Consider the following 63,752-nt stretch of genomic DNA (forward strand, 5'->3'; position numbering starts at 1 on the left):
TTGTGTCTCCATATGGAGGTGGGCAAACATCTCCAGAGAGAGTCAGGACCTCCCTGCCGCCTGAGATCGTTCCTAACCCTGAACCCAAATGGGATGTCTTCTGAGATTCTGAAATATTACAGACAGGTTGGGGTTTTTTTCCACTTCCAGTTTCTAGCAGCAGCCAGAAGTGGAAGTACCAAAGTGTCAAGAGTGAGCCTGCTTTCTCTGGCTCTATCCTGCAAACTCAGGAAGTTTGAAGAGGTCTGATAATCACCCTTACCCTTGCTTATTTATTAGCTTAGTCTCCACCCGAGGCGGTTCCCAGCACCCTACCTGACATGGCTCTGCTCACACGACCGTGCTGGCTGGCTGCCACAGCAGTGCTCACTAGAATTGGAAAAAATAGCATTGGTACTTTTGGTCCAGTCCTTCTGGTGCTTTTTCTATTTTTGCTCTCCTGTTGAAGTTGCCACAAAAGAATTGTGCTTGTGCTGTGAAGATACCAACCTATTACCACCATTTTGTATCACAGATATGACAATTTCACTGCAATATTTCAGATATCCTGCTGGAATACCTGCAGTTGGACAAGTGTGAATTTGGCTTTGTCTGTACTGGGGCTTTTCAGCCCCTTCCACAACGCATAATTTACTTATGTGACTGAATTGCAATGTTGACTTCTCTTTCCCCCCTCATGTTATCCTAAATTTTTTTTTTGGTATTTTATTAGATATTATCTTTTGACACTGCGCTCCCATGTATCATTGCTATGCAGATGTTACACAAATCCATTTACCATTTTCCACTTGCGGTGTTTCATTAGTCTATTCAGCAACTTTGTGTCTTTCCTCATCGCAGGCTTCAACGTTCTACAAACTGCGTGGAGCTAGAAGATCACGGTGCTTTTTCTTGGTTGCCAGCATCTAGCACAAAGGGGGAGGCAGATTTGGAGACGTTGCTTGTTTCTACGGATAATAATCAATAAGACCCATTAGGGAGACAACTACATACATCACTAAACTTTGACCTCTGCTCTCCAGAGCAGTCCCAAGATGCCTATTCATATGCTGGTGACATCCAGATTGCGCTATTGCAAAAGCCTCTTTGCTTGGGAAGGGATTACAGATTTAAATTGCACAGCCTTTGCTATCTGTAGAACACAGCGTGCAGGATGCTTAGCTAGAGCCTCTAGTTTTTGTTGGCTTTCTTTTCTACTCAGCCGAGTTTTATATTTAACACTGTTGCACACAGTTTTTTATGCCTCTACCTTTTCAGGCTGTTTTCTACTCCTGTCTGTCTGGCATTTTAAGGGTTTGCAGACCCTGGAGATTCTTGGCACTGGCTGTAGCTTGCATATTCCTCCTCATCTTTCAGATCCTTTTTCTACTACGTTGTTCTTCGGCAGACTGTTTCTGATTGATAGAAAGTTTTTGGCTTGCTGTTTGAAGTTCCTGATAGTCGGCATTTGATCACTTGCTAATTCAGTTCTAAAACTATTTTCCAAAGAACCCATGAAAGACTATCTATAAATAGATTATATATATATAAAAAAAAGAAAACTTTAAAAATATCCTTATCTTGCTGAATAGAGGAAGTTTTAAGTTTTCTGGGAGGAAAAAAACACATACCAAATTTAAAAGCAAATCAGAAATCCCTGGGTGTTTGAGAAATCCGTTTCTAGGCACAAAAGCTGGATGAAGAGTTTTCTTCTCCCTGTACCTCTCCCCTTCCCTTGAGAGAGCATCTACTGAAATCTGTTGGCTGGAAACAAGTCAGACAAGATTATTTGGTGTGGGTGGGTGAGGAGGGAGAGATGACTCTGATGACAGCAGTAGGGTCTGACCTCAGCGGGATCACAGGGGCAGGAGGGACTGTGTGAGCGGCTCTGCTGTGTGATTCCTTCTGTAAGCGATCAAGGTCCATCTTTACATCGACTGCCTTTGTTCCTCCCATTGCAAATCTGTTTCTGTTCCTTGCTCCTCTGAAGGTTAGAAACAGATGTCTAGTTTCCAGCCTACATGTCCAGCATAGATCAGTTGTGCTCTTCATTCTTGTCTACTAGCTCTTTTATTGCTGCAATGTGCTGCCTCCTTCCCCAGTGTATTTTAAAGAGTGGTCATATCTCCTCCCAGCCTTTGTTTCCCTAGGCTGAGCAAGCTGAGTTTGTAGAGACTTCTCTCGTAAAATAGGCTTTCCATTCCTCTGACCATCCTAGAAACTCTTCTCCATGCTTCTCCCAGCTTGAATGCATTTTTTTCTTCAACTGGAGAATTGTCTGGAGAATGGTAATTCCAACAAGATCTCGCCTGTGCGCTGTACAGTGCCATTTATGCTTCCCTGTCTCTATTCATTGGTACTTCTGATACCCTCTGCTTGACATTGGCCTTTTCAGGAGCTAAGTCACACCAGCGGCACACAAACACCTGAGACAGGTCTTCTCCCTCCTGTGTGCCATACCAACGAGCTTCTGCTCTAAGTCAGAAAATTTTATTACGAGCATCCAGCTGCCTAAGTTGGTAGCACTGTATTTCATCCCATTTCCATTTTGCTCTCTCTCAAAGCTATTCTCTTATTCCAGTGTGACATTCTGCTTCTCATCTTCAGGTTATTAGCACAATGCCTCCTTTTCCTAATGGGGTCACTAAGAAAAATATCAAGTAATGTTCATCCCAAGGCAGTTTTTTCAGGAGCTCTACCAACAATCTTCCTCCAGCCCCGTGGTTCTCCTTGCTTCATCCCTTGCCTACTTTGCCATGCCTGCACTCCCAACGCAGCTAAAAATATCCCATCCGAACATGCATCCGAGTCTTTACTGAAGTCTGGAGAATGGCACACTGTGTCGTAACTCTTCCTTATCATTTGTTTCTCTCCCACAATTATCAGTAAGTCTCTTAGTGTCCCTGTACTAATCCGAGACGCTTGTTAATTCAGTACGTTTTGCTGGAGCGTGCATAAATCTGTGTGGTGCACCAGGGCCATCCATCAGCCAGTTCTGTGTTTACACAATTCCTAGCACAACGCTTTTCCCCAAAAGCTTACGAACTCAGCTCGGGCCACATTTTCAAAGACGCTGTCAAGTGCTAAGTGAGACCTCCAAGAGTGGTTTCCTCCTGACTTCTCGCTGGCATCAGCACCTGAAGCCGATGGCAGTTAATGCTGTGCTTTGAAAGCAAGAGAGGGTGCGGTTAGTTGGCCACCAGCGTCTCTGGCCAATGCATGCTTTCTGGTCTGGTATTTTGTTTTGTGGTGAAGACTTCCAGGCTTCTGAGCATAGGCTCCTGCTTCCCTTGCCAAGGATGCTCTTATGGTATGGCAAACGTTACGGTACTTTGTGTGAAGTCCGCCGGCTTTCACACAGCCTCTTTTTCTTCCACCCCCTCATCCTGGAAACCTGGGGAGGCCAAACACATTTAATCCCTGTCAGCAGGACACAGCGAAATGAATGCTGGCTGTTAAGGTGCTCCAGTGTTGCTGGTTCACCATTTCTACCCTCAATTGCTAATTTCCCTTTCCAACCACTTTTACTTAAAGGTGCTAATCGTGTGGTGATACGCAACTTCCCTGCCCAGAGAGCAGCAGCATCACTTCTGATCCTTTTAGCTCTGGCTAAACTAATAGAGAGACCTGTGTCCTGAGCCTGATTCCAACTCCCGTGTAACACATTCCTTATTAAATCCACAGAAAAGTCATTTACTAGTGGTTAGACTTCGGGCTGTTTAGGACAGCAGTCACTTCTGAGAAGTTACGCACATCTGATGCAAAATTACAGAAATGCATATTTACCACAGTGACCAACAGGGTTGAGCAGCTCAAGTTAATATTTATATTTGGCATTGAACCCTATGCACAAATACTGACTTTGGCTGCGTGCGTAGCGTCCCGGCTTACTTTTAAATCCGTTTATACCGACAGTCCAGGTGCAGGGAATTATCGGTCCGCTCTCGGCACCCCAGGTTTCGGAGTTCTCACCGCGCTGAAGAGGCTACTAACAGGGTGCTTAGCTCGAGGGTGCGCCTCCGAGCATCCCTGGCCAGCTGCTCCGTGGAGGGTATGGACCATCGGTTTGGACTGTCGCCTGTTTTCAGCACTGAAGCAAGGAAGCAGGAGCAGCTGCGATGCTGTTGGGGTGAGGGACGGTTCAGGTGAGGGGCATGGGGACGCCGAGCCGGTGCAGAGGGGTAACGATGCTCCATCTGTCTCATCCCAACATCTCCGTACCTGACATGAAGGATGTACTGATGCACAGCCAAAGCTTTGCTGGGCAAAGCCGTTTGCTCACGAGCTCCCAGTATGGGCTGTGGCAGCCAGGTTGGCCTGAGAGGTTTGTGCCCTGCTCTCCCAGCCGCTGTGAGCGTGCCTGCCCTGGTGCCATGTCTCTTCTTGTGCCCTGGAAGCTTCTGCAACCGGTGCCTCTTTATAAGGTTTTTGCCGTTAAAAATACATGTGGTGGGGGAAGGGCAGAGGTGGAAAGAAGTGGGTTAACAGGATCCTCTTGCAGTTGGGAGTGCTCTCAAGCAAGCAGCTGCACACAGTTGGCACCCACCGATGAGAAAGTGGCATCTTCTGGAGGCAAGGGTGGGAATTTCTTCAGGTGGATTTACCGCCAGCTGATCAGCGCCATGGAGTCCAAAACATTTAGCTGGAATGAGTTTGGTTTGAAGACTTGCGCCATAGATTCATGTGTGAGCCTAGAAGTTTACTCCTTTCACTTTTCAAATCCAGACTGCAGGAGTTAATGAGAAGAAGTGCTAAACGACTTGCCCAAGGCTGCCTTGTGAGCATGCAAGAGCCCAAACTCCATTAAAAATCCCCAAATGCCCAGTGGGGTGCACTGCCCATGCCACCTCGGTGAATTTTGCGGCCGGCAGGATAACTCACTCTGCTAACACCACGATGTGAAAGAAATATGCCACCAAGGCAGTTGTCATTTAGTTTGACTGTATTTTGAGCCCTGGTTTCTGCCAATGGTTCCTGTCTTGGTGCATCGATGTCTGGAGGAGTCAACAGGGAAGTGCTGCCTGCAGGATGCAGCATCCCAAAAGCTCCGGCTGGATCAACACGTGAGCCCACCAGCGGCCACGGCACTCCTCCAGGAACCGTCCGTGAAGGCAGAGACACCCAAGTGTGGCTTGAAGGGTGTTTAACAAACTGGGAATGATCACCTCCCGTTGCATGTACGTGATGAAATGAAGTGACACTACACTTGGGTTGCCAAGGTTTTGCCATGTGACTTTGAAAGCGTTATTTGCTGAGGAAGGAAGGTTTCCAGGGGTATTGATAATAACGGATGTAGTAGGTTTTTGGAAAGAAAACAACTTTTGCTATGAAAACAGCAACCCTGAAACTTTTTTGCGGAGTTAAATTGCTTTCTAAAAATGGGCTGTAGCTCCTTGGTGTTTCCACAATAACTTACTCTGTGCCCGTGGTGGCTGTCGCTCTGCTTAACACAGCAATGGGGAGCTAAGGGAAGCAGCTGTGGCAGAAAACGGGAGTCAGATGGTGCCTAGATTGCCCCCCGAGTCAAAATTTCAGCGCTTTCTGCCTTTCTCTGCTTCTTCTCAGGTTCTCTGCTGCCCTTGTCCCCAAACACGGTGCTCTTGTTGTCCCCATAAGCATCATAGCCATGAAGTTCTGGTAGCCATTGCACACCAGGACTCTGCGCTTACCAGACCCCATGAGCACTGCTGAGTTACTGTTCCCACACAGATTCCCAAAGCAAACCTTACTGCTGTAATCTAAAAGAGCAAAAATGTTTGGAAAACAGCAGATGCAATGGGAAAATGACACTTCCTACATGTGATAATTGCGCAGCCTTAACTCTGCCCTTGGAGTATGTCTGCTTCTCGCTGTATTGTTCGGGAACTTGGCGTGGCGTAGAAAAAAGTTATTGGAAGTCTTCCTCTGCACAAATCGCAGTTAAAGCGGTTGGCAGAGGTGCCAGCAAGGGTTAAATTACCTGTGTGGGGATGAGTGGACTGGGTAGGGCAAGTGGATTATATGCAGCTATTAAATATGGGGAGGTGACTCTGTCAGCATGATGTGACTGTTAAGATGGGCATCGGTGGAGGGGAAAAAAACCTCTGTGGCTTGTGAGTCCACCTCACTGAAGCTTTAAAGCGCAGGACACGGTTATGCTTGCCTCCTGCCATGGTAGGAGCGTATCCTGCCTTAAGCCACTTACATTGGTTTGCTTTTTAGTTAACAATTTTCTTTATTTTTTCCTTTTATTCAGCCATAGGTTAACTTTGTTCAGACCGTCTTCACCCTTGCCCTGCAGCCCCGCTCGCCACGCTCTCGGGCACAGCCCCGTGCAGCCCACAGACGTCCCTCCCATCTGCGCTGTTTCTTGCCTGCGGATGAAGTTTGCTCTTCACTGGTGGTAGCTGTTAGCTTGGCTTAGTCGCCACTGAGAAACTGGGAAAGCATGGTGAAAAAATGTCTGCCCTGCAAGGCTTGCGCTCGTGCAGCTAGGAGTGGTTGAACCAACTTTTGTCTTTACTCATTGCTCATTACCCCGTCCTTCCTCCGCTGTTCATTGCCCCCATCTCCTCCTGCAGCCGCTGCTGAGGAACCGGCCCCGCGTGAAAAGCGGCTCAGCAAAAGGCGGCAAGGGCTCGTCCTTGGCACATCGCCGTCCAGCCCGCCAGACCAGCGTTTCCGCAGGCCCGAAGGGGCAGGGGGGAAACTCAGGGCAGGAGTGCCGCTTTTTGGGAAATGCCACTTTTTGCCACCTCGGGAGTTTTGCAGAACCACAGCTAGCGCTTTCGGTGGAGTTGATAGATCATTGAGGGATTGATGGGAATGCTTCTGGAAGACCAAGGCTGTTGAAACGCCTTTGGCTCTGTTCGGGCTAGTGACCTGACGCAAAGCGGAAAGGAAATTCATAAAGGTGGCAGCCGAGGTATTCCTGAAGGCACAGGGAGCCCGGGCCCGAGGAAAGGGCACGGAGCGGGAGTTTGCTCCCGGCAGCCCTACCGGGTAACTTCCAGCGCAGCCGCCCGGCGGGGCGAGGCAGGGTTTGGCCGCCCTTCCCCTCAGGGAGCGGGCCTGCGCATCCCCCGTCCCCCCGCTGACCGCCGCCGCTACCTGCTGCCCCTCCCGCCGCCCGGAGCCCGCTCCCGCCCCGCGGGCAGGACGGGGCCGCCCGGCCGCCCTCTCCCCTCACGGGGCTCCCGCCCGCAGCAGGCCCCGGCGCCGGGGCGCCGCCGGCCTCAGCCCCGCTCCCCCGGGGACGGGCAGGCGACGAACCCACCGAGGGGGAAGGGACGGGGAAGGAAGGGGCCACCCGCCACCGCCGCCTGCGAGGAGCCAGCCGTCCCGCCGCGGCGGGGTCCCGGTGCGGGGGGGGGGGGCTGCGCCCGCGGCGCTGAGGGAACGGAGGGAGGGAGGCGGCCCGAAGGGGCTCCCGGCCGGGGGCGGGGGGCCGTGGCGGGGCAGGGGTGGGACCCGTCGGGGAGGCGGCGCGGCGCGGGGGGCGCTCCCCGCTCTCCTCCCCGCCGGGGCTGGCGGCGGGGCCGCCCCCATTGGCCGCGGCGCGTCGGCGAGCTCCGCCCGCCGGAGCGGCGCGGCGCGGGGAGGGAGAGGAGGGAGGAGGACGAGGAGGAGGAGGAGGGAGGGCGCCGGGCTGCGCTGCGCTGCTAGTCTGGAGCGGAGCCTGGCAGCGGCAGGAGCGGCGGCGCGGGGGTGAGGAGCAGCCGGAGCCTGCTGGACGGAGGCAGCCCCGTCCCCCTCCCCTCCCCCTCGCCTCTTTCTTTGTGCGCAGGGCAGGGGCGGCCCCGATCCATGGTCATGGGCGACAAGAAGAGCCCGACCAGGTGAGCGGGGGCGCGGGGGGCGCGGGGAGAGGCACCTAAGATGGAGGGAGCGCGGCGGGGGCCGCCCCTGCCTGCCCCTGCCCCTGCCCCGCCGGCGGCGGTGGCGGGCCCGGCTCGGCGCTGGCGCGGCGGGAGGGGATGGCGGTGGGTAGGCCCCTGGCTGGTAGTTGCGTGCGTGTGCTCTGCCGCGGGGGAAGCGGGGGGGGGCGCGGCGGCGAGGGGCTCCTAAGATGGAGGGAGCGAGCGGGGAGGGGGGCGGCGTGCCCGCGCCGCCCCGCCAGGTACGCGGGGGCCGGGGCGGGGGGGGCTGCGGGCGGGGAGGGAGGCAGGCAGGCTGGCTCCTAAGATGGAGGGAGCGTGGAAGGGCAGCAGGAGGAGGAGTGCCGGTGTCTCCCTGCCTGCCGCCGGTGCCGGGGCTGGTCTGGTGTGAGAGCAGCCATGGCGGCTCCGCTCAGCTCGCACTCCCGCTCCGCGCACTCGCTGCTCCCAGACAAAGGGAGGTTTAACAAGGTGGAGGAGGGAACGCGCCTCCCAGCCTTCAAACTCTCCCACCCACCCTCCGAGGGAGGAGGGCGGCCCCCGCCGCGGTGCGGGGGGCGCCGGGGGACGCGGCCCGGCCCGGCCCGGCCCGGCTGGGTTCGGCCCGGCCCGGCCCGGCTGGGCCCTCCCGCGGCGCGGGGCCGGGGCCGGGGCGGAGCGCGGCTCCGCACCGCACCTCTCCGGTCGCCGGCCGCGGTAGGTGTTTGTCGGGTGTTCCCGGGCGCGGGGGGAGAGCGGCGGCGAGAGCAGGCGCTGGGTTTCGGGGCTCTGTAACATGGTTTCTCATGTGTGTGTTTTCTTTCTCTCCTCCTCCTCTCCCTCCTCCTCCCGCCGCCTCTCTCCTCCTCCCCAAACACACACGTACACACACACACACACACACACACACACACACACACGCTTCCCCCTCTCCCTCCCCCTCCTCAAGGCCGAAAAGGCAAGCCAAACCTGCAGCCGACGAAGGCTTTTGGGATTGTAGCGTGTGCACCTTCAGGAACAGCGCCGAAGCCTTCAAATGCAGCATCTGCGATGTCAGGAAAGGCACCTCCACAAGGTACGTCCGCACCTTTCGACGCGGCTTTCGTTCCGCGCTGGGCTGCGCCGACTTGTTGATTTTTTTCGCTGTTGCCTGGATATCGGCTGGTTGCGTCCCCCCTTCCCCCCGAGGCAGTCCCTCTGTCCCCGTTCAAAAGCTTGTGGATTTTAAAAATTCTCTTTCAAGCGTTTAATTGGAGCCGGAAGACATGTTTCGTGGATGTGGCAGCGACCTGAATCTTTTTGTTGTTCTGTGCTTTTTTTTTGTCGCTGATGTACAGAGGACCTCTTGGAGATCCGCAGCCAGCCAGAAATGTTCTGACTGTAGTTTGGGGCAGACGGTTTTCTGTGGTTTGGGTGGAGATTTACCTGTGTTTTCTACAGGAGTAGAAATGCTTGAGGATTAGGGAGCAAGGAAAGGAAACGGCTGAAACTAAAGATGCCACGAGAACAACTCCTCCCTTCCCGAGATGTTGATCTCTCGGTGTCTGTTGTCATCCGAAAGGAATCGGCTTTGTGCTCAGTGTGGAAATGGTGCGGATTTCTGAAAGCTTTATCTGTCGGGTCTCTCTGATTGCCTTGCGCTGAGTAACTGTGGAACTCTCTTTATGAGATGGTGAAGCTGACATACAGTAATTAGTTTAATCTAAAAAAAAAAAAACCCTCCCCCAAAACTTGCACTCTCTCAGTTAATGGGTTCAGAAAGTTTGTCCTGGAAATATCAGTTGGCGCTAAAACAGGCATGTGGTGCTCTGCTTTTTATTTCTTTTTCTGATTTGTTCTACCATGTTGACTTCTGATTTTGTTCGTATTGTACCTTTCACATTTGAGTTCCCTTAGCTCTGCTCTGCCCTGCCAAGGAAGTAGTCTGTAAGATTTCCATTGTGAAAGGCATCGTTTTCCTCCTTTGAGTGAAGCAGCGTATTGAGATGCTCTCATCAGCAGGCTGTTTGCATGACTTGGCTGTCTTGACTTGATTGACAAAGGAGGTGAAAGCATGTTCGGTTGGTTATTGTTCGCACTGTGCTTTAGACAATGTGAAGTGCCTACATTTTTAATGGGGAGCATGCTTTTGGGCCATTGAAACTCTCTGAGTTACAGCAACAGAGTGCTGTAGTGCTTCACTGTGTTTTATGATGCACGTCGGTTACAAGTCTCTATGCTTTTTACGGAATATACAGAGGTGTTGAACTTAAAACAATTTTAAATAGCATAGTTATAGCATGGAATAAGGTCGAGCTTTTGGGACGGTAGTGTTCTGTATGCACCTAGAGCTGATTCTTCACTCGTTTTGTTCAGTCTTGTTTTGTCATGCAACTAAACCTTCACAGCACGCTGGATTTCTGTGGGTTTCTGTTTCCTTGGCTTCTCTGTTGGCTCAGGTGAAACACGTTGATCCTGCAGCTGCCTGGTCTTTAACTGTGGTACTACAGCGCGTAGCCTTGCAGTCACCACAAGTTCTCGCAGCGTCACGTCAAGCATGTGGATGGGTGTTCGTAGGAGGAGAGCCTTAATGAGATGTAGGAGCCCATATGGGTTGTATCTTGTATCAGACTCGATCATTTTCATTTGGCCACCATGCTGATGTTCATTTTGAGAGCAGCAGCTTTCTCTTGCATGCCCTTACTTTTTTTTTTTTTAAATGATAATTTTCAAACTGTTTGTTGAGATAGTAGGATGTTTTGTCTTTTAAAGGGCAATTAAGAGGGATAGCAGTTGATGATTTCAGATTAAGAGCTGTAGCCTTACTTGCAGATGTGATCCTTGGGTCTAGAACATTGTACTTCTGTTTAGCTTTTAATGGATCCTTATGAATGGCTTCTAATTTTAATTCATTTAATTCATCAGCTTTCTATTAATTTTTGCTGCTTTTTAAATTGCTTTTGTTTGTAGAATTTGAGAAAGTATTTTAAATATTCAATGGACCCTCATGTCTTCTTGCTTATTTATATAATTCATGAATAAATATAACCAAAAGCAGGAGTGATTGAACGTTGTAAGGGAGCATTGTATGTTGAGAAGACCTGGGAGGTCAGAGTTCTTTGTTGTGGTATAGCTTTGAGTGTTACAGTATGTGACGTACGAGTTGATGCCGGGGAAATTCTTCAGAATTTTTAAAATAAATGACTGATGTAAAGATACTTAACAAGTTATGATTGATAATTTATTACTTGAAAGATAAGGTGTCTGATGAGCTTGACTTTTAAGTTGCAATTTGACAAGTTGATGACACTTTTCCACATTTTAAACTGCCATGCTTCATTAAGGCTTACTTCAGTAACACTTATCGGAAATTTATCAAACTCACTTTTTAAAAAACTCAACAAAGTAGTGAAAGACAGACATCATAGATGTGGTGAGGCAACTGGTTTTCATCAAATTATTGTGTGCAATTACAGTATGCACAGTTTTTTTAATTAAGATTTGGTACGACCTACTCCCCCCGTGCGCCCGCCCCCCCCCCCCCCCCCCCCCCCCCCCCCCCCCCCCCCCCCCCCCCCGTGAAGCCAGTTATTTGCTGTAGAATTTACTTTGGCTGATAAATATTCTCTGATTTGAGAACTAGTTAGGATGTTAGCTAATTCTCACCGTGTGTATATTTTTTCAGACTCAATATAATCTGTTGGTGTGTGGGAGGGGTGGCTGGCAGCAGTTAGAAGTTTTACTTTCTCAGATCCAACTATCCCCTTTCCCTAGGATCTCATAAAAGGAGCTTCAAACACAGTGAGTTTTAGAGTTGACCTGCCAAATTAAAATCACTGTAGATGCTAAACAGTTAAGTTGCACCTGAATACTTCTTCAAGGGGCTGTTTATAAATATTTCAGTTGCACTCAAATAAAAATGAGGTCAAATCCATCTCAAGAGAATTGGGAGTTGTCATGCAAAGATTACATTAAACCTGTAGTACTTACGTGAATACTGGATTTGTTACAGTATGTCACTTACTCCCTTTCTTCAACCTTATTCTTGCTATTTTATGGTGAAACTTTATTACGCTCTATTTAGGCAAGTATGTTGAGTTTTTCTACGCTTTTCCTCCTGTGAGGATCATGGCAAAGATATAAGCTATGTTCAATACAACGTTCAGTTGGGCGAGATGATGATTTAACTGCTAGTTTGGGAGTGAACAATGGTAATGTGTTTGCTGGGGTGTACAGTACTTTTTTTCTCTCCTGGAGGTTTTTGTATTGGTGTAACGGCACAGGGAACTGGTGCTGGCCACCGCTTCCACTTGCGTCCTGTAGCTCTTCTGGTGATTTGCTCTGGTGTAGCCCCACCAGCTCCTGCACACAGGAGAAGGCTTGAATTAAAACTTCTGCTGGGAAGTTTGCTCCACAGATGCGTGTTCCTTTCCAATATCCATTACTTCTTCAAATGCGGAAGGAAAGTTTACTTTGGATTTCCTAGGAATGAGGGCCAAATTTGGCCTCGTATTTCCCATTATGGGGAGCTGTGTGTTCCTGTTTCAGGGTAGGCAATGGCTCCCTTTCCATTTGTTTTTCTTAATGGTATTCTTGCTCGTCTTCCCCTTTGGTTCTCTGATGGTTTACATACGTTGTGTTCCTGTGCATCTCTTCTTGTAGCTGCTTCTCTTCTCCCAGGTACGGCCGCACAGAGTGTTTCTGCATGGAATAGCTTTCAGACATTGTGAAGGAGAATATTTCCCCCCTCCCTCTGATTTCACAGAGGTAGTTACTATTTTCTGACTCTTTCCTTTTGGATAAATAGGCAAGCAGTGCGATGTGATGGAGCTTCTCTGATGTTAATTTTTCTCTACCTTTAGGATAAGTGCTTTCCTTGTCCGAACTTCACATCCTCTATCGTGAATGTGCCTTGATTACAGAGAAATGCACTAAAAAAAGTCAGTGGAAGATGCAAAAGCAACAACTGGATGTCTGACATGCAAATTAACAAAACAATGGGACTTTTTAGTACAAAATTAACAAGTTGTAGTGTGTATGTCCTCTGCAAGGCATGCACTTAGTAAGCATTTCTGTTGTATTTGTTGCTAATACCTGTGTGCCTGAAGTGCATGATTTGGAGTTTGCATCAAGTGATCTGAACATACATTTCATTGTGGAGTGCTCAAGGAGTATATGTCAGTAGTGCTTCACTCTTCTGCCATCCTTATTTTTGAGGGGAGGCCGAGCTGAAACTATTAATCATAATTTTAAAATTAATTTTCTCTTGTGTGGAACAGGTGTCTCAGCTAGATGCTGGCCTTTGTTCCCCTTCAGTTCTCCAGAAAATTCCTTTACATGTTTGCAGGATCTAAGCTAGCACCTTGAAGGATGTAAACTACTGTCCATGTCACCATTGATAAGTATTCTCTTGTTCTGCATCCAAGCTGGGCTGACCAGAATAGATACCAGATACTCCTGCTATTCCTGGAATGAGGAATCAGGCTCATGATCCTGACCTCTGTACAACTAATATATGCCCTGCTTATTTGCCCTGTATTTGCAGGACTGTTCTAAAAATGGTTGCTTTCGTGCGCAGCTGTGGTGTAGATTGGAAGCAAAGTGGTTTCATTCAGTTCTTTCAAGTTAAATAGCTTTCACCTGCATTAAGGTGTTTTTTATTTAGCATCATAGCTGGCCTTTAAGTGGGTTAATTTCTATAAAAATGGAGTATGTGATTCGTCTGGAAAAAGCTGTTGTGGAAGGGATGTTGGTGCCTTTACTCTGGAATATTTGTTTTACTAATTGGCCATTCAGATCTATGGTTAAATCATCCCTCTTTCCCCCCGTTGATTGCTGAAGTTAAATGGCAGTTGGATCAGGTGGAGCGAAGCGTGGTCTGTACCAGCCTGGAGTTGTGCCAGTGCTCCATGGGGCCATCCAGATCCTGAGGATGTGTCCCCTCAGGGAGTACTTTGTTGGTAATGAATGGGAACAGTGTAATTCTGCCTAGGTACTTCTGAGTGCTGGACTGCACAATACCTATTTGCAAAATGTTTGCCCACATACAAGGAGTTCTTGAGACCTCTGTTGTCTCATACCTTGTTGACCAGTGCTGTCTAAAAGTAATTAGCTGTCACTTTCTGAATTTGTAGATGAGTACTTTTGCTAGGTCTGGCAAACCCACCAGGGCGTAGGAGCTAAGGACAGGAGGAGCCTTTTGCAAACCTAGCGTTTTACAAGTAGACAATGCTGATGGTTCACAGCAAGCCCCGAATTCTGGGGCTGTGGTTTGACGATACTCTTAAGTTCGACTTCATGACTTATGTTGTGGACCCCAGGTGTCTCAGCCATGCGGCTTGGGGTATTGATCCATTATAAACTGACTACTGGTACAGATTCATGCTACACTTACTTTTTTTAACTACCGTAGAGTTAGTCTGGGAGACTTCATCTGAGCAGATGAAGCTGTTCAGCTTCAGATTAGCTCCTGTCATCCTGGTGCAAGCATAACCCTGGCATAAGATCTGCGCCTTGTACTTTGGCTGTTTGAAAGAAATAAGAGTTGTGTCCTGATTTGCTCTTTGCTGGTGTTTGGCTCTGGCGTTAATGATCTCATTTCCATCACCCCAGGATTTCTCTTGGGTCTCAGCACCTCTGGGAAATCATTCTCAGCAGGGAGGATCCTCAGTATTGATGTGCAGCACCAAGGCAATACCCCTTTGCTATGGTTGTCAAATTTGGGTACCTGATATGCTGTAGGTGACAAACACAGTAGGTAGTGTGGTGGCTGCTGTGACTCACTTTGCTTCTACCACTTTTTGTTCCTGAAGGTCCTATTAAGGAATAATAGCTGTACCTGTTGTGCTTTTTTATTAGGGGAAAAAAAGATCTTTTTGTTAAAGTAAATAGTAAAATCTTTAGCGTGGATAAGGTGTGTTGTAATTTTTATGTAGATTACCTGTTTGGGTTAAATAATTGTGGGTGGTAGGGTTTAATATCAATCTCTGATTTCTGTTGGAGACTGTATAAAGATCTAATAGATAAACTGCGACACTGAGCGTGTTAATCTATCACTGATAACATGCAGCATGGATGTTATTCATTTTTCCCTTCCTTCATAGACTGCTTTTTTGGGAGACGTGAATCTAAATCAAAGTATGTATGTGCGTGTAGGAGGAGAGGGCATGCAACTTTCTTCTACTGCTGTAAACAGACGTTGCGTCCACTGGGATACTGACCCCTTGCTCTCGGCAGGTCCTCGTGGGGAACTGGTAGGCAGAGGAATGCAGAGCAACTTTCTCTGCGTGCCTTTCTTAATTGCCCTGATTGTTTCATGTTCCCGTCAGCTGGCTGCGGAGGGGCTGCTGCATTTGCACGACTGGCGTGTGCGTTTGCACCCTGATGTGGGTTTGTCTAGTAAGTGGAACCTTGCATGAACTGGAAATAAGAAAGGGTGCAGTGTTGCCTGGAGTAATAGTTGAGAGGAGGGAAGTGGTGGATGCAAAGCGTGGTTCTCTGCGGCCACCCTCGGCTCCTGTGGGATCTTGGCTGACTGTCCTGTGCTGCATGTTAGTGTTCCCCAGCAGCTGATAGTGCTGTGGGGCTCCGTTTTGGCTGAACTGTTAGGTCCCTGAAAAAAATGCATGGGACCCAAGACCCGTGAGGGATGAAAGGAGTCAAGAAATGTGCTGTAGGCTAGGTGGTTTGTTTTGGCTGGCGACATCCAGCTTTTGTGCTATAGCTTGGACACCCCTGCCGTATAACTCCAGGCTAGTTCACTGCTGATCGTGAGTCAGGTGTCACTCGTACTCCGGCTGCTGTGAGACCCGCTTTGCATTAGCAATGTGAATTAAACGGCTTTGCTGTTGGTAGGCTCACTGTTCCTTGCTGCAGTGCTGCTCCTTTTCTTCCTGCTCCTTTGGGCCTGAACGAGCAGAGAGGTTCTTCCAGGGTCCCTTGGTAAGAAACATAGAAGCGCACAGCACTTCCGCGGAGTCCTGCCGGTGTGCAGGAATATGGCAGCAGGGCGAGAGATACAGCTTGCAGAGTGCTCCTGCGTTAGGCGAAGGATGTGCTCTGGTTGTCCTTTATTATGTGCATCTCTCCTTGTCTGCGTAATTCTTACGAGGCAACCCACTGACCTATTTTACGGGATTTTGGGTGCTTCTGTAGGTTAGTGGGTTCCAGTCCCGCAATGTAGGTCACTCACAAGGTGCGCTGGAGTTTCGTAATGTGTAGCTCTGATCTGAAATAAGATTCATACAAACTCTCTCTGTGGCTGTGTCTTGCAGCTGTACTTCACGTCTCTCTTTGCACTGGTCTCCTTCTTCATAAGGTAAAAGGAGAAATCTGGGCATTTCCAGAGGGAAGAGGTCTTAGAGGAGGGTTTGTGAGTATTTATTTTAAATGTGCATGTTTCAGACAGGTAAGGGCAAATTATCGTTATTGCCACTTCATGTTTATTAAGGACATGGCAAAAAAAGCAGACCATGAATACTGAGTAACCCATACGTGCTACCCTAAGCAGATGTCCAGGATTACACAAGACGACTGAAATAATGTGGAAATGCCTCCATTACATTTATGTAAGTTCCTTTTACAGCTGACACATGCTAAATACGTTGATTGTCTCTTTGTGCAGACAGGTTTTCTTTGTATCAACCAGAGCTCCTTTCACACTTTTTTGGTACATCTGGAGGTACGACCAAATCCTTAACATCGCTCTTCCCATAAGCCAGCTATTAATTAGGAGCATGTTCTTTGTAGCAGAGTGCTAATTGGTACATCAACAAATTCACTGCCTGTTAAACATGGGAAAGATTGTAATTCTGACTGGCTCAAATATAAATGAGAGGGAAAAACATCACTTCTCTTTGCTGGCCTGGTGGGTTTTGTTCGACTGTTCAGTAACTTGGTATCTTCAGAGTCAGGTGAATCTCAACTCCTTCCTAGAAAAAACAAAATGAACTGGCTAAAACTGGGCGTTGTTTTGATAGTGTTTTATTATTGAAGTGCTGCCTGTGTTTCTGAAAGTTAAAAGTACACCCACAGCCAATCTTCTGTTAAGTAATACTGGAAATGTATGAGAAAAAGGTGTTGTAGGGATCCAAAGTATGGATCGTGAAACCAGGTGACCTGATTTTGAACTGTATGTGGTCTTATTTGAGGTACTGGCCTGGGATTGTGGAGTAATCCCCTATGCTACAAGGATCAAAGTACTAAAAATTGTAATTATGTTCTTTACCGCAGAAGCCTTGTAATAGTCAAATTGATTTTAACCTTCTGACTGATAAACTTTTGAAGCATACATTTTATGGCAATTTGCTGAGAGCTGGAATGTTCCATATTTAAGTAAGCACAGTGTATGCTTTATGTCAGTTGCTATATGGAGGTGCAGACTTCCAGAAACTATATTTACAACTTACATAGGAATATGGACATGGTGACATGGACAGTGGGATTGAGCGCACCCTCAGCAAGTTTGCTGACGACACCAAGCTGCGTGGTGCGGTCAATACACTGGAGGGAAGGGATGCCATGCAGAGGGATCTTGACAGGCGGTGGGCTGGTGCGAACCTCACGAAGTTCAACAAGGCCAAGTGCAAGGTCCTGCACATGGGTCAGGGCAATCCCAAGCACAAATACAGGCTGGGCGGAGAATGGATTGGGAGCAGCCCAAAGGAGAAGGACTTGGGGGTGTTGGTTGATGAGAAGCTCAAACATGACCCGGCAATGTGCGCTTGCAGCCCAGAAAGCCAACCGTATCCTGGGCTGCATCAAAAGCAGCATGACCAGCAGGTCGAGGGAGGTGATTCTGCCCCTCTACTCCGCTCTCGTGAGACCCCACCTGGAGTACTGTGTTCAGCTCTGGGGGCCCCAACATAGGAAGGACATGGACCTGTTGGAGCGAGTCCAGAGGAGGGCCATGAAGATGATCAGAGGGCTGGAGCACCTCTCCTGTGAAGACAGGCTGAGAGAGTTGGGGTTGTTCAGCCTGGAGAAGAGAAGGCTCCGGGGACACCTTACAGCAGCCTTCCAGTACCTAAAGGGGGCCTACAAGAAAGCCAGAGAGGGACTTTTTACAAGGGCATGTAGTGATAGGACAAGGGGTAATGGCTTTAACTGAAAGAGGGTGGATTTAGACCAGGTGTAAGGAAGAAGTTCTTCACTGTGAGGGTGGTGAGGCACTGGAACAGGTTGCCCAGAGAGGTTGTGGATGCCCCCTCCCTGGCAGTGTTCAAGGCCAGGCTGGATGGGGCTTTGAGCAACCTGGTCTAGTGGAAGGTGTCCCTGCCCATGGCAGGGGGGTTGGAACTAGGTGATCTTTAAGGTCCCTTCCAACCCAAACCATTCTATGCTTCTATGTTCAGGAGTTCTAGAAACTTTAGTTTGAGGATCTTATCAGATTGGTTGTCTTTAAAATGGAAGCAAAACAAGTCAGTTTTGGATTCTGTTTAGGGCTAAACAAGGAATAAATGTTTAGATGTGTTTTCTCAAGCAGATTGTTCTTCAGGATTTCAGAGTTATGATGGATTGCTTGTAACATGCCGAGGTGCTAAGTGAGACAAAATATCTTGCCTGAGATAAAGCTGCCTTGTTCAGATTTATATTGTTGAGTAGACAGACGTGAGACTGATCATAATCTGAAATATGTTTCCTGAACTAAATTATTTTTGTGCCTGTGGAACTATGTCCAGGTCATTCATGTGCAGCTTAACACGGTCGAATAGAGGAGGTGGACAGAGGATGTAGAAGTACTAGGATTTGGTGGCTTCAGTGATGTTGTAAAGTTGATCAGAATGCTGCCCGATGAGTGTTGAGTGTGGGTTACCCCCTGCGCCCCAGTCCCAAATGTGCAGTATTTTTTAAATTATAGGGGTAGTTCTTCATTGAATACGATTACTACCTTTCACATTTTTTATTATCTGTGTACTAAATAAATACATGGAAGGATTTGTATTTTCTTTCACTTCTATTTGCAGGTATCAGTGGGGATAGTATGATGTTAGTGTGAATTGAGCCTGTGTAAAAGAGGCTGGAATTCACCCTTTAACAAATCAGCTAGCTAAATATCCTCGAGTTGCCATTTTTTGGTCTGTATGATTGTGTTCACTGTCTGTGTTTTAATTTGATCAGGAAATTTATGTCTATGGTAGGTATTTCATTCCTTTGTTTAAATAATAAAGTAATCATCTAGATTAGCAGAAGGACAGAAATGTTGCTTGTCCTGGTTGGACAAAGCGTGCATATATGTTCAGGTTGTTGGAAATGTGTGTTTCTGCTGAAACATTTGGCTCTAATTATCTATCTTGGAGCTCTTATTCTGAAAGTGCTTTCACTGTTTTTTCGGAAGTGGTACTGAGCACTTTCTCTTCCCGAGAGGAGATTTCAATAAGAGAGGCAATACATTGATGGACGATGGCCCTGTGATGGAGTCAATCAGCCAGTGCAGTCATTTGTCTCCTGGGGATACAGGGTAGAGCACATCATTTGCAGCAGAAGGGGAGGCTTTCCTCTGTAATGCTAATAGGGCGAGGAAGCTCTGGTTGGTGCCTGTTTGCTGCTATTGCTCAGTTATTACAGGTGTCTTATGGAGAAACAAAACGGTTTTCATTTGTTATCTGTAACAGTCATGGGTGTGGATCAATTTAACAAAAATATTTAATAAGCTCTAGGAAATGTTTCCAATTCAGCATGGTACTAGCAATTTGTAAACCTATATCACCTAAAACTGCTTGTCATAAAAATAATGAATTATTTTGGGGGAATTATGTGCAGTTTATTGGTTTTACATACAAGTAGCTTGACTTGTGTAGGAAAGACTGGCAGCTGCCCGACGCCAGCGTGGGATTCGAAGGATGGTGTGTCTTAATTGGAAGAGAAATGTTGAAAGTGAAGCTGGTGGATTGCAGAAGTTACCCTAATAGCGTCTGGCGTCGGGTTTCCGTCAAAGCAAAAGGCAAAGCACACTGTAGCGACGGCGAGTGGCCTGTCCGAGGGATGGCTGGGTGGTGCGCTGTTGTGCGGCGGCACTAATGAGTTAGCTTAAAGGTAGCTTGTTGTGCTCCAGGTGGTGGGCATCATCCAGCTTTGCCCAGGGAGGATGAGTTAACCTGCAAGTGGCTGTTCCTCCATGGCTGCTTTGCTCCTTTCCAGGCTCTTGCCTCTCTGCAGAGGTGGCGTAGTGGTGTCCCATTGGGAACGAGCGTGGGCTTGTCCCAGGGTGGGCAGGGGTGCCCCTGTTATGGGATACAGGGCTGCAAACCTTGTGTAAGCAGTATCTCGGTGTCCAGAGATGGTTAATTCCCATGTGACACACAATGAAACTATAAATGTTGGTAGAAAAGCGTTATTCTGGATGGCTGGTGGATGTTTCTGTGTACCCGCTAGCACTGCGAACGGGGAGGTGGCACCCAGGGCACTGCTGTTGCTGGGACTTCCCCCCCCCCCTTTAAATCGCTGTGGCTCTGGACAGTTAGGTAACTCATGTGCATAGGTTTACCTGTCTATAAAGCAAATGTAGTAAGAAGTCTCTACCACATATGGCTTATAGGAGGTTAAGTTAATTTTTTGGAAAACGCTTTGAAATCCTAAGTGTCTTCTCAAAAACTGCACCTGAAGTCAGACTTAAAAGACAATGTTTATCTTCCTTTCTCTGAACTGTATAGATAATCGTTTAAAAATAAGAGCAGGGGCAGCAAGAAAGCAAATGACGATACAACTGCTGGAACGGCGTGGTGGGTAGACTTTGTATACTTTGTTTCACTGTCATGTACAGCAATGTCTTTGCTCCTAAAGCACTGGAGGAATGGCACAGCTGTGTGCTGCATGGGTACTAAAGGCATGGGATTGTTAGAGTTGCACAATTTTTCATATGGGTTAGCAGAGTAAGGAACATGCTTAACCATGGGTGTGGGAATGCAGTACTCTGGCAGCAATTAAGAGTCATTAATTAGAAGTACTTATTACCGGATGTGACTCAAGTTAGTTGTAAGTTGCTTAACTTCTGAGGTCAGGAAGATCTAATGCATCTGAGACGCGCATTATTAGTGTCCATGGGACTACGGGGCTATCCACAGGGACGGTCTGTGATACCAGAGTTCAAACTGTGAAATTTTGAGGTTCGTTAAATGACTTATTGACAGTGACAGTTTTGCAGCACCTCTGCGAGCTGGGACCACGCATTTGCATTCAGAAGTTTAGACCTATGAAGGATTCATTAAGGCTCCTAGGTTGCATTGGCTGGGAACGTACAAGCGTGTGCTGGGAATTTACGCTGCTGTGCTGAGAGTCTCTGTTATTCAGCCAGCATTCAAAGAAGTGATAGTGAAACTATAATAAGCAAAAGCTTCCCTGTCTGTATGAAGAGGATGGCATTTTTTTCCAATTACAAATTGACAAATTAATATAAAAGTCAACAATGAACGTCGTGCCCATATGCCGCCTACCTAACCTGCAAATGCATGGGAGATCACACCTTCATGTTCAGCGTGTGCATTTGTAAAGGTGTAATGTGAGGACAGTCTCACCGCTTGTGCTTGGAAGAGGCATTACTTTTGCCAATGGCCAGGCATGTCAAGCAAGTCATGGAAAATGGTTCATAATAAGGTACCTGTTACAATTCTGTGCCAGTTCTCGGGGGTTTTCCTAATGTGCAGGGAGAGTGAGGGATAACACCTAGCAGTAGTTCACTCTTATTTCCATGTCTAGTTTTCCCCCTTGCCTTCCTGCCCCCCCATTGTAAGCCAGATTGACGTTCTGACTGGCACTGTGAATTCAAAGTGATGAAATTGTACAGTTATGTACTACACTTACTTGTTTTTAAAAGCTTGTTAGAAGCATGAGTGGCTTTTTTCTTCCCCCCCCCCCCCCCCCCCCGAAGGCATATAGCATAAGGAACAGGTTTACTTAGTCATGGGTGTGGGAATAAGGATGCCGCACTAAGAAATTAGTTTAATAGCAGTTAGTCGCTTTATTTCTGAGTGTGCTGGCATTTGCAGTTCTGTCTTGGTTCAACAGGTAGTTGACGCTTGTGGAGAATGTGACCTTTTGCTCTTTGCATTGATTTTTCTGAATCGTGTCCAGAGGCTGCAGAAGTCAGCTGCAAGGGCTGGATCAGGTCTCCGAGACCGATGCATTGAGAAGAAAGGGAATAAGTTAATATGAAACTTAACACGGTTATCTTTTGTGATCTTGCTTTGTTCCAAGGCTATTTTTTTTCCAGGGAGATGTTTTTAATAGATAGAAAAGAATTGAGAAATGAGTTGTATTGTATAAAGCCCTAAATGAGACTCAGGGGAAGAACTTGGTCTGTGTCCATTTAAGCGGAGGACTCCTCAGACCACTCCTTGCTCTCAGTCGTCCTGGAGCATCTAAAGTTTGAACAGGGGCTGAGGCTGATGAAACTTTGGATCTGTGGGGTTTTTTTGGGTTTTTTGGGGGGTTTTTTTTTGTTTGTTTGTTTTTTTTAAAGTCAGTGTCATAGATGGTGACCAAACATTTTCTTGTTTTTAAGCACAAAGAAACAAAATACCAAGAAAGTCTAACGTATTCACCAAATTTTTCAGGACTATAGTTCTCAATGAGTCTCATCTGTCTAAAGTTTAGTCTTTCTACTGCCAACTGTATAAGATTCTTGGTTTTGATGTTAGTGTACAAATATGCTAGTCCTCATACCTATGTGCTCACTTGGATCAAGAAGATTATATTCCTTCTCCATGGAGTTGTATCCATGCCTTTGCTTATATAGCCAGCAGATTATTAGTAGGTAAGATGGGTCAGTTATTAGTGGCTTACTGCTTTTCCTCCCTGCTCTAGTTCAGAGTATAATTGTTAGCAGCTTTTAAAGTAACGTTCCTCCTGGAAGAATTTCTGGCTTGAGGCAGAAAAAGTTTTCTTACCAGTTTTGAACTGCTGGGACTATTGTGTTTTTTGAAATCTATTCATCGCTTCACAAAACTGTTACATCTTGAGTCATGCATAGCCTGAAGAATATCCTGGAGGTAGGGAGACATAAATAATTGTCTAATTGGGCTGCTCTGCTGTGTAGCTTGTATCATGTTGAGTATATGGAAAGGACTGATTTTATTTAGTGTTTTACTGTAACAATTCTCCGAGTCCTAAGCTGAGCATTTATCTTAGTAAAATTTGATGTGGTGTTAAGCAACACATGCAAATGTGTTTTGACTTAAACTTTTAGTTTGTAGATAAAAATGATGCAAATCTCTCACCTTTCAAACGTTTGGTAATTATGCTAACTGAAGTCTTAAAAGGAAGAGTCTTACAAGGAAAACAACATCCTATTGGAAGGAAAAAACTTTGTGATTAACACTTACAAATAGTTAACTATTTTTATATTTCATTAGATTTATGAACAAACATGTCTTCAGTGGTTGTTAGCAGAGATAGCAAAAATCTGAGTAATATATCAACATTGTTTTAATTAAGAATACATTGATATGCTCCTAAAAATTCACTTTTGACATCCAGCTCTTAGGCTTAAAATTAATGTGAAACTTAGCTTTTTATACTCCAGGAAAATATGCTCTTGTGCTCAAAACATGCAGCAAAAGCAATCCCATGAAAATCAATTAGAATAATAGAGTACAGCCATTGCAAAATATCATTACAATAGTTAAGTAATTATCCCACTGCATGACTTAGCAAGAGGATAAATAATGCATGTAGAATTGTGATGGAGCTTGCAAGGAAGATTCATGCTGGCAGAGTGGATGGGAAGGGCAAAGGCAGAACACACGTCCAAGGAGGGGGTCTGCTGGGTCTGGTAGCTGATGATTGAAGCCTTTCAGTGCCTGTGATAAAGAAGATGCAAAAGAGACCCGATTTTGTGGTTTTCATACAATTTCAAGATGGCCTTTGGGAAGAAATCTTCCTTTGCTGTGTTAGCACAGCTTGACTCCAGCTGCTTCTTGGAGCTGCCTGGCTGGTCTTGGGTGGGTGGATGCTCAGTTTTTGGGGTGCGAGCACAGCCATCCTTTGGGGGACTGCCTTTCGGAGCAGTGGAGCGGGCACCCGGCGGGGTCCAGCTGTGCTGCTGCATTCCTGGGGGAGCTCGTGAAGGGTGGAAAACCCCCAAGACGGCACTGCCTCAGGGTGCTGATCCCAGTGGCTCGTTGCCTTGCCTGGCACACCGCTCTTAACTTCTCTGTATTGCACACTTTCTGTGTGTTACCACTCTGTAGGTCTGGGCTGCTCCTCGTCTCCTCTTCGTTGGGCTGAGAGAGCTGCTTAGCGCATTAGCGCAAGGCTTGGAGTCCCATCAGCAGTGTGTCCCAGCCCCTGACCGAGGTGTGAGTCTGGTCAGTAGGAATATCGGCCGTTTTTTCAGCAGACAGATGAGGGGTTTGATTTTTTTCTTCCTTTCAGCTAGAACTGAATACTCCGAATCTGTCAGTTGCTGTCAAGAGGATTGCACTTTGGATTAGTGAGCTACTGGAAGCAGTTTGAATCATTGCAGTTAAAAGCATGCCAAACAGCAGTGTAATTAATAGTTACATAATGTCACCAACAAGCTTAGGAAACTATAATGTAACTTGGAAAGAAATATGCAGCTCCGTGCAATCCCTGCATCGCCTAAGGACCACCGTGCGTTTAAAGGATGATGCTTTTCTTCCCGGGACTGTTATGGTCAGGGCAGGTTTGTTGCTGTTGTGTTGGTTCCATCACGAGACGTATGGAAGCACCTTTCCGCGCCTTTCCCCTTCCCTTCTTTTTCTCTGATGTCTTCCTCATCAGGACCTGGTCAAACCAAGAACCCTGCTCACCGTAGGCTTGTTGGAGCTATTCTTTGCTTCTGTGATTGCAGAAATCTTCAGTTGCTATGTAATTATGGATGCTACATGAAATAACTCTTCAGCTCATGAGAATAATACACATTTTTGTTGTTGCCTTTTTGAATAGAAATTTTGGGGAAATTATGCAATACCTTTTCTGTTATACAGTACTAGTAAAACTCTGTCAGCCCTTTACCACTTGTGTTTTTAGGGAAGCTGAAATGGTTATTGAGATTTCCAAAGTAATTTCTGTTTTGTGACAAGCTCGAACCTGTCTGGAAAAGCTGTGTTTCAGGAAGGCAGCAGATGAGACTGTGCGCCTGAGACCTCCCGTCCTGTAGGTACTGAACTGGAGGTGTAATGCTTTCAAGTTGTTCATATTAACTTCTGTGAATATCTTAAGCACACAGAGATGGTGATCAAAATTCTGAGGTGTTGCTGTAATTCTGGGTGAGTTTGATAAAAAATTAATGTAATTATTATTCCCTTGGCTGACTGTATACTTCAGTTGTCTTAAACCCTTATACTATACTCCAACATTTAAAAATATTTTTTTTCTCTTAGTTGACTTGTAGACATGGCACTGAGGGACATGGTTTAGTGGTGGACTCGGCAGTGTTAGGTTTATGGTTGGACTCGATGATCTTAAAGGTCTTTTCCAACCTAAATGATTCTATGATTCTATGAAAAAGGAAGAATTATCCTGGTGCAGAACTTGGTGTTTCTGTTTCTAAAAAGGTACCTTATCAAACGTATTGATTGGTGATTAATTAGAAAGTAATTCTCATGTCTAAAAAGAGCAACTTTATATAAAAATGTGATACTACTGCTAAGCAAATGTAAGACTGCCTGCCCTCCAGTTTTGTATCTACATTGCTTCCCCAAGTGTCAGTTTACTCCATATTCACTGCCATTGACCTTGGATAATTAAGAAAAAAGTCTGCTGTTCTGAGGAGATAAATGCAGCTTATGTTTGGAACGTGGCTGATTAGCTCAGTTGTGAAAGTGTAATTTTATGTCTGTAGTTTCTGGCAGGATGGATGCTGCCTTCGCAAAACTTGATGTCCCTCTTTTCTGCTCCCTGATACCCTGTTGAAGTTGTTGGTGAAAATCTCCCAGGACTCCGAGATCTGAAACTTGCCACGGACCTCTTCAATTTTCAATGAAAATGAATTTAAACTCATATGGGTTTCTTTTACTTACTGAATCACTGTTTCACTTTCAGCCTATTTCCAGTGCAAATACAAGGCTGCAGTTGTGCACCGGGTGGGGCTTTGAGATTCCTGGCCGGTGCGGTGGCTGGAGCAGGGGTTGGTGCCCGTGGACTTTCCTCTTCCAGAGCAGGGTTGGTGCCAGTGTTGGCTGTCGAGAGCTGGAGCTCGCCGGGGCCGCCAGCACTGTGTGTTGGGGGCTGAGAGGAGATAAGAGAAACACTGGTGGAGAGGAAAGGCCAAATCATAAAAGCAACGAGAAATTAAGGAGAAGCAAAATTTTTTTCAGGCCTGTGAAAGTTATTTGTCAAAATTTAAAGGCAGGGGACTGGTGGGCTCTGGGGTCTGTTTGCCAAATCCCTTGCTCTTTTATTTTTCTCTGTGGTGCCACTTGGGCTTCGTCTTTTACTTCTGTGTTTGCTCTCCGTGAGTTACTTGGACCATTTGTGACTTTGTTTTTTAAACACCTCTGTGATCGCTCAGTTGCATGGTATTTTGGTGTGCTTTTTTCTTAGGTTAGGTTTTCCACATGAGATGCTCTACTACTATGTTTGTGCTGGCAAATTACTCCAGGCTGAAGATGGCTAATAGAGTTATGCATTTTGGGGTTGTTTTGGGTTTTTTTTGTTTGTTTGTTTGTTTTTAACTGATTTAATAAAACCATCTTAGGACTAGAAGCTATCCAAACCAAAGCACAGCTTTATAAGCGTAACTGCATCCATGCTGTTTTGTGGTGTGTGTTTGTTTGTTTTTTTTTGTTTTAGCTGATGTCAACCTCTTTACCTTCTTTAGACACAGTACAGTGGTGGTAAATTGTGTATTTTGCCAGGTTGTCTTATGTTAATACACAGTGGGGCACTGTTCCTGACGGGATCTTTGGGCGCTGATGCGAAGTCAGTAATTATCAGGAAGATTTGGGATGGCATGCGGTTTTTACAGACTCTTTGCTTTTGAAGCCAAATCTGCAGCCTTGAAAATCTTCGGGACTTTGTAATCTTCCCCCTTACAAGGGTATTATTTATTTGGGAAATTGCATAATAGTTGTTATGCAAGCAGCCTCTTTTCAGCCACTGTGTAAAGTATATTACAGAAAAAAGTGTGATTTTTTTTTTTTTTTTTTTTTTTTTAAGTTCAGGCAGCAAGTGACACAAATCCCACAACTGAGATGTTTTAATGACGAGCGGTTTTAATGAAGGTTGTATTCTGTTTATAACAGAGGTAAGGCAGAATGAACACAGCTCCAACAAATGTTCACACCTGTTTCCACAAAGAAATTCAATTCCCACCATGCATCTGATTCTGAGAAGTGGTGATTGAGTGCACAGACTGTATTGTGGATAAAATCAGCATAGGTCTATTCAATTGAAATACATTTTTCCTGGAATATTTCTAGTAAACAATGACTTACGTGAAATCTATCCATACCTTTACAACATCTTGTTTCAGGATTTACTGCTTACGCTAAATTCTAGGTCCTTTTTCACATGTCTGTGCGTGTCCTGAAATAACTCATTTTGTAGACATCTCTCTTTTTCCTCTGCAGGCTGGTGCACGGTCTTGTTTTTGAGTTTCCCTGCGAATCTGGTTTTAAAAAAGCAGGAGTTGATACAGTGGAGTATTGCTGGGGTTGTAGGAGGACACTGGAGCCCTCGTCCCCTTCGTGCCTTCTGTGCACGCAGGCAGGACTGGCGAGGCTCGGACTTCACCGTGTTCAAATACAGTGTGGCTGCTTCCCAACATCGGGGGCCTTACAAGTTTTACATTCAGGTTTTAGCTTTGTGGCTTGAATATATCTGTTTAGTTGAGAAAGGCTTGTTTCATGTAGTATGTCTGAGTGGAAGACTTACTCACTTGAACAAAAGAGACTTAAAATGAAGCTGTTAATTGTCACAGCTGGTGACTTTTTTTCTGTGTGTTGCTGCCAACTGAGAGCGCTTTAAACTCACATCTGAGGTATAAGAAGACCCATACCTCTTATCTGCACCTCCCTGAGTAAGGAAAGCAGTCATTCAGTTATTCTCTATAATTAGTGTAGTTCAGTGGGTAGGCAGGTGTTAGTTATTCACAGTCTCTTTCACTGTCTCTTACTTTTCCATGAGTGTTTGCCTACCAGTCTTCTGCCATTGCCTCTGTCCCGAGGCATCCGGGATGGTCCTTACCCGCTGAGACCTGTGTAATGTGTAGGCTGCTCCTAACAGTTGTGAAAAGGGGGGAAGTTTAGATAAGTACGAAAATCAGTCCAGCTGATGTAAAAATATCCAGGTTGAAAGAATTTGAGAGATGCTGTGATTGCAACAATGTGTGAAGTATTTAGAACAACTTGTCCAGTTTTGTGTGGTTGCCCTGAAAGCAGGCTTGCAAGTCTGAGGGTCTGTTTTTTTTAACTACATGGGGTTGGTTTAGACTAAGCTTATATCTTCCTGTAGAAATTGCTGAACTTAAAACAGCAGACCATCATGACCCTAGTACTACTGTTGCTACTGCTTTCTGTAAAATGCAGTTGTAGCTATTGCAGCATCCAAAAGGTTTACTCATCACTGAGCACTTGTAACCCAGGCAAGTTGTTTGTGCAGCTGTGTATGGTGTGGAGGGTGTGTGCATATAGGATTAAAACAGTTTAACTTGCACGGAGAACTTTGCTGGTCTGTAAAATTCTGAAAAAAACCTTAGACTGTGTGTTATCAGAATGATTTTTCTCCTGTGAGCGGACCAGAGGGGAATAAATGATCTGAAGTTCTTGCCGATATAAACAAAAGAAATACGAAAGAGGATTTTGTTGCTGGAACCTGTCTTATAAAAGTGGTGGATGGGCGTGCCTGTGAAGGTGCTATGGTGGTTTTATTTGTTTTTGAAGCAGTGAAGAAATAATTTGTGAAAGGCCTGGGTCCTGGTTTTGCAGTGGGCTCTGTTCGTGGGCATGTTTTGTCTGCTGCTCGTTACTGGGCCAGCTTTGTTAGACTTGATGATTCAAGGTTCTTTTTATAAGTTATTGAAATGGTAGCCTTTAAGAGACAACGTCTGTTTAAATTAAAAATCCACTTTTCTGAGAAACACCTTCTCTTTGTGACTTCTTTTATCAAATACTTTGATGGGAGTCTGTTTTGGTGAAACTCTTGTTTTAGCTGCTACTGTAAAGACCTTTGCTGAAGAGGAACAGGGCGACTGCTGGTGCAGTATGGTGATGGAAAAGCACTGTTCAGGCTGAAGGTGTATCCACACAGCGAATGCACATGTGGCTGTAGAACAGTTCCTGACGATGCTGAAGGCAGAGTGGTGCGGGATCCATATGCCCTCCTGCCAGTGTGATTCCCGTTTCAGTCCATGCTGTGTCCCCGACCATCAAGTCCTTGCTGCTCATTTTGCCCCATATAACAATTACTGTTTTATTTTGCTGCGTAAAACACAACAGTGAATGTGGACTACAGCCTACTGAGAGAGTTGGATGTGCTCAGCCAGCCGGTGTGACTGCTCGCCTGTACTCTGGCTATGGCCACCACTGCTAGCACCGGTGGGAGCACATGCTTGCAGAGGCTCTGCTGTGGTCAGCGTGGAGCTTTGAAGTCCTGTCCTGATGTCAGATGTGTTAGATCCCAGCACTGCTGCTGTTAGCCACATTACAGTATCACAAGTAGCGCGGTGTTTTATATACATTGCAATCACATTCCTTTTTTTGCTGGCTAGGTGTACCTGAGACTAGGAGAACAATAGAGCTGGATTTATACCTTAATGCAAGCACACCGTTCCCAAAGGAAGCAGAGCAAGACTTGTGCTCTGTCAAAGCGCCGGCTTTCTGTGGAAATCCCCGTAGAAGATCTCTACTGTTGATGTCAAAATGAGTATACTTGTTTGCAAAGGATGGTCGGTGTGCAGGTTTCCTGCTACAAATGTGTGTTTAAAAGGTTCATGTTGTTACTCTTCCTTCAGCCCTGATCCCTCAGTAAGTCAGTCCTTTTTCTGCATAAGGCAAAAGTAGTTCACTTGACGTTGGTGGAATTGGTATGACTGAGGTTACACTTCAGTGTAGGATGGATCGTCTGAAACACCACCAAAGTGCATTTGTCCGTAAGCAGAGAAGTCTGATGCTTCCCAAGCATTTGGTGACCGTACCAGCATCTCCGGGAAATGTCTGCAGCCTCCAGGGAAGGAGCAGAGACTTCTCTTCCAACTCGTGCTGGTGGTATTTTAACAGTTGTGTAAGTAGCATTTAAGCTACATCGAGCTTAGCTGCGTAACTGATTGGCTTTTCCCTCTTCACCTTCACTACCTTCTTTCAGCTTAATATGACACTTGGGAAAAAACCAGGAATTTTTTTCAAGCAAGCTCTGAGGTGATTTGCTACCTTTTCCTTCAGAAAAGACTTGAAGCTTCTTCCAAGTTCAGAGGGACATAGCTACCTGTGTTTGAAAGAGCAGCATGGAGTGGCTGTCGGGGGCAAGGACTACTTGTTGATTTTGGATGAAGCCGTTTGCCCTGCGCTGCCCTGGCTGCCACCGGGAGAGGAAAGAAGCTGAATAAACAGGGAAACTGTGAAATAAACAGAAACAAAACCAAACCTAGCCCCTGCCTTGGGGCGTGGGCTTGAGGCTGTGAAGCAGCTGTTTCAAAATTAGACTTTCTTTTGTTAAAAGGAGGCACGTAAAAGCTTTTCTGCTTTTGTTTTTGTGCCAGAATGATAATTTCCATGCTTTTTTCTGTGTTATTTGATTGCTTTCAGTTTCTTCTGAGGAAACTTATTTGAAAAGTGAGCAGTTGTGTTACTGCAGCATTAAGGTGGTTGCTTCAACCTTTCCTACCTTGCGTACCAAGTTTTCTAACAGAAGTGACCGTTTTCAGGTAGTGAACTTGAGCCTACGTGTTTTTCTAAGTTGCCACTCAGTCTTTAAAGATGTTAAATAGACTTTTGGGGTTCCAGATCAGGCTGCAAATAACCATGCCGGGGCTTCGGTGCTCACGACATTCCTCGCCACTGTTCACCATGAGCGCCAGAGCTGCTGCTGCACTGGTGTCGACCCGGCTGGCTTTGTGGCTGCGTCGAGAGCTGGCGTGGGGGAATAGGTGGGTTTGAAAAGGCAGCGGCAGGAGCAGGCAGGGCTGTCTCACGTGGGCAGTGCAGACGGACGGGGAAGTTTTGTGTTGGTTTGAATCCTGGCACTTGCTGCTGCTGCAAGTGACCCCAGAGATTATGAAAAGAGATGATGATGAGCAAATATTTTCTGGTTTTTCCTCTAGATGGTTTGTATGTGTGTAATTGCTCACAAAGTTATGCTAGCCCCGAAAACTTTTGCTCTTTTCACTCCCCAGTTTTGGTGCAGAGCGAGGGTACGAGCTCCTTAGGAAGTGGTTGCTCAACTCAGTCCGCGCTGTTTTCCACAATGCGTTTGAGTAAAAACAAGGTTCTGGTTTTAGGTTGCTTTAACTTGGAAATTCTGGTGATAAGCAATTAGCTGCACAAATCCAGGAAGAAATTAGAGGAGGAAGCAACATAACATAGTAGAATCTCAATGAGTCATTTTTTTTAAATCTCTAGAAGCAAGTAATTTCTCTAATCTGGTAGATGTGTATCGCCAGTGTGGTGCAGTCCTGAGGCTCAGAAAAACTTTATTTATTTTCGTCTGCTGTACTCATCCTCAAGCAAGCAACTCACTGTTTGTCAGAGTTTCCCCTGTAGTTAAATGGAAATAAACCTAACCAAGGGATGTCTTGATAAATACACCCGAGACTGAGGTGCCTGGATATTGTGATGCTGAGAGCTGGATGATATGCTTAAACTAGAACCAAACCCAATGCTTAGTAGTGCTTTTCAAGACTTTCCTTTAGTTGTTCTGTTACTGTGTTTGCTATTATAAAATAATTAGTATGTGTTTATTAGCAGAAAAATAGGTTTATAATAAGTCGTCTAAAAATCCCTGTATTTAGTTATATAGTTGGTAGTCTTTATCTTTCTCTGCTCAGATAATTCACAAAAAATCTGAAATCTGACATCAGATATAAAGTAGAAAATCTTAGTGTGTATGGACAGCGTGTGTTGTCTGAGGAGGTTGTAGAGGACATGCCATGTGCTGCGTTTGAGCTTTCTGTTGTATTTTGTTCTATAGAGGAAGTGAAACTTCAGCTGTATTTTGCGTATTCTTTTCTTCCATTTCCAAGTAAGATCTCTGCCGGCTTCTGTATTTCATTCATCTACAAACCAGTTTCACTTTCATTACACTTTTTAGTTAGGCATGATGTTAAATTTGCATTTATTTGCTATTTGCACATTGTGTGGTATGTCCTTTTGTATATTCATCCTGTAAGAATTTACAGCGGGATTTACAGGGCTGATGTATTGCCTCACACTTGGAAATATCTCAGTATATCTTTTATGTAGAAAAATGCCCAAGCCACATTTCTTTCTGCCCTGCCTAAATGCCAGGCATAGGTACAGTTTAATAGCAACCTCTTAAACCGATGAGTGAGAACTGACTCGGTCACAACTCATTTTTGAGACCATATCTCTGAATTTTCACTGTCGTTATTTAGTTAACAGAAGGTAGGTTACGTGAAAAAAAAGTTACTCAAATCCAGAATCTTGACATGCAGATTTTGAGTCATTGCAAGACAACAATCAAGTGAGGACGGATGTTTGTATGGGAAAGCCCTGTGTTGACTCTCCAGCCTTTGGTTAAAGGATCGTGCTGAATGGTGTTGCTCTTAACCTTGCATATTTGCCTCTCGGAAAGCAAGCAGTGGCAAACATGCAGACGCTCCCTTCTGTACCTCTTTTTCCACCAGTGCTGGAAAGCGTAGCAGCTGGAAGTTTTGGGAGCCGTCGAGTGTTGCTACGCAGACGTTGTTGGGTCCTGCTTCGTCCCAAGACTCTCCAGACGACATAGCGCATTAGGCTGACAAACCCACACGTGTTGCAGGTCAGGCAGGCTGCCAAGCGCTCAGCGCTCAGCCAGCGGGGAGAAAAGGCATTAGGAATCCCAATAATCCGCACATCAGTCTCCGTGTGCTGCTTGGTCAGTGGAGACCGAGCGAGTGAGCTGCGGAGAGATTGTGGGTATTAAGTGGGATGGGTAATGAAAGGCTGTGCTGGCGCTGATGTGAGACTCTTTAAATGGAAAATTACTTTAAATGATGGTGCCAGGGCAGTTGGAGTGATTTGCAGCTGGCACAGGTTCACAGTGTAACTAGTAGTTTTCAGTGAGACTAACCACTTCTTTAGGATGGAGTACCAGAATTGTTTTGAAGAATTAAGGAAAGAAAAAAAAAAGGGGGGGGGGGGGGGGGGGGGGAAGTGAACTTTTAATTGAATTTGCTTGCTTTCCCTCCTTGAGGCTTGTACCAGAACGATGGCAATTCAGGATTTTGGTTGTGTATGTTCGTGTGTGTCTGTGCGTGTACAAATAAATGCAAGCTATGTGAGCGTGTGCAAAGCTGCAAAACAGTAGTCTTCAGGATAACAGTGGTAGGACACTCAAGAATACAATAAAATGAGCATTTTAGGTTCAAGATTACCTTACCTGAGAACTTTCTTGAAAAATGATGGTTTTGTCTGGACAAGTAGTGATTGTTATCTGCAGATCAGAAGTTGGCTTGCAGAGGACTCAGAAATGTTTCTGTTGTTTTAATTAATGATCCCTGGCTTTTCATTATGTAGGATAGTGCTCTCTGCTAGTTTTGTTTATAAAGGTAGTTGAGTTTCCCTATCCTACAACATGCTAGGCACATGTAGATAACTCACCCTGGTACTCCAAGTAGGGAACCAACAGTTTACTAAGTAGGTTTCTTCTAAGGCTTTCTGGTTAAGAGGAGGAAGAGCTTACGAACTGAGTGTTGTAATATTGTTTCCTGGCAAATTTTGAAACCATCTGGGTCAGTTCCTCATGTCCAGAAGTACTAATTCTGAAAGCAAAAGTTTCTGTGCTCTCAGACTGTCTTGCTCCCACGGTGCTTGAACAGCAGCTATCGATGGCAGCCCAGTGCCTGGCTTCTCCTCCAGCTTTCCCGGGCAGCAGCACGCATGCACGGGATTGCCCTGTGTTGTACCGCCTGGATGGAGCCGGACACCCCAAAATGTCGCTTGTACGTCTGTGTTCAGTTCTCTGATTATGTTCAGAGGACACAATGGGGGGGAAAAAAGCTCCTCTGAGCACATGGTGGCCTTTTGAAAATGCATGTCTGCCTGCCTCATCGTCCTTCAGAATGTCTTTTATTTCTTGTCGTGTTTAGAAAAGCAGACTGATTTACTGAACAGTAAGGTTTCCTCTTAAACCACTGGCAGTGACTATTTCACCACAGGTTGTGCTGGGACAGAGGTATGAAGGGGTAGATGGGGTACCACTTACTGGTACCAGTGGGTACCAGCTCCCTGTGCTGCTGCCTGGTGCTGTGTTGGCTTCCCGGGCAGCACTGGGAAGCAGCGGAGCAGCGGCCACTCCACGTTGCAGCAGCCCTGACGTGTCTGTTAAATTGCATAGCTGCTGAAGGCTGGAGCTTTGTTGGCAAAGCTACGTTCCTGGTTGTTCAAGGACTCTTGAAATGTCGCTTTCATGTGAAAGGAAATCCTATCATTGATGATTTTTTTTTTTTTTTTAAAGGAGGTTTTGCTTACTGGAAAAACTCAGTTTCTCTCATTTAGGTAAAGCCTGCAGTGTCTGATGTAGCTGAATTAAAATTACTGCCTTGCTCAATTGGCTTTTTTTTTTTTTTTTTTTTAATGGCATCCCTAGAGATTTAGGGCCTATTGAGACTCTTCAGCATCTGTTGTAGAAGTCGTAGTTTCTCATTTTGCTTCTATGTGAACTTAGCCTGGTTGGTAAATGATAGAGAAGTCTTTTTTTCTAAGTGTACAGTGTTCCAGTGTCACGCAAGCACAGTGAAATTTTACTCTGATAAACTGGCCCACCCCTGCATTGCCAGGGGACTCTGCAAAAGAGTTACTCAGTAGAAATTTCTTAGTTGTTTTTAAGCAAAGCTATCGTGCCTCTCTATCTGCAGGTTAGGTATTCAGGTTATCTGCATTTCTCAAAGAGTAAGTATTACATGAATTTAAGCATTATGCTTAAGTGACTGGAAACCCTGTTACGTAGTTCTTGCTAGTGACCATCGCTTACAGGTTTGTAGGCTGTTTCAGTCCTGTCAGTACTGATCTTAGGACAGTATTTGAAAGGGTGGCAGCGATTGCAACCCCCCACCCCCCCAACTCTTGATCTCTGCATCAGAGCTGATTTTAAAACTTAGGCTCCGAGTTGTAAAATTTCAGTCTCCAAGTTTATAGAAATTCACCTTGTTTCAAAGTTAAAATTTACCTTCCATTTGCTAATAAATGTTATGGATGTTGGAAATGTGTTGTCAAAACACAAATTCTGGACCAATGATGTTGGTGTGCAGCTTTGAAACCTTAAAATCTCATTCAACTCTAGCTGTACAACAGGTAGTGTTTTAGACTCATTATTTAAATGTTGAATTTTTGCAGACATAGATTAGACCATATTAAATTTTCTCTTAAAAAAACCCAAAACTGACAGGCTTCTTCGGGAATGGTACTGTATACGTGATGCCACATCATTAGGCATTGTATGTCGATACGTACTCAAATTTGGAGATGCTTGAGCATGTTAAAAGAGAGAATGCTCGTATAACTCATCTTCCTGTAAGAGAGAAGTATGGGTTTTTCTTTGTGCTTACCCAATAGCACACTTTTCAGAAGGATGCTTTTGGAAATGTATTTTACTTTTTAGCTTTAGTACAAACTTTTGGGGACAGGATCAACTTCAGAATTTAACTGACATCTCTTTTTTTTTGGTAGGGAGCTCGTTTTCTCAGCATCTCTCCTTTTTCTTCCTTGTTTTCCAAGTTTGATCTCTCTCCTGCTGTGATTCTGAAGCGTGAAACTTAAGTATCCCAAAACCTGGAGGCAGATGCTTCTGGATGGGGCATGTCAAGCTGTATTAAAGGATGGCGTATACATGACAATTTCCGTTACTAGTCAAGATTTCAGTGTCTGAAACGGGAGTATGTATATTAGCGGCAGTGATAAAGCACTTTCATAACACCAAGTCTGGTATTCCTAGTTTTTAGGTTTAGTTAGAGTTGCTAAAACTATTCTTTTCCTCAGATTTTCATTATTTTAATTTATAATACAATAACCACGAGCAGTTGCTTTGGGGAATCTACATGTTAAATTTTCATCAGACTCATACCCTCTTGCTGCCAACTGCACCTTGTTACTCAACAGGAAGTTTTGAGCCTGTTCGCTTTCCTCAGGATTATACATAGCTTAATAAACAGTCAAATAGGAAGAAGTATTTAAGTAATTGGTTTTGTTGTAAATCTGAGTATTTTGTTATGCACAACTTGGTTGCTGCCAGCTTTATGAACTGTTTTCAAACTTTTGCTAGTGAGAGTAGCTTAGTTTTGACAAGCAAGTAAAATGGTCTTAGTTTTATCATCATTCTGGTGGTAGTAGGCAAGTAAATTTTGTGCTGAGATCAGTGAATTTTCCATAACAATCTTGTAAGTCCTTGTAGATCATGGAACATTTGGTATTTTGCAGTAAGGTGTGTCCATAGATGAAAACACCAGAAGCGGCTGCACAACAAATTTTACTGTTTCAGTGTACAACCTGTTGAAGTACTGATTTGGATTTTCGGTGATGGATTAAACTGAGGCTCCGAGTGGATCAGCGAATGGGTCCATAGCTTGATGAGGGCGGTTGCAACAAGTTTCTAGAAATGAAGCTTGTGCAGCACTTGCAACATGTGACTAAAATTATTGGCGACCAAAGAAATTTGCACACCTAAGAAAAATGATTTAGTAATCTCAAGGCCGTCTTTTCAAGTTTGGGCTTGGTGTGATCTTTACGCTTATGATTGCATCCCATTTCGTAAACACTGGGTTGTGGATTTTGTATATATTAGCACAATTTTTCTGCTGCTGTAGAACTTCTTCCCTACAAATGCAGTAAATGAATAGGAGACTGTTTTTTTCTGAATGCTTAGCCGTGGACCTAGCTACTACTGGTGGTAAGCAAATGCTTAAGCAGAGGGCAAGAAGGGGAGTTGTAAAGTTGTTCAGCTGGAATTTAGGGTGATGTTGCAATTGGGAACTGATGCTATTTTAATCTATTACATACTGCAGATTTTGTTTTAAGCAGGAGAGATGTGTTGTGCTCTTTTTTTCTTTATTTCTGATTATTTTTTTTAAATGGGCCATTAAAAAAATCTTACATAAAAAATAATTTTCTACTAAAATGGTGGAGCAAGAAAGCATCTGAAAAACTGTGATTCTGGCTCTGTACTTTTGTCTTAGATTTATATATAGTCATGAATCAGAAGTAGCTTTATAATGCTTGTAAGCATAATGAAGTTGTGATCATTTGGACAGTTCTGCTTCCCCATCAAACAAGACAAAACGTGCTTAAAATGTGGTAAATTTGGTGGTTTGCCAATTCTTTACAAATTCTACATTTATTTAGAAGTGCGTTGAACTCCTTATTTAAAAAAACATGCTTTATTTTTTAATGAAAGCAGAAGAAGCTAATTCGGACTTTTTCCCATTCTAGTCTTTAAAAGATATTCCTATTGGAAGTTATTCCAGCAGGTGAACACAGACGCAATCCTTACTCAGAGTACACAGCTCTTCAGTGCTGCCTTGCTGGTGTGTGTGTGTGTATATATATTTTCATACATATATATATATATACACACACACCCACCCACAAGCTCCTGCAGTGCCCGCTGACAGGGAGCCGTGCAGGTTGGCACCACGCAGCCGGCAAGGACAGGCGTGGGGGCTGCAGCCTCCGCCTCTAGCTCCAGCCATGGAGCCGAGACTGGCCGGGAGCAGTCGCCTTCATCGGAGCAGGCCTCTTCCAGGGATTCAGACTAGGCAGAGAAAGCAACTACAGGGTGAGCATCTGCTGGACCGCCTCGGGGCTTTCGCTGGCACTCGTTAGCTGCTGCAGATTAGATATGAAATTATCTCCTGTTGCAGCTTAGGTAGGTGCTACAGATGAGAAGATGGGCGAGACTGCCAGCACCGTGCGAGCTTCCAGGCAGGCTCTTACTCTAAAAGGAGAAACAGAGCAGTATTTCTTCCAAAACTTCAGCATGACTTTTGTTTTGCCTCCTGCAGACGTAGCAAGTTAAATTTTACAGTATTAGCAGTTAAGTAACCTCAGCCTCTCTTCTGATAACTAATACTCAGCATTGTTGTTCATCATCGCTATTTTCCGTCCATGCTCTGGTATCAAAGAAGCCTGAAGAACAACTTGTGTTTAATTCTTCCTTTTGCCATCTTGTGATTTCAAATTAAATAGCTGCAAAAGGGGACAGTTGTTGCTCTTGAGAAGTGCTGTTTTGCAGGAGACCTTGTAGGGATGGCTCTTCGTTCTCCAGAATGTACGGGAGCTTTTGTTTGCTGCTGTCTTACACTACTTGGTATCATGAACCCTCTACGGCCCTGACTTTAGACTGTTTTCTAATGGGATTATATCAAACAATGTCTACTAAAAAAGAACTGTAAAAGTATTGAAAAACCTATTACAGTATGCTATTGAGCAGTCATACTGAAATAATTTCATAGATCAATTCTGGGACTCTCTTAGTACTGGATTTGCGATTTTTAGCATATTTTCACTAAAAAAAATCAGAAACGTGAGCTGCAGAATCTGTGCAATGGCGACTCTGGGAATAAAACTCTGATTTATAAGCTTTGATTTGTAAATACGCCCAAATAATTAAAAATAAGTAATGCTAAGGCTCCTGTAACAAGTAAGAATTGAGTATTCTTTTTACAGGCATCATTCAAAGAGCCTCAGTTACCCTATAGTGGCACGGAGGCAGTGACTAGCTGCTTTCCAGCAAAGAGTAATGCCTGTCATGTTGTGTAAATGGAGGTGACAGCTTGCATTTCATTTAATAACCTTCCCATTCTTAATTTCATTTAAAAAAAAAAGGGGGGGGGGGGGGGAGTGAAGAAAAGCAGGTTTTCACCCTGAAAGGCAGGGAGCTGGCAGCTTTGTGAGACCCCTAAATATTAAGTACTGCAAATAATTTTGAACTTTTTAAAGTTTAAAAACTTAAGTACTGTGGGGGGTGTTTAGACTGTGAGAAATGACCTGAAGTCTAAAAACTTGTGGTGGACAAACATAAAGTGTAAAACACTCTTCTTCTGAAATCTGAACAGTTCAAGGTCTGTTGTTGTGGCCAGGAATAGTTATTGCAAAGCTGAGGCTCCTTTATCTCTGCGTTGCCTATTCTTGGCTCTTCCGAGGAGATAGGAGACAGCGGGCTGGATGGTCAAGGAGGACGTTGAACAGTTTGTTGGAGGCTCTCTGGAGGTGGCCGTACACTTTTAAATGTACTTAGTTTATTTTGTGGCAAACAATTGTTTGGTTTGTGTGAAGCTGTTATTTTCTTTCACGTTTTTTCCAAAATGTTCACACTTAACGCTCAGAGTCTTTCAAACACGTTGCTGTGCCCTTCTGTACGAGGTTAGTAGCAAATGCTCTTTTCTTCAGATGAAAGGTAACCCTGTCCTGCTGGTGATGCTGTGAAAAACCAACACCTGCAGCCCAGAAGTGGATGTTCCTGAGATTAACTTCTATGTTTTTAAACATCTGTCGTCTAAATAAAAACACAGCATTAGCAATATTGCTCAGTTACCTATTTCTTGCTGTTTGTCCTTCTAGTCTTCTTTTACTGTTTTTATCGTTGCCTTATGGTCTTGTATTACACGGAGAACTTCTCGGATAAATGTATACAGATTCCATACTGCTTTGCAGTTGTACACTAAGGACAATTTGTCCATTCATCCTCTTTCTTGTTGCTAAAAAGGACCATGTGGTCATCACAAATGAGCTGGAAAATATGCATGCAAGAATGAGTGCTCACCCCATCGTGTTTATGGCTTAATTTCTCCAAAGCTTTGGTGGTTCTGGATGTAAAATTCTTTTAAGGAGAGATTAATTTTTTTTATGTGTTCATGGGTTAGTTTCTAACCTTGCTTTACAGTATCGCTCAGAATTATGCTTACTGTACTATTGTTCTGGCACTGTTTCATAAACACTCACATAAATACTTTTAGTCTTGTTTTCTTATTTTTCTTTGAGCAAAGATATATTCATGTGTGACTAGGATTATTAAAATAATCATGTACTTCACACTGCACAGCGTATGAAACACATTTTCTCAAAGAAACGGAGAGCTGCGCAGAGGTCTGCTGGTATCGCCACTTGCATCAAAGCCAGAACAGCATGAAATTATCCAAATCCTCGGTACTTCACGTTACATGAGGCTTTTGACTCTGAAATCCCACTCGATGCCACTTTCATTCTTCTGATAACATAGTTGTAGGAAAGTAAGAGCAATTGTAATTAGATCCACATTTCTGGGGATTGCTGGAGTCCCTCAAGGTCTCTGTGTGTTGCTGTGGGTATAAAGCCAGCCACTGTCTCTGCTCCACAGTGTCTGCAGGAGGCGAGTGGCTTGCCTTTTCTCAAGGCAGCAGGACCAAAGAAATCCCAAACAGATACAGAAATTAGGGTCACATGAAAAATATGGTGCAACTTATCCTCCTATATCCGTGTTGAAATCCAGGTCTGAGTAACTGCCATGTGTTGGATGTGCGGTGATTTGTGCTGCTCTACTCCTAAGCTCAGTTGCAGGGCTTGGGAGTGGAGCAGCAGAATTCCTGGGCGTCGGTGCTCTGGATTTGGTCCCAAGACAGACTTTAAAGGGAAGCTCTGAGATACAGAAGAAAATGCAAGTAGTGAAATACTGCGAGATGCTTGCCAGAACCTTAAAAATACAGTTGTTTTTTTATTTTTTTTTTATTTTTTTTTATTTTATTTCAAGAGCACAGTAACCTAGGCAGTGAGCCCTTCAGGAGAGGTCTTGCATTTATTCCGCTTCCCATGAGCCAAACATCCCAGTGTCACTTCATATGACAATCTGAGGGTATAGTATTTGCAGGCATAATATTTCTGTGGAGGCCTGTTACTAAAAGGTAGTAAAGAGTATTTGTGTGCATCATTTACGATAGTTGATGGTAAAGACCTATGTGTCAAAACCACACTTGGAATAGACAAATACATTTCAGCTTTTTCATGCATCAGTATGTCCTTGACGCAAAGATCATGAATTGTTGCGCAAATATCTGCTCCTGTGATGTAAACTACAGTTTAACTAATGTGAAACAATTTATTTGGCTGAACATAACTTTGAAAGCACAGTTTAATTTAGTTTAATTGCTCTAGTTTCAGAGGGGGAGAAGACAATCCTCTTCATGCTGAAAAAAGAAAAAAGATAATCTTCACTTATTTGTCACATCAGTATTGGATCTTGATCGTTGAGTCTTTACGCAGGCCGTTGCTTAAATTAGGGGAAAATTGTCCAAGCAAAGCATAACTTTATCTTAATGTTCAGGTAGAAGGAAACATACCTATTTCAGATACTTGCACTGAAAATTTGTTCTTATAATGTTCATCTGTTGGCATTACCTGCTGGCATGTGTTACTGCATGATACTGGTTTCTCTGTTTTCGAAAGCACTCACCTGATACTAGGTGCAGAGTAGGCGTGAGTTATGGTGGCCACCAAGGTGTAATAGCACATTTTGATTTGTAGGGACACAGGTTGGGGGGAATCAAGCAGGGTCTCTGGTAGCAGGCGTTGGGCGCTGCTGGTGTCAGAGGGGACCCAGCACGGACCGGGGAACATATATGGAAAATGTGCATCTTCTTCCTCTCGTCGGGAAGACTCGGTGGCCTGCATGAAGCAGCAGAGCACCGTGCCTCAGCATTTGATGTCTGCTGAGGAATTCAAGAACCAAGTGTAATACCAAGTATTGCATCTCTTCAAATAATTTTTTGGAAGTTGAGACTTGCTAGCTGTGGTTTGTGTGTAGTGTTGATACTTTAAATCTTCTAGTAAATGACAATGTAGTTGTTCCTTAAGTGTGAGCGCTGGTTAGAAGGCTTGGAAGAGGCTGAGTTGGGATTTGATTTTTGTCACTTGGATGTATTCTTTGTTTATATGAATCATTTAATGTTACAGAAAGTAAGCTGATGAGCGGATTTGGGGGTAAAAAATGGTTAATACTTGTTTCTGTGGCTGTTTATTCTTACAAAAAATTTAGAAGTGGTTTCAACTTTCTGTTCAGGTTATTCTGCTCAAGTGATAACTTCTTTTAATATAATAGTGGCATATTTGGATAGAAGCATTCTCTTTGGAGAGTGCCAAAAAAAAAAAGGCAAGCCAGCTAGAACAAAATTAGGGGCAGGGAGTCTCAGACACGTTGTAGTGTTCAAAAACAGAAAAAGGAAAAGGATCTTTCTGTTCTTATGACTCCAAATTCTTCAGTAGAAGCCAGAGCATGTTAAATTGTTGTAGCCCAAGTGGGAATGAGGCTTGTTTCTCTGCACTGATTTTTTTTTTTTTTTTTTCTTCCTTGTTCAAATTCTGAAAGGGAAGATGACTAGTATCCACTGCAAAGTATTACTGAATTTACTTTTTTCCTTATTTCTAGAAGGCAGTGCAAGCTACCTGCTGCCACAGCTGGAGAAGAATTCACAACACTCATGAGGGGGGTGGCTGCTTTGACAAACAGCGTGACTAGGATAAGGCACAGATGGCTGTAGAGGCAGGATCGGTGTCTGGAGGGATGATCTGTGCTAGGGGTGCTAGATTAGATCAGTGTTAGCCCTTGAAGTGTGTTTTTTGGTAGGCAGGGAAACTTGGAGCAAGTTTTGGATATTGCAGCTACTTCACTCGATTGTGGTTACTATGGTTATAGTTTGCTGTGGTTAAAAATGCGCTGCTCTACTTGCTTTGCTTGGCTTTTTTGTAAAGGGTTTGTAACCAATGTATCCTGGCTGTAGTGGCAGTGTGGGCCTTATTTGAAGGATTTTATTACTCCTATTATTATTACTATTAGTATGCCAGTTGCTTAACTTACCTGTTTTTTAACCTTCTAAGCTTGCTGCTAGTGTGAGTGAAATGGCCAAATTAGGAATTGGAAAGCCATTGGGTTATTTGCATTATTTAAAAAAAAAAAAAAAAATCTGTTCTAGTAGTACAGCAGATCTTGAAACACGCTCGGTGTTAACCAAAGTCTCAGCAGCTTTCTGCTCCCTTCCTCGGTGTGGCAGGAGAAACCCCATCAGCAGGGCTGGCCCCCCTTCCCGCAGGTCCCCTGCCCGTGCATGCTGCTGCCCGCTCTGTTCGCTTTCAGTTTTGGGTTTGCCCTTACCAGCGAGCCGTTGTGGCGTGTAAGAGGGAATATGCAAATATGGGTTTTGGAGAAGTTGTGCTAGTTATGTCAGTGGCTGGCCAGAAAATGATAAAACTTAATAAATGTAGTGTGCCATGGCAGGCACAGATAAGGAGCGGAAGAGCACGAGGTGAAGTGTCTCCGCAAGAGCACTTTAAGGCTGGTCTTTTTTGGATTCCAGTCTTCTCTAGGGAAATGCAGTGTGACTTATCTATGTATTTTTTTTTTATTTTAGTTTAGTTGAAGTTTCCATTTTAAAATTTGTATCTTCATTCAAGCAGTGCACCGCTCCTGCAACAGGAACGGCAGCTCGGTAGCTGCGGAGGTTGGATGTAAGGCTTGGAAATAACAGCGCAAGCAGACACATCAGAGTCATGCAAAGTAGAAAAACTTTGAAGGTGCTCTCAGATTCTTGAATTGGGATTTCCCATGAATGGCTCAGGTTTCTGACTTAGCTGGTTGTGTAAACAGCAAATAACTGTAAGTCTGGGCAGAAGTGGCAGCTTCAAGCAGTGAGGTTAATCATGTATAATCAAGTAGGGAGATGGTATCTGCCCTCTCTTTGAAGATTTCTTGACACTCTCTTTTTTTTTCCCCCTCTTTTTTTTTTTGAGTAGGTGGTTAGCAGGTTGCTTGACACAAGCTACTGTTATCAGCTTTTAGTGTTGTTGCATCAATCTGAAAATCTTTTCCGTGTAACCAAAACACTTTTTCTTACGTGTTTATTCTGTCATACAGAAATTGCTGTATACGGGACTTTAAATGCAAGGATGCTAAATATCTTCACTGTTCTGTGGAACACAGATCTATTGATCTGATCTGCAAAATGTTTCAGCATCATAGTTATTTAAGGCTGAAGACCACATCATCTTTGTTCACTCAGAAATGCGTGCAGAATGTAGCATAAAATGAGTTATAGTTTCTATGTTGGGTGAAAAATCCAAATGCCAGTGGTGTTGAGACGGGTCAGTGGCCCGATTACAACATGTTGCATAGACTTCATAATAAGCAGTGGTACTGAAATGAAGTATTTGGGTATATGTGGCTTCAGTAAGAGTATCTTGGTACCATTATACAGAAAACCAGTGCCAAGAGAGGCTTATTAGATGCTTGGATTTTCCCGTGACAGGGAGAAGAACTTCTCTGGGTGTTCCGTTGTCTGTATCATCTCTAAATGCAGGTCTTACATGTGAGTGATTAGTGTTTTGTATGTTTATTTGTTTTTTAAACATATGAAACCACTAAGTAGCTTCTTAAAGTCTCTGTAGATGTTTGTAGTAAAAACTGGGTGCGGGTACAGAGATCTGCAGCAGAAACCCTTGGGTTTCTGTGTTCCAGTTGTAGACTTAATGACACTCGCTTACTGCTTTCATTGACAATCTGTTGTCGTTTGATCTATGTCGAACGTCTGAATCGTGTTTGTGACCGATATAATGGCTACGGACAAGCTTGAGCAACTGTTGCAGTTAGTATTCAGCTCAAAATGGACGACTAATGGAGTTGATAACCTGGTTTTCTCCCCCCCGCCCCCAAACTGTGTGGACACAGGGAGCATAGATCTGGCGTGTTGAAGGGGCCGAATCGATCATGAATAGTCAGAGTATTCGGAGTATAAACTGCTTTGTGATATGCCAGGCCAGGAGGGAGAGGTTTCGAGTTGTTAAGCTGAGAGGAGATGAGAGTTTGGACAAGGAATGCAGAAGAGAGGAAGGTACAAATTTCTGTGAGACTATCTGAGGATCAGTAACCAACGTATGGGTTACATAGGAACCTCTTTTTTTTTTTTTTTTTTTAATCATAATTTGAAATGGAAATAGCTTTTGAAAGGCAGTTTGCTTGTGTATTTTGTCCGAGCACCATTGGGGACTGCAGACAATTGTGTGAAGACGGTGTGTCGGAGGCTGGCACGGCCATTCCCCCATGCAAGCGTGAATGCCTGCTTGTCTTCTGTGCTCCTGCCAGTGAGCTTCGGTCCCAGGCCTTGGCACAAAGTCATCTCAGTTACCTTCTCTTGTTCTTTGTTATTTGTGCGAGGTTTGCTGCTTCAGGGAACCAGAAGCTCATTTGAAAAATTAAATTGAAAGATACGAAGGAGACTGATGTTTATCAGGAAGCTGTTTTTTATCACTCTCTCTGTTCCTTCTCTTAAAGTGTAGCCACAGTGTGTGGCTGGCAACTTCTTGAAAGCTGCTTTTTCACTATTGTCCCCCCAAATTGGCTGTGATTTCATGACGTGGATGGAAGAAGGGGAGCATTATACTTAAGAATGTTAGATGAGGCTAAAAACTGATGAAACAGCAGTTTGGAGTATTTCTTAATTTTAAAGTTTCTATCTTGTTTGGTAGCAGCAGTAATACTTCACATTAAATAAGGACATCCATTTGGTTCTTTGTAAGTGGAGTATTCTTCCCTGGTTGCTGAAATAAATCTTCATACTGCTTTTGGTGAAGTCATTTTTACTGTGTAAAATTGACTATAGATCTCTTTTTATTGTCATTATAGAAAACCTAGAATAAACTCTCAGTTGGTGGCACAACAAGTTGCCCAGCAATATGCAACCCCACCACCGCCTAAGAAGGAGAAGAAGGAGAAAGTGGAAAAACAAGACAAAGAAAAACCTGACAAAGAGAAGGAAATTAGTCCAAGTGTTACGAAGAAGAACACTAACAAGAAGACTAAGTAAGTTTGAATTAAATGCGGAGTGATTTCAGTAGCACTATGCATTGATTAATTGTGCAGTTAAACTAACATCATACTCTCCCTCTTCCCTCCAATTCTTACAGACCAAAGTCAGATATTGTGAAAGATCCTCCTAGCGAAGCGAACAGTATACAGTCTGGGAATACTACAACAAAGACCAGCGACTCAAATCACACTTCAAGGTAACTTTAGTATAAAGTTAAGCTCTCGGTATCTGAGAACTGTGTTAAATAGCAGACACTTGTGGTTTTTTTGATGGACAGAGACAGAGTACTGTCTAACCCACAGGGTCTGCCAGCGTTAGTATGGCAAGACCATCAGTGGCTATGAACCTTCTCCATGTACAAGCGCTCAAACGCTCTGCTGGTGAGGACAGATTCAGGCATTGGAAATATTTGTTCTGTTGTCCACTCAGTTTTCGTTTCTCTGCTAAAATAATCGTATTGTCAATTGGGCAGTAACACTTTTGTGTGTAAAACACAGTGGGGGAAAAACATTAACCAGCAATCATAGTGGTCTTTATCAAATTCTTATCATCACTCGATAGGCGTAACAAAGGCTACTTTTTTACTTCCTTATCCAGAATTCAGTCACTGTAATTGTCAAGATAATTTTCCAAGTATATGGGAATTAAAAGACTTTATGAACAGATTTGCTAGAATCTTGTTATCAACAAAAAGCATGAATGGTTGATTTCATGTTTGTCTAAGTTTCAAATGAGTAGCTGTCTATGGAGAGAGGTTTATTCCTAGTCTTGCCTATACTGAAACTCCATGCTTGTTTTCTTTAAGTGGTGTCTTGTGCTTTATTTCTTAAATCAGAAATTCAGCATCAGAGAACAGGTTTTATATTATTGAACTTAGAGAGCTACAAGAGGCAGAATTCAACTGGGCGGTTTGCCTATGTGGGCTATATAAGAATTGCATCTCTTTTTAAAATGTGCTGTAATAAGTATTTTATAGTGAAGCCACATGAACTGAAGCAATATTAGTTAGCTGAAAACAGTTGTAAAGCACATGGGAAATATGGTTCGCACTACTGTTAGCATTAAGGTTGGAAAGACGTGACTCTGCAGAAAACTGTTGTCTTGGAAGTTTTTAAATAATAGCATGAAAATGTTTAGTAAAAGTGAATATCCTTTACGAAGTAACTCACTTGAATGTAGTGAGGGCAGTGTGAGATTTGCTGTGCTAGAAGACTGAGCTGTTTGTGGGGAGTGTTGTTAACTCTTCCTCAGCCCCCAAAGATTGAAGTGTCCATTCCTGATCTGAGTAGAGAAATATAGCTTTATTCCAATGATTTTTTTTTTGTCCTGTTCTTTTTGAAATGGTACTTATTTTGAGACTTAGGATGCAGGAGACTTGATGTGCTTGACTAATGACATAATATTAAGTTGATAGATTACATCAAATAATTGTTTTTACTCCTTGAAGGAGTCACTCTGTCTACTGCAGAGTCTTTTAGTCCATGTTTTGTGGCAAGCTTTTGTCATTCCTAATTAATCCTTAATAGTATCAGGTCTAGCTGGATATTTTTAAGGGATACATCATCTCCTTCAGTTCTTAAACTGTCTTTTCAAGTGTTTAGTTTAGTGGAACTTCTCTTGCAATTCACTGCCCTCAGGAGTGCTGTTAAGAGTCTCTTTAAAGGATCTGATTTTTACAGAGTCACAAGTTATCTGTTCAGATTTTTTTCATGTCCAGATTTCTTAACTGGTTTTTTTGTAAATTGTCTTTTAAGGATCTCTGGATTTTTAAGAAATCCTGTTTGAACTTCTTGGATACCATGCCTGTTTCTGACAAAATATCTTGTTTTATTCCATGCCTTCCTGTGTACTTTCCAATGGATTGTTTTGAAACACATTTCTTATTTGGCCATAAACCTTTTTAGCTATAAACATGAAGCATCAGGGTGTTTAATTTTGCAAAATAACGTGAATGGGCCAATTCCTTTGCCTTCTATAGGAAGTAAAAATTGTATGCATGTGCTGAAGAGATTGTCTGGAGGTTTTCATCTGTGCTTCATCAGCTCTTTGCACAGGGGAGACCCTTAAAATCTCCTGCAGAAATGGTTGGAGGCCTCCGTTCTAAAACTGACATTGAGAATATGTTTGTGAGCGGGACTGTGGAGAAATCCAGCACCTCAGCCCTGCTTCCAGTCCTTCCGTGTTATTTTGTCATGGCATTTAAAGATGCATGGGCAGTTTCATTCAGGTGCTTGGTGCATGGCTTATCTGAAATGCTGCTGGTAGCAGGAGCTTTTCTGGGCAGAACGTAATGCAGCTTAGGCCATATGAACTCCTTTTTTTTTTGCCCCCCTCCACCCCCCAAAGATGAATATGAGTGCTGGCTTTTGACAAGCAATAGCAGGAGTGCATGCTCAACCCTGTAGAAAGGTGGAGGCACTGAGGTCTGTTCGAGTATCTGGGCCACTATTTTTTGGCTGTTTCTGAGCACAAGAGAAAACAAATGACCCAGGCAAATTACAGGAAGAACTGGGTTTCCTAGAGGAACTGAAGGCTTAGGGAGGAAAATACGTACGCGTACTACGCTTCTGGGAACGCTTATTGCTGTGTTTGCTGCCGATGCTTTGGGGGCAGCCTGCATCTGCTGAGACGCTGTCTGAAAGCTGACGGAAACCCCAAAACTTGCTGAGCTGGCTGGCCTTTCTTGTTACCCACAAACAAGGTGACATCATTTAATCTAGCCTGTGGTTACGTGTTGAATTTGCCAACTCCCGCAAGCGCGTATGTACAACGCATATGTGTGGGCGTGTGTGTCTCACCGCTGCGGGAATTCACGAAGCACAGCTATGGGTTTGAAAAGGCTTGTCGCTAAACGAAGGGGTTGTTCCAGGTAGGAGGTTTTACTGACAGTTATCCCAATGCAGCAGTATTTTAATTGTATTTTCTATCAGAAATGCTTTTCCTGTGGTACTTGTTAAGAATTGAAACAGCCTCCTAGGTTAGATATGAAAATACTATTTTTGGTGCAGTAACTTCATTTTTGTAAGGAAGTTTGCAGAAATACAATTGTTCTATTTTTGAAGCTGTACATCCGTCCTTAATACTTTTTACTATTCTGTCTAGTTCTAGAATACCACTTGGATAACTGCTACTTAAGGACTTTCCCCTTGTTAACTTACCACTGCAAGCCATTGAGTATCCATGGCAAATACAAAGTCGGCTTAAGTTCCTCTTTATTTGTTTTGACCGCAGTAGCCTAGTGTGCTGCAGACGAGGAGGAGGAAAGGCAGATTGGTTTAAAAGCTGGAGCTTGATCCCAAAGTAAACTAACCTTCCCTCCATCCCTTGGAATAAGGCAGTTCTCAGCGAGCTACTTTTCACTGATGTATAAAGACTCTCCTTTTTAATTTCCCTCTTGGGAATATTCCGCTGCTTAAGCCTGACCCTTAATTAGGAGCAAAAGCTGTAAATTGCAGCAGTCGCTGCAGCTGACTTGGAATTTGCTGGTAGCTGGAGGAGTGTCCAAGGCTTGTTGTATCAGAGCTTTGGACCAGCCCCTGAAATGTGAATGAATGTCAGCTTCCTAGAGTCTAGACCCTTATTAGCTACGTTACTAATTGAATGATAGCACAGCATGCAAATTACTGAGATAATCCTGAGCTATAAATACCAGTGTGTTCTGTTCTGGTGGTTTTGCTTTTGCTTTTTTTTTTTTTTTTTTTTTCCTTCCCCTTCCCCTCCTTCCCCTAACCAAAAGCGCTAGCTGCAAGAAATACCGTTATACATTCTGGATTTTATTTACAATAGCCTCGGTTCCAGAGGGAACGTTTTGAGCGTTCTTATACATAGGCTGACTGGGCATCTGATTTGTATAAGCTCAAAGCCGTTGAAAGAGAAGCCAAGTTGTCCCAGTGCCTGTGTTGTTTGCAGCTGCAGAGTTCCAATATGGGAATGAAAGAGCCGTGGTCAAATGCTTTCATGTGGTTTTGTATTGCAGAGTCACAGCCTTGTCTCATAACATCAGGGCACATGATGAGATGGTGAATTTAGATAAGAGAACTCTTTCATCTGCCCCTTGGGGAGGAGATCCTTCGATCGGTCTGGCTTCTGTCCACTTGGTTCTGCTGGAGTGTCCTCTTTTCTGGCAGAGTTGGATTAGGGATAAGTCTACAGCAGAGCACCCTTTGCAGAGCTCTGCAAGACAGGTTTTTCCTCTGGGATTGAGCATGCTGCTGCAGCCGTCACAGCCCAGGCTGTCGCAGGGAGCAGGTCAAACCTTCGTCCTCTGCTGTGCAATACTTACTGCTGCCTGGGTTCTCCTCCCAGTTATTGCGATCTGCGCAGGCGAGCGGAGGACAGGTCACACCAAGTTTGTTGTCGAATGCTTTTTCTAATGAACTTTTCCTTTCTCGTTTATTTTTATCCTTTTTATAAATGTTTTCTCATTTATTTTAGACCCAGACTGAAAAATGTGGACAGAAGTACCGCACAGCAGCTGGCAGTCACAGTGGGAAATGTCACAGTAATTATCACAGACTTTAAAGAAAAGACTCGCTCCTCTTCCACGTCGTCTTCTACAGTGACCTCCAGTGCAGGATCAGAACAACAGAATCAGAGCAGCTCGGGCTCTGAGAGCACAGACAAGGGCTCGTCCCGTTCCTCCACGCCAAAGGGGGACATGTCGGCAGTCAACGACGAATCTTTCTGAAAATTGCACATGGAATTGTGGAAACTATGAATCAGGGTATGAAATTCAAACACTCCACCTGCCCATGCTGTTCAAATCCTGGAGAGCTTCTTCTGTGCTTGAACACACACTTTCTCGGACATCGACCTCTTACTGATGCAGCCAGGATAATTTCTGCTTGCCGTGGGCATCTGGCCACCAAGGAATTTCTCACCCTAACGATTACTCTTGACACTTTTATGTATTCCATTGTTTTATATGATTTTCCTAACAATCATTTATAATTGGATGTGCTCCTGAATCTACTTTTTTATAATATCTGCTGTGCACAATTTTCCATGAACATTACAACTTTTTGTTTTGGGGTAGGGAGCGGGTGGGGAGGGAAGGGGGCTTTATTTATTGCATTCACAAACTCCATCCTCTTTCAACATATCCTTTTTAAGTTCAGTTCTTCTTCCAGTTATACTGTGTACTATCAGTTTTGATATAAATTATATATAAATATATATATAAATAAATATATATAAAGGGTTATTTGAAACCAATACATGGAAACGCTGGTGCTTGAAACACTGTGAAGTGAAAAAAAAAAAAAAAAATAATTGAACAGTTCAAGATCTGGGACAGTCCCCTTCTGTGAAAGTACTGAAACTGAAATGGAACTGGTCTTAGGTGAAAAGTGTTCCTGAAGGTTTGAACCTGGATGGGACCCGTTCTCGCTATTGTTCCTTCCCCGTTTCTTCCCTAAGCAATGGCTAAAACATACTGGACACACGGTTTTGATTTTTATAGCTTGGGATCTGAAATGAGAAAAGATTGCTCCAGATAGCTTGTATTTCCATTAGGGTAGCTCAGATTGGTGACGTGCAAGTTCGTGCTCGGCTGGAGCGTAAGCGTTCACAACCAGACCGGTGTTGGCGTGCCACGGATTCGTGTATTTTGGCAACATGAGCGTTGCGATGTCGTGCATAGCCAATCCCACAGATGTTTGGTGTTCTTAGATGTAATGAATTTCGTCCACCTGCGTCAGTGACCGAGGTAACTTTAGAACTGGAGCGGTTTGCTTTGGGTTGGAAGGCAGCAGGGAGTCGTAGGGCTGGGAGCGATCGCGGATTGAGGGAGCAAGCTGGTGCTCGTTCCAGCCGGCGGCACATGGGTCGGTTGTCGTCAGCCCCCTTCCGTCTGTCCCGTCCGTGCTGTTGGGGTGGCTCTTCTTGAAGTCCATCCGTATTCCAAGAGTGGTTTCTGAACAGCATCTCGTCCAGTGATGACGTTGGGCTTGTCAGCGTTTGGACGCTTCTGGGTCTCCTGCTGTGGGAGCAAAAGTAGGGAAAAGCTTTCATGCTGGCAAGTGAGCGACATGGGTGGCTCATGCTCATGACCAGCATCTCCTTCGTTCTTGCTCTAAAGCTATTCAGACTGTAATTTCTTTTCCTGGCCTGTTAGTATTACTTTACAGTTTACCTTCCATGCATTATCCTGCTAAAACACTAGGCTGAAGAGGTGAAACAAACTTTTAAAAAAAAAAAAAAAACAAACAAACCACACAAAAACAACCAAACCCAGACCTCTTTGGCTTTTCATCTTTATTTAGTGGCCCCAGGGTGCTTTGCAGTAATTTCAGGTGCAGAGGCTGTGGCTTCATTTGACATCAAATGCATAACTTTTGGGCGTGATGAAAGAGGGCCACATTTTGACAACTTTGTGCCAGCTTGTTATATTGTGAATTATTTGCTTAGCAAGAGTAATTTCTCTTTGTGGAGGCAACCAATTTAAGATTTCCTTTAAAATCTGTGTGGTTTTGAGTAGCAGATGTAGGTTCCTTTCACACTGGCGACAGAAATGTGTAAGGGATCTGTTACAACCCCTGCTCGAAGATACATGTAGTGGCAGTGCCTTTGCAGCAGTGGTTTTATTCTGAATACGTTAACATGGGCACCCTGACTTAATTCTGCTTATATTCACAGTATAGGCTGTCTACCTTTTTAAGCATTTTTAAAGTATTTATTAAAGAACCAAAGGAAACCAGATGCTTCCTATGAGCATCAAGACAATTTATTATACATAGTTTTAAATACTATGAATTTCTCAATCCACATTTTAACATTAGTGGGATATTGCAAAGACATTCCTTTTCCAGTTTTTACTATTCCTTTAAGGGACTCAGGGAGGGTAAACTGGTCAGCCATATTTATTTATTTTACTGAAATGTATTGGAATAATTTTTTAAGAGAGATTTTTTGAAGATGCCCCTGAACTTGTATATTTTGCACTGCTTTATAAATGATCCATTATCAATTAGGCTTGCGTGCATCTCGGCCGTGATCCAGCAAAGAGTGTGAGCGAGTGGCGAGTCCCTCTGGCTTCAGCGGGGCTAATTCTGGTGCTTCAAGTCAAACCGCGCGCTCACCTTCTTCGTTGAATCTGGGAATTTGTGCAAAAAAAAAAAAAGCATTGTGTGTACCAGGAAATTGCTTCTTTTTCACGTGAAAATGGACCTGTAGATCAGTTGAAAAAGCTTTAACGCCGTAACCAGCTACTCATGGCTACTGGTGAAGTTGGTAACATCTGTCTCTTTGGGCATGCCTCCTCGATAAAGTAGCTTGCTATAAGTAAGTGGGAAAATTTCTTTGGAACAAGTGACCTGTAATTCTGCATTCAGTAGAAATTGCTAGCTAAGCATTGAACCTCCCCGGCCTCATCCGTAGCTGTTGTGTTGTGGATTTGAAGGATAGCGTTTGCTTTTACGCTTAATTTCTGAAGTTGGCATCCCCACGACGCGCGTCCGTGGGTGGGATTCCCTCCGCGCTGTGTCCGTGGGTTATCCCGCTGTTGGTGGGGAGCACGTTTAAGAACCAAACCAACCAAAACACTAGTGTAGGGGAAGGAGCAGACTCGTGGTGTTCAGTGGCACAGAAAGCAGGTAAGTAAAGCACAGTGTTACGTTTGCGAAGTTTCGACTCTTACACAGACACACCCACACACACAGAGACACCAACACAGCTTGCCTGACTTGCTCAGTTTGACGTAGTTCTCTGCAAAGGAAAAATGACAGCGTTTTACACCGCCAGGCTATTTATTTTAATTGGAACACTTTGCTTGTTTCAAATTGGACAGATCAAAAATTTGGCAGCAGCTTCCGTGAGTTTATTTCCACTGAGATGTTTTCACCTGCCTTACCAAGATCATTCTCAGTCTACTTTTTTAAGCTCTACCATAAACTTAAATTATTGAAAATTTATTAATTGCTGACTATATAATAACCTTTGCTTGTATGTAACCGAATGGTTTTAAGAGCCAACATTTAGAGTATGACAATGGAGCTGAACAGTTTTTAATGCGCAAGCAGTTCTGTTCTTGTGTATGACTTGTAACCTTAATTTACTGTGTAAAGATGGTTACATTATTTCCTTAGCTTTGTTTGTTGGAGACAAATATAGAATGCTTGTTTAAGTATGTCAAAACATAATCTTATCTTGTGGATTTTTATGTTAATGTATTATACGAGCTATATTTTTCATTTGCCCAGAAAGACAGCTTGTATAACGCTTTTGAAAGTTTTTCCGCTCTGTAAAGTCTTTAGAGCTGACAGTCCTGTTAGGTTTGTTTTAATCTTCATGCTAAAGTGTCAATGGTGGTTTTGTGAACTGGTCAGAAATTCACAGGTCTTAAATGTTTTTGGGAAATTTATATTGGACACTGCTCTTTGTCTAGCAAATAAAAGATGTTAATATATTCCTGTTACTGGCATGTGCACGACTGTTATTAGAAGCCACTTTATCATTTTCCTGCTTTAAATAGAAATGTCTATTTATGAATTCTGCTTGTAGTTTTTTCACAAATAAAATAGTAAAATTTAATTGAATCTGAAAGCTCTCTTTTTTGGGAGATGCCAGTATTCAGAAAAAGCGGAGAGTCCTGTTGTTGAAGCAGTTCGTCAGTCTGTACGTCTTGTCCGTGAGCCACCACTCGAGCACCCCACTTCTGCAAACACAGGGTTGTGCACGTAGAAAACTTCAGTCAAGTGAGTAGATCCACTTTGTTCCCTGGGACTGATGACGTACGGAAAGTTTGTGGCGGATGTGTCTGCAGAATTTGGGTTCTGGTACTTCGAAATAATTATTTTTCCCCTTTCTGTAGCTGCAGAAACGGCGAGGCTTAGTGCAGAGGATTTTAGTGAGAGCCCTTGGGGGTTCCTTCGGCTGTCTTGTGCTAACAAACTCCCATAAGTAAAATTAATAAAACTTAATTGAGAGCCTAATTGTATTTTTGTAGCGTAAAAATACCGGTATTTTGCAAGCAGTGTTTTGGTCCTCTGCCTAGGAAAGAAGGTGATGTGAATTACTGTGCTCTTTCTAGCTCATATTTTCCCCCCCACCCGAGATGGGAGACGTGTGATGTAACTGTTCAAATATGAAGTTGAAATTTGAAAATGAAGCAATAGTTAAAATGCAAAGGGGGGAAAAAAAAATCTTACTCTAGAGCTTTTTCTCAGGAATATGAGGACAGTTCCTAAACTAAAAGCCGTTTGGATATTTTTGTGTATGCTGGGGGAAGTGTGTGTTACAACTAGAGGTCGCTTAAAAAAAAAACACTGTGCAAACAGACTCTTAAATGCTTTTAACCTCAGCTGGAAACGATTCAAAATCCTTTGTGCCAAGAATAAGAAGAAACAGGAAAGGTAGTGGTTGTTCTACCGATGCGAAAAGCACTTGCTTGGCATGCTGCACGAGTGAGTAGAGAAACAGTCCTTGCCTCGAAATGTGTACGGTCCCTGTCCTCAACCTGCAACCAGCCGAAGGTGCCGGGGCAAAGCAGCAAGAGCTGCGGGGAGTGAAGGAGATGAGCTTCATCTTCATCAGCATCCACCTACTTCATCGCCAGGTGGAGGCTCGGATGGAGCCAGCGACTGATGTCCATGACAATGCCGGCATGCGCCGAACCTGCAGGCTCACCGCTTTAGGTAGCGGGATTTTGGTTGACCGGTCTCTTGGAAATCCCGTGCCTTGGAGCCACGTGAGCCGAGAGCCACGTTCGATGCTGGAGCTGCGGAGTCGACCTCGCCGCGCGGGGAAGGAGGGTGAAGGCTGCAGGGATAAAGGCAGCCGAGACTGCTTCAAGGTATGTACTGGACTTGCATGTTGCGTTGAAAGGTTTGCATTTGGTACCTATAGGGAATACAGAAGGAGCTGGGGATGGGGAGCTCTAGTTCATGGCTCCTTAGGGTTTTGTAAATTTATTTCTGGGCCAAACAGTCAATTGTTTTAAGACTTGGAGGTGTTACAGAAATCAGCACCCACTCGTGTAACTGGGAGGGAGAAGAAAAAACCCTCTCCTCTGTAAGGCTCATGTGTTGGCTAATTTTGTAAACTATTTTTATTTAAATCTGAACATACCTCCTTCACGCAGCAGTTTGGGGGCAATTAAAACGAGAAGACGCTAACACCCTGCAGTCTGGAAGGAGCTTTAGGAACCCAGGACAGGGCTGTTCCTTACCTGCCAGGCACGCAGCCCTCACAGTGATTAGCTGTATATGTCTGGCAGCATTTTATTGCATTTAAGTCACAATGGGAGCTTCCAGGGGCCGAAGCAAAAAGTTGTCTGCAAAAGACACGACGGATGTGACGAACAGCCATGCTGGTCCAGCTGTATCCCACGGGAATGCAACTGCTGAGTGCCATGCTGAGTCAGCAAAGCGCCCTGAGACAGGGCTTGTGTTTGGCTCCCAACTGCGGGCAAACTCCTTCGCGTTTCACAGAGGCAGCTACGTCAAGAAACTGCATTTGCGATTGCAGAGCTACTGCCCGTCTTTCCTTGTTTGCATGACCCAAAAAAACCCAGCCCCAAAAAACCTGGCTGGAAAACTGGGTGCCACTTGCTGCAGGAGAGGGGTATGAAGACAATGCGCTGCTGCGCTTGTGGTTTTGAGTGTGGGTTTCTTCAGGGTGTCAATGTTCAGCTTCAGGCAAGTGTCTTGCCTTGCAGCAGGTTGGATGGACTGCTGCAACCCCATTTAGTTGGTTGTTTAAATGGAAACTTGAGCCGACAATGTTTCAAAGGGAGCAGAGCTGTGAAACTTCACTTGCGATTCAGAAACTGAAAAGCCAAAAAAACCCCCCACAAACAAAAACCCACCAAACCCCCTAAAAAACCCTAGTATATACATCTCCCCACGTGAATCCTTGTTTTGCAGACCTTTTTTCTTCTTTTTCCCTGTGCTGCTTTCCCTTTGCCCCCCCCAAAAAGAAATTAAGTACACAAGCATGGTAGAGATTGCATTTAATGTATTTGCTATTTGCTATTTTCTTAAATCCCCTCCCAGAGTCTGCCCAGCAGTCTGGGTTTCATGGGGCAGACGCCGTGGCTGTGCAGACTCTTGAGCACGGAGCCCGAGTGCGGCTCGAAGCCTTTCAAAGGGAGGACTGGGAGCCACAGTGGAGCCAGCATGTCCTGATCACTTGTGGAAAACCAGCAGGATCTGGAAGGAAGAGGGAGAACGGCTGTGATCTGCAACACCTGGATTCCTTCATGGCTTTTGTAGTTGTAATAATGACAGGGAAATGTCAGGTCTTTCTGCTTTTCTTTTTCTCATAGAAGCATAGAATGGTTTGGGTTGGAAGGGACCTTAAAGACCATCTAGTTCCAAGCCCCCTGCCATGGGCAGGGACACCTTCCACTAGGCCAGGTTGCTCAAAGCCCCATCCAGCCTGGCCTTGAACACTTCCAGGGAGGGGGCATCCACAACCTCTCTGGGCAACCTGTGCCAGTGCCTCACCACCCTCACAGTGAAGAACTTCTTCCTTATATCTAATCTAAATCTACCCTCTTTCAATTTAAAGCCATTACCCCTTGTCCTATCGCTGCATGCCATTGTAAAAAGTTCCTCTCCGGCTTTCTTGTAGCAGGTACTGGAAGGTAGGTACTGGAAACTCTTTAGGTTCTCGGCTGTTTCTTTCTGGAATATTTACATGCGTAAGTCTTGCTTGCCTTTCTGCTCTTGCTGTCAGTAGGTGCAGTGAGGCTTGTTTGCTGTTTTCCACCTTATGATGGCTGATTGCTTGGTATTTGTAGAGTGCCCTTTTCCAGACAGGGTTGAGGCTAATGCTGATCCCGGGCTGAACCCGTCTAATAGGAAGACATTGGAAACTTCTGCAGTGTTTTCTCATTGCTCATTTAGGTGTCTCCGCAAAGCAAAAGCTGCGTGCAGAAATCACCAATAACATCAAAAGACTGTTTCAGAAATTCCTAATCAAAGCATTTCAAGCCACACCAGCGCAATTATCCCACTTCCAAAACTTTTGTATAGCAGAGCATGGCAGCCTGTAACAGTGAAGAGCACTCTATACCTAACTCTGACCTAATTAGGTCTTCATCTAATATTAATGTTGAAGCTAGAAAATCGCGTCTTCCTGCAGCCAGGTCTTGTTGTACTGCAGATCTCACAGTACTTGCCTGAAGTCCCCTGTTGCTCCCCAAATGGAGATCACTCTTCACAGAGCAGTAAATGATCTGGCAGCCCTGGCTGCGCAGGAAACACAGAAGGCACGAGCCAGTTACGCTTCCTAGATGAGGAATCAAGAAACAAATAGTTCTTTGTTCTCCTCTATGTCTCCACACTAAAAAGAAAAAAAAATGAAAAAAAGAAGAGAAATTGTTCTCCACCATGACTACTTATTATTTCCAGGATCCTGAAGATTTCATTACTTTTTAACATTTCTAATTTTTTCCAGCTTCTTTTTTTCAACAGTAGGACTTGTCAAAACTGTTCCGACGTACTTCAGAGGCTGTTCCAGCATGCGTATCGCCTCTTCTCCAAAACCATTCTGAAAAGGACTTAAAACTGCACAGTAACTGCTAGGAAGTTACAGTGTGAGAATCCCCGTTGCTCTGCCTCCCCTGCTTTGGCAATCCTCCCTTCCTCCTGCCAGCAGGTGAGGCAGAGGCGTTCAAAGCCTGTAATGCCGATAGCGTTCCCTTAAATACCGTGAAATTCCCAGTGTAATACACACTTGATAACAGCACATCAAAAGCTTTTAGGAAGTATTAATTGGCCACAGCTACTGGAGCTGGCCGGAGTTGGAGGGAGGAGGTCTGAAGTGCTTAAGCTGCTCTAAGTCGCTCTCAAGTGTTGGAAAAAACAAGTTTGGGAGCTGAAATTGGGTACAAAATATCCTTGTGAGCAGGAGGAAGCTGGCTTGCTGCAGAAATGGCATGTGGTCGCCCAGGTAAGAAGAATGGGATGAATAAAGCTGATTTTTGTTCCTCCTCAAGCTGTGCTGTTGGGGCTGTATGATTCCTGTTGCCTGGGAGGTTTGGCGTGGAGTTAGCAGGAGGAGTTTTCCATGTTTTTGTGTGTATTTTAGGAGGGATTAAAGCTCAGAGTAGTATAGAGAACGAGGAGAGCCACGGAGATTTTAATTCTCCCTTCACCCAGAAATTAATACCTATCTAATACATATAGTCTATAATACATAATCTTAAATATATATATTAGATTTTACATAGGTTGTAGAGATATTCTATGTGACAGGCTAAAGATGTGGTGAAGTTTAAAAGCATGACTTGTCAAAGGGGTTTACTCTCTTGTTGACTCTCTCGAGGAATCGCCAGCATAAGCCAAGTATAAATAGGGCCAACAATCCCTCCCACCCCTTTTAGGTGGTTATTACTGTCTTACTCTGCAAATTGACTTCAGCAGCAAGCAGGCTGTCTCTCTCTGTTCATATGCTTTACTTCCCAATGGGGTTTATAAAAAATAAGATGAAGAAAGGGCAAGAAAAACATAGCTTTCCATTAAACTCATTTCTTTCTGATCCGAGACAAAATTATGGAACGGCAGGAGGAACCTGGTTAGGGCTCAAGGCTGATGCTGCTCTCCGGGAGGGTCAATTTATTTATACATCCAGATTTTTTCCCAGATTTGAAGAGGTGTCCATCAGCCTCGAGGCTCCTAACGGCTGTTGGAAGAGGCTCACAGAGCCTGGATGGAGAAGCTGCCCCGCAGCCGGGGGAAGCTCAGTGGGTGCCTCTGCCCAGGAGCAAACGACTTGCATCTTTCAACATTTCTCACACGCACATGTGCTTGTTCTTCACTCCCAGCAAGGAGAATCCTCTGCAATCTCCAAATCTCTCTGCGCAGCCTTTGTGAGAGGTTGAGGCTTTGGCTGAGGGCTGCATCCAGACATTAACAAACCTGATAGCAGTGAGCCTGCAAAAAGCCTGACAGCATCCCTGCAAGCCCAGGATTTGTGCTTGCTACCAGGAGACGGAGGGGATGGAAATGTATTTAGCTGCTCCTATTGTTCTCCTTATTCAACCGAAGTTTTGTTGGTGTGAAGTTAAGGAAGGAAAATGTGGACTGGAGTTGCAGAAACGCTCCCTGGAAAAGGAATATGGTGATTCCTGAGGGGTTGAATTGTCACTGCAGCGCAGGGCGTGATGGGTGCGTGACAGCCTCTGACAGTGATCTAATTGGGAGTCACTGCAGTACAATGGCACGGGGGAAAATGAGTGATGGGAAACTCCCCTGACTGCAAACGCTCCCGAATTGTGATGACACTCAGGGGGGGAGAACGTCGGGGGGGGGGGGTGGGAGAGGCGGGTGCACAGCGAGGCTGCCGAGGGGGCCAGGTTTTGGGAATTGCGTGCAGGCTGGTGGCTCTGACTCAGCCCTGGCTGCTGTTTGTGTTGGCTGCCTCCACCTTCCCCTGCTCCCAGGAGGGTCTGCCATTCCCTTGGCCGTTGCAGCGCGAGCAGGGCGCCTTCTGAAGCAGCAGGAGAGGAGCCTGAATTCAGCGGCTCCATGCTGCCGTGCTGCTCTAGCAATCACGGAGTAGGCTTGGGGAGATGGCCCCCCTGGCCACCCCTCGCCAACAGATTTGCCAGCCTTTACACTTGTTTTCTGCATCAGTTTGTCATACTGAGCAGGACCAGCTATGCTTTTGGGCCCTTCTGGGCCCCATCTATCCTCTTGCAAGTCCTATTAGAGATGCCAATAGTAATTTTCCTTCTGTGCAAAGTTATAAATCCCACAGATTTATATGCCAAAAGGCTTCATCAATCAAAAGATTGAGTTAAAGGCGATGAGTTCGAAAAAACTGGGAGGTGACTCCACGATTCCCCTGCCCATGGAGCGGCGGGAGGATGAGCAGGCTGCGGTACCTGCTGTGCCCCGTGCAAAACAGGGGGGTCAGGACTGGCTGGGCAGCGTGCACGGATGGAGATGAGAGCAGTGACGAGCTGATACACGCTCTTGTAGAGATGGTGATTCCCCTGAGCTGAGTGTAGTGGGCTCACCGCACTCTGCCTGTCAGCCAGACAGCTGTAACCAGTGGAGAAAAGTTTTTTTATCTGCAGAAGGACTGCAGGTGAGCGGCCCCTTTCCACCCCAAATCTGTACGCTGGCTGAGGAGCAGGAGCTGGAAGGAGCAGGACATGCAGCCCTTAGACCCCTGGTCTCCTGGCTGAAACCAGGAGAAGCTAGACCACAATCACTCCTAGTCTTGGGGAGGAGCCTGTAACGAGTCACTTGAGTTATTCTTGCTGATATGTTGCCTAGTGTATTTTACACACGGTTAGGAGTTACATCTCTGTGCAAGAAGGGGGTCTGCGCCTTGCCCTGCTGGGCAATGGGAGATGTTTTCCCTACGGCAGATTAACAGCTTATTTGTAGTGAATTAATGACTTTTCTGGTGCTTAAAGGGTTCTCCTGCAAGTTTTGCCAAAAGGGTGTTGGCATTCCTGAAAACTGGGATGGTGGAGCCAGTCTCAAATATCACTGGATTTAAGTGAGGGTTTGGGGTTTTTTTTCTCACCTTTATCTGGCACTAACAACAATACTCTTAACATCTGGACTAAGGTAAATGGTGGGGATTTTTTAACTTAACCTCTGCATTTGGATGATTTCCAAGTCACTGGCAAAGACGGAGGTCATCTGTTCCTGCAGGGACAGAGACGTGGGAGCCCGGAGCTGGTGATGCTGCTGTGAATTCCCCCCCTCCCCTGAAGCAGAGGCTGAGCAGGGGAGGCTGCCTCTCCGTTCCGGCCATCCCCGGGTTTGTCATGAGCATTTGGACCTTGAGATGCTCCAGCTGAGGCTTTCACAAGCTGCGTCTTGTGATTTTGGCCAGTGCAAGTAACACCACTTGGGAGTCTTAAAACCATGCTATCTGGGGAGGAGGGGGAGGCAGAGCTCAGCCTGCCAGCTCTGTGTGCATGTAACCGTGCTATTCAATGGATTAAAAAAAATAATAAAATAAACAGTGGTGCTCTTACCTCAGGCTATCCATTAGGAGTGTGATTTAGTGCAGGGAGGGCTATAAAGGCAGTTGATAAATCTTTCGTGCAGCACAAATAAAATCTCTTATGGGAGGAGAAAGGGCTCTGGATAATGAGGGAAGGAGGGAACAGCCCTTGCCCCCTCAGCTAATTAGGCTGTCCAGGAGAAGTTAATATAAAATAATACATCTGGAAAGCCCAAATCTTCGCAACCTTAGGAAGGACTTCATCCCCTTAAATTATGAGGCTAAGACCTCATTCAACAATACTTTGAAGGAGATCAGCTGGCAGTGCTATTCACGGCAGCTAAGGGCTTGGGCTCCGGCTCCGTGTGATTATGGTACCTTCTGAAGAGCTTGCTCCTGTTCCTGTTGAATGCTACTATTTTTATCCTGCTTAAATTCTAGAAGGTATTTCCAAGTGGGAAGCAGAGCAGAGAATAGCAGATCTTAACTCTGCTCTGTGCAACGATTTCTGTATAAAAGAGGGAGAAATGTTTGAAATAGCTTACATCTGTTTTTGATACCACCGGTGTGGTAGCAAAGCACCTGGAGGTGCCTGCAGCCCCTGGCACCCTGTGGGTGATGGGACATGGCGGGGGGTCACTGCTGGCCCTTTCTCCCATGGGATTCACAGGCTCCTGCCTCTCTGCTTGGAGCCACAAGTATCCAGGGGCATCTCTGAGGGGCCGCAGGGGAAGGGCGATGCTGGCAAGGGGAAAGTGGGGGGGGTCTCTGGTTGACACACACACACCCACACACCCCCCCACCCAGGAGACCCCTCTTGTCTCACCCTTCCTGGGGGCCCGCTCGCCTTTGCAGTACGGTGGGGAGCGCTTTGATCCTTTCCCCACATGGGAGACAGAAATGCAGAGGGCCTTAATTAGGTGCAATTACCTCACCCGCCGCAGCCAGAGCTGCCGGGGTAGTTGGCATAAGGTCGAATAGGAAATCTATGGCCCACCAGGGCCAAAAGCGTAGGTGTCATGGGGGATGCCTTCGCCCTTGTGCTCTTTCCTGCTGAGCTGCAAAAGGCTTGAAGCCTTCCAGCGTAACGCCCCGAAAAGGCTGGAGAGCTCAGGGCTGGACATCGCTGACTCCTGGATCGCTGTTGGAGCCGTGGGGTGAGGGGAGCACTTTGGGCAGAGGGTGAGACGGGATGGACCCGGCTGGAAAACGGAGCCTGGGACTGAGCATCACATGAGGGGGCAAATAGAGACTGGGATCCGTGAGTCCCCGTTTCAGTTCCCCTGGCCATGCAGGTTTGGATCCTTAACAGGGCTTTTATCTTGTGCTTACTCCCTTCTGCAGCCTCGGCTTTTACTTCTGTACATGCCCGGGTTCTCTGAAGCTGCCGAGCACGGTATTGGCATATATAGCTTAGTCTTGTGCTGGGCAGAAGCATCCTGCTTCACTTGAACATGAAATATAAATCAGAGATCAAGTGAATTATTGTGCCATGCTGCTGCTCGGGCAATGGGGAGTCTTTAAATCAATCAGCCCCCAAATAAATAAATAAATGTGCAGCAGACATGCTGGAGTGCATGTCTGATTCCTATCAGAGGCAGTAATTCAAGTCAGAAGCTTGCAGTTTCTCTGCTTCCTGGTCTGCGTTACCTGAGCTGCTGAAGTCGCATGAGACAGAAAGCAAATTTTTTTTCCGAGCTTTCATTATTGTTGCCAAAGAAACCATTTCATTTGGTTGCCACGTGTGCAGCGAATCTGGTTCAATCCATCTGGATGTTGAGGGCTGAAGGAAAAGGGCTTTCGGGAAGGAAGTCTGCAGAGTGCAGCCACCTCGATGCCCGTGATGCTGACTGTGCGGACGGGGCTGGGAGCTGGAGGAGGAAGAGTGGGTACGGCTCCTTGGGGAGGCTTGAAGGGTCCTGGTCAGCTTTGTGTGTTTGACCTGCACGAGCATCCCCGTGGCAGCATGGACACCCAGGTGAGCCGAGGCTGAAGGAGCTCCTCATCCCTTGGAGACCCTCTGGACATCACCCTGGGGAGCAGCACCACCGGCTGCGAGAGCCTGGCTGGAAGAGCCCTCTAGCCTCTGGCACTTAAAAGACTTTACTAGTTTTCCT

The 63,752-nt window shown here is 44.8% G+C and overlaps 1 protein-coding gene across 2 annotated transcripts; it reads left to right on the forward strand.

The window, feature by feature from the left end:
• The first annotated feature begins 7,639 nt into the window (after positions 1–7,639).
• RYBP (RING1 and YY1 binding protein) lies at positions 7,640–50,754 on the forward strand. 2 transcript variants are annotated; one of them, XM_050904719.1, is made up of 5 exons: positions 7,642–7,796; positions 8,764–8,889; positions 45,540–45,716; positions 45,821–45,919; positions 50,158–50,754. In XM_050904719.1, the coding sequence occupies exons 1-5, from the start codon at positions 7,765–7,767 to the stop codon at positions 50,408–50,410; spliced, it is 687 nt and encodes a 228-aa protein (XP_050760676.1). In that variant the 5' UTR covers positions 7,642–7,764; the 3' UTR covers positions 50,411–50,754. The 2 variants fall into 2 exon arrangements, with proteins under 2 accessions (XP_050760678.1, XP_050760676.1); XM_050904721.1 differs by lacking the exon at positions 45,821–45,919 and having other exon boundaries at positions 7,640–7,796.
• Positions 50,755–63,752: the final 12,998 nt, after the last annotated feature.

This window comes from Gymnogyps californianus, chromosome 13, assembly GCF_018139145.2.
Source record: "Gymnogyps californianus isolate 813 chromosome 13, ASM1813914v2, whole genome shotgun sequence".
Taxonomy (NCBI): Eukaryota; Metazoa; Chordata; class Aves; order Accipitriformes; family Cathartidae; genus Gymnogyps; species Gymnogyps californianus.

What these genes read in the sequence shown, in the direction of transcription:
- RYBP (XM_050904719.1), top strand. Translation starts at nt 7,765, where the DNA reads ATGGTCATGGGCGACAAGAAGAGCCCGACCAG. An exon ending in AGGAAAGGCACCTCCACAAG is followed by an intron (nt 8,890 to 45,539) that starts GTACGTCCGCAC and finishes TTGTCATTATAG; the next exon opens with AAAACCTAGAATAAACTCTC. An exon ending in AACACTAACAAGAAGACTAA is followed by an intron (nt 45,717 to 45,820) that starts GTAAGTTTGAAT and finishes CAATTCTTACAG; the next exon opens with ACCAAAGTCAGATATTGTGA.